A 72,089-nucleotide genomic window follows, 5' to 3' on the forward strand; every position below is an offset into this window, starting at 1 on the left:
CTTACATTTGCAGCATGTTGGGTATAAAAGTTCAAAAAAATTTTTCATTTGGAATTTGATTATTTTTACTATGAAACACCATTGCCCTTTTCTGTCATTCTAATAATAGAAATGGTTTATGGAAACCAAGTTGGCTTCACATTTACACCTCTATGCCAAGAAATGACTGCAGTAATTTTCTAATAAAATTTAAAGGTTAATTTCAACTATAAATGGACTTTAAAAACAGTTCATTTGATGTCCAATTTTAACCAAAAGAAAAAGGTTATTTGAACATTTTGCTAAAATAGTTTATATTGCTTGGAAGAAAAACGGCTGTTTCCATTTGTAGTTCTCAATGTTCTAATTGGAAAAAAAAGTTTTGGTTGGTAGTAATATTAATTATTTTATTTTGTTTTTCAAAAGGTAATTAAAGAATAAATGTGAGGATTGCCTGTTATATAGAAAGAGTTGATGGGTCAAAGAGAGAAAAAAAAAGTTAGAAAAAAAGGAAAAAATTTGGAAATTGGCGGTGCCAATAAGTAATTTAACAACAAAAAAAAAAAGATAAATACCAACACCTTTGTAATTGATTGCTCACTATTTGACTATTTGCTTTGCTTTGCTTTGCTGTGTAAAGCACCCAAATCGAGGTTCCAGATTCTATTTATTTTTCTTTTTTAATAAAAAATTTTAGTACTAATTTAAATTGTGAGACTCCAATCAGGGTATTTTCGACAGAACACCTAAAAAGCCAAGGACAAAATGGGTACAAAGTTCATCTTAAATACGTGGTGATAGGGCATCTTTAGCGTTGATACAAACAGGGAAGAAGCTAGACGCCTGCCACTGTACCAGAAGAAGAAGAAGAAAAAAAAGAAAGATTGAAACAATCGGAAGAGAGAAGGTCCAGATTGAAGGTCCGACAATCGGACGGTCATTATTTATTTGATAAAGAGGCGTTCTTGCTCTTCTATGACTGAAATAACAACGAAAGGTGAGGAGAATCGGAATCGGAATCGGAATCGACGGAGGAGTTTTGAGGGGATTTGTTTTGATGCGATCGATTTGTGATTTAAATCTGGCAAAGGATTTCGTCAAATCATCAAATTTGGCGGAGGCGACTGTTATTTTTTTATTTGATTTTTTTTTATAAAGGAAACAGGTATTAAAAAAACCCTAGATTTCGAATTTCTACGCTTTGTTTGTGGTTGTTTTTTCCTTCTTCAAAAATTTAAAGAACTGGATTCCCCGTTCGGTTCGGCGTTGGTCAGATCTCAAAGAACCTTGATCAGAGGATGAGCAGATTTAGGGTTTCTTTTTGAAGAATTCATTGAAGAAACTTGTTGAAGAGAAGAGGATTTCATCTAGATCAACCTTAGATGTAGGGGGCGTTGAATTAATTAAAAACTTCTTCACTACTGGGGATTTTTTGTCCATAAGGCTCTCGGCATCAATAGCTGCAGGAGCTTTTGTGCAAGGAGCTTTTATTTCATAAAAATAGGCGTCACCATTGCTCTGGGCCAATTATAGGCTTCAAGAATTAGGGTATTTGTCTACTTTAGTTTGACTCCATCGAAATCGACTTAGCTGCTTGGCAAATCAAAACTTAGAGACTATTCTGGAAGCTGTCTTGCTGCGGCGATAGACTGATTAGAAAGAAATTTTTAGGGTGTTTATATTTTGAGTAGATAGACTGATTGCTTACCTATGCGATGCTGATATGTTTATCTTCTGATGAATTTGGTGTTTCATGTTTATATGATTTGGATCTATGGATTTTGGGTTATTTTTTCTGATTTAAGGAGCCTACCAGTTCTTGCTTGTGAAACTGAAAACACTATAGCTGCTGAGATGAGGCGTAGGATTGTTGAAGGGAAGAATATTGTTTGTCCTTTGAAGGAGAGTAGGATATCTTTACTGATTTTATGGCCCATGGTCAGTCTGCGAGGCAGATGGTTTGACATGCAGTAGCTAGGCTGCCATTTCTCTTTTTTATTTTTTGGCCTAGATTGATACAATTATACTTCTATTATTACTAGAAGTAATTACGTGGAAATTTTGCAGCAAAGAACACAGTTTGTCAAAACTGTAACTGCACTTTTTTTTTAATCAAACATTTACTGCATATATATATATATTTGCCTTTAAATAACCCTGATTCCGAGCATTTGGAACAAATTCTATCCAATGTTACATTCTCAATTGATGGAAGTTTTCTGGACATCAAAACTTGTCAACATCATCTGCCTCAAGGTAAATGACCTGTGGAGGCATACGCTGGTGGTCCTTTTATCAGTTTTGGGCTCAATATAGATGACTAAAATCTCTTTTATTAAGTGGATTGGATGTTTTAAGCTTGTTTATTTGTCCCTTTGTTTGTATTTATTTTTGTATATATGGCTGATCTTGTTCTTTGATGTTGTTATTTTACAGGCAGGATAGGCACTTAATGTGTTGAAGACTGAGTTTTACAGTGATCTCTTTATAGCAATCTGATCTGTTAAATATCTGACAAGATTGGAGGAACCCAATTAACTGTAAGTTTCTTGGCCTTGTTATTTTATTCCATAAAAGGCAAAATTTTTGGGTGTGATGGACTTAAAAATTACAAAACTTGATAAAAGTATTCTGCACCAATTGACATTTATTTTATTCTTGTACCAGTAATGAAAAGTTTTCTTTTTCAGTTTTTTTTTTCTATGCTTCAGATTTTTATCTCATTTCATTTTTAGCATGGAATGCATGTTTGATTGGATCCTTTGTTTAATAATTTGCAGAAAGATATTTGTACTTGCACCAGGAGTTTCCCTTCTATGCTGGTGTCAAGTAGTAAGCAAGAAGCCACTGCATCCTGCAAGACTTGTAGTGGTAGACCATTAGTTGATGGGATAGGGTCTGTATCTTCAGGCATGATGAGCACAGTAGGTCTGGAACTCACAAATTTTATAAACCCCAACTTGACTTGGAAGACAGTGTCAAAGGGGAATAGGAGTGGAACGAGGCGTACAAGGAAACCAGGTGTTAAAAGCTTGACAATAGGAATGGGGCTACTTGATAAAAATGGCAAAATGTCTGAAGATGTTACAGTTTCAGAGTCAGAGAAGGTTAAATCACTTTCTTTTTGTACTTATAAAACTACCCTCATTTGTTTTCACTTGTTTCAACTAATTCTCTGTATTTTCACTAGCAGCTTGGTGTGGATGTTCTAGGACGGCGCTTTAGTGAAAAAGTAGGGAATGTTCCAATAAAGAAAAGGAGATTTATGTTCCGGTCTCTGTCACCACCACCCCCACTGACCCCTTCTCCACACCTTGAAGCCTCTGGACAGCTTGTAGACTTTCAACCTGCTTCGAGTCAAAATTCTGGTTCAAGTTCAGCTCAGAGCCTGTGGCTTATGAAATCTGATTGTTTTACCAAGTCAACTGCTGCTAGTATTGATGATGAGAAGTTTTCAAACTTATTAAATGTTGAGGATTTCTCAGGGATTGAAATACTTGCAACTGCTGCTTGCAGTGATAGCATCGGTGATGATATTATTGAAAAGGAGGGAAATCCATCAGTTGAAGAATCAACACAGGAGAGAATTGAGTCTTCTGCTTCTGCAATGCATTTGGAAGAAACAACTGTATCATTCGAGACAGCTTGTTGCTCACCAAAAGATTCAGTAAATGAAAGTAAAACTGAGGGTTCATCTTTCCATGAGAATTCCTTTGCTGTTTTGCATGAATCTCCAAGTGATAAGGATAATACAACATCTGAAACATCTATTCCCTTGCCAGATGATAGGTTACTTTGGGATTTAAATCTTTCAATGGATGCTTGGGCTTGCGATGGTGGGAATGTTGATTCTCAAAAGAATGCTGTTGATAATATTACTGTGAGAAGTGAACAGCTGCAGACTAAGGAACCTCAAGATATTAAAAATGATAATACGAGAAAAGCGATGTCATCTGATATTGATGGGTGTAACAAGGTGACTTCAGACTTGAGAACCATGCCTGTTGAGACTGATGATTTGAGTAGAGGGAAACAGGAATCTGAAGGATGCTCTGGCTCCAGTGATAACAAAACTGAACATGTTCCTGTGCCAGTGGTTGTTGCTGAGAATGCCTTGATGTCCACTGCTGTTGATACAAATGCTTCCAATGAGGCAGTAAACACAAATCAATGCCCTAGTCATTCTCCTTGTCCTGGATCAGATAAGAGCACAGGGGTGTCTGAGGAAGACCGAGAAATATCAGTATTGACTCAGAATGTTGGGTTGAACATGGTGGGGGGGTGTATTTCTGAGTCAGAGTTGGGCAAAACTGTTAGTGTAGAAAGTGTTCAGGTAGAAGAGTCTGATGTTGCTTCTCCGTGTGGACCAGCTTTAGAGACGGTTGCTAATGACATTCAGAACACAAGTGCTGACAAAGGTGATAAGGATCATGATGGAGATTTTGGCCTGCATGATGTTGGAACTTTCGCTCAGGACCTGGACAATTCTCAGCCTCTAGAATCCCTTGAAGTTGAGCATGCAAATGAGGTAGAAGAGATGGACGTTTGCCATTTTTCACTGAAGTCTGAAGATATGTCCATATCAGATGATTGTGTTATGGAGGTCATGGACCGAACAGATGAAGCTTCTTCAGCCTATGCAGCTCAAGTTGATTCTGCTGCTCATGTAGGGTCTGAGGTACTGTTGCAAAAGTCTTCCGGAAATTCCGATGCTACTTCAGGAGCTGGTGGATGTTCCACTCATGAGTTATGTGGAATCAATGTTAATGGTCCTACAAGCTACTTGGATAAGGCCAACCTGAATGATACTCTTGAAGAAAGCCACGACTCAGCTGTTTCTTCTCAAGATAAGGAATTGACAGTTGGCTTGGGAAACCACTCAGAACTTCAGGCTGGTTATGACTCACAATTTGAGGATGGGGAGTTGAGGGAGTCAGATGTTCGATGTTGGGAGGAAGCTGAAGAGGTGGACTATGACACTGAATTCGAGGAAGAAAGATCATTCAGCCTGGAAGCTGAGAGTGTTGAGCAGAAATTGAAGGTAGACAGAGGATCTAGTCCTGATGTAACTGGAAACTTTAAATGTTGCGAAACTGGAGAGGCTTTAAGGGACAATCCAATGAGCTTAAAGATGAGAAATGTGGAAGTGCCTGATGGTGAAACAAAGAAAATTGATTGCTTGGATGGGTCTAATGCTAGAGATTATGATCTTAGAATAGATATTTCTAAGGTATCGAAAAGGGAATTGCTTTCACTTGCTGAAGGATCATTATCCTCTGATGCTGTTCAGAGAAGCAGGTGAAATTTTTGGATCCATTTTCTCTTATCTTTTATGTATGTTTCTAGCTTTGATTGATTGATCTGATTATTTGAATATTACAGGTCTGACAATTTTGATGGTTCATTTGCTCGAGCTGAAAGGGAGGCTGGTTCTGACAAATTTTTCAGGAGGGATAGATCTACTTCACATGTGCGTGGCCGAAGCCCAGGAGGTGGTCACTTTTTCAATCCTTCAACTAATTATTGGGATTCTAAGCGGCAGCATGCACCTATTTATCATGGCTCTCACAATTTTGGACGCCCCAGACCAAAAAGTGTTGTTGAGACCCGTGGATATCCTATGGCCACAGATCAAGCACCTTCAGAAGCTGCTGGTGTTGCAAGACCTGACAACCGCAGTAGCAGGCAATTTATGGGCTCCTCCAATAGTGTATACAGACCTCTCCTTAGAAGAAGATCACCAGTTGAAAGAGATGATTCTTACTGCATGCATCGAAGAATGCCAACTGTAAGGGATACTAGTCCTGATCGGACCAGGTTTAGAAGATATTCACAAGTGTTTAATAGGGGCATCAGAGATGAATATCTCAGGCATGTACCTGATGATGGCACAGAACATTTAAGTCGCATGCGTTTAGGCAGGAGAGAAAGAAGCATTTCCCCCCATGGTGGAAGGCCTCATTATACTGTACATTACAAGAGAAATCGGTCAAGATCAAGGAGCTGCTCACCCGATGGTTGGTTATTGCAGAGGGATCGAAATGAGGGTTCAAGACGTCGCAGCAGGTCACCAGATTTTAGGTCTGATGCTAGAATAGATAGGGTGAGGTTGCCATTTACAAAGCGTTTTGCTGCAGATTATGGTGAGGAGTTCATATCCCTACCTAGAAGTCGCATTTCACCCCAGCGAAATTCCAGGATGTTTGATGATCGAAATCCTGGTTTAGACCATTTTAGGGGCCGGAAATCACCTGTGAGGATGTTTCGGCAGGGTCAAAGGTTCGATCAAGTGCGCCCCATTCGAAGATTGAATTCTGATGATTACTTAAGACCCATGATTCAACCCAGAAGATTTCCTGGTATGTCTGCTGGTGGTAAAGGGTGTAAATATGATGTCAGTGATGATGATAAACGTGGCAGCAGATATGAGATGATTCATCGAGTGAGGCGGTATGATACAGATGTTGCAGTCCGCCCGTTTCCATATAATGCAGAAGATTCATATGTGGCAAATAACTCTTTAACCGTGACTAATGCAATTGGCGTCTCGTCAAGGAGGCCTGATGATGCACCTAGGACAGCTAGTGAAGATAAGGCCATTTAAGATTCAAACCTTGAGACGATTTGGTAGGAAAGGGAGATATGTAACTTGGAAGAGGTATATGTCTTTCTCTTTTACCTATTCCGGCTGTATTTGCTGGGTGGTGGGAGTTCTTTTTTTCAGCCTTTTATCATTTCCATTTATTGGATAGGATGCGTCTAAATTCTGTCTGATTTTTTGGTTGGTATCCACTCTTAGCGAAGAAAATTTTTTATCCTCCTAGGATTGGTATTCATTTACCCCTTTCATTTTCTACATTCCCCTCTTTACTCGTTTTAATGGTCATTTCTTTCCTGCCTAGAAGGTTGTCAATGCCTCTATGAAGTAATTGAGGTATAATGGTTAAAGAAAGAAATTTTAAGGGTTTTTTTTTTTTTTTTTTTCTGTGCTTCAATTGAATTGGGCTTTTTCTCGTTAGTTTAGTCATTTCATCTTTTATAAGAGTAGCAATTGTACAAGGGCTTATTTATACTGCTGGGTACATGCTAGTTGTTGAAGTTCTAAGATTATGTTTACAGTATAAGATGATCGATAAGATAAAGATGATAATTATTTTATTTTATATTTTTATATTTAAAGAAAGAAATATGATTACAAAAAGCATTAACATTAGTTGACGTGGATGATTCAATTCTCTTAAAATAGAAATAATTATTTTTAATTTATTAAATTAAATTTACATGTTTTATTATATTTTTAAAAATTATATTAATAATTTGAATTTATAAAATTTGATAAAAAATAATTTGGATCAATAAATAAATTATTTTATTTTAAATTTTGTACATTAAATACAAGATAAATATTACAAAATAAATATAAAATAAGATTATATTATTTAATTTAATTTAATTTATAATATAATATTATTTTATTTTATCATAATTTTGTGTACAAAATGAATCTTAACAAATGGGTAATTTGTATAGAAAAAAAGGAGTGGGTATTTAAAAGAAAGAGTCAGTATTGATGCCGTCAAAATGTCGTGTTTCACTGAGAATACTTTTCTATTTTAAATTATGTTTTAAACAAGAAACAAAGTAAAATTTTTATTTCAAATTTTAATGGATAACATGGAGATAAATATAAATATATATTTTTTAGAGATAAATAATAAAAATATTTAAAATATGCAAATACAAATTAAAGGTAAATATAAAGATATATTTTCTTGATTCTCGTTCTCATCGGAGCATTTTTCATTCCATTATTATGATTATTGTCTAATTTTGTTTCTTAAAAAAGTTGTGAGAGAATGAGAGGATTTAAAAAGGAAATGAAATAAAATGAAATTAAAAAATTTTTTTTTTTAGAGAATTGTAATAGAATCAGGGAATTTGAAAAGAAAATAAAAGAAAACGAAGTTAAAAAAATTGAAAATTACGTGTTAAGAAAAAAATACGAAGAAAAAAGTATGCAAAAAAAGGTAAAAAAAGAATTTGGTACGACGAAAAGAAATAAAAAAATAAAAAGGTGTTTGGGACATTTACCATTATTACATATTTTATTAAAAAATAAAAGATTTTTAAAGGAAAAAGTTGAAAAAAATAAAAAAAGTAAAAAATTAAAACAAAAAAAAAAAAAAGATATGAAAAGAAAGAAAGGGAAAAAGTAAAATTAAAAGTTAAAAAACTAAAAAAAATGAAGGAAACATTTATCACTCACATCATTTCATAAAAAAATTGAAAAGAACTAAAAATGTTATTTTTTAAATTAGAGTTAAGTTAAAAAATCTAAAATATTAATTATATAAATGATGATTTAGTTTTTAATATAAATTATAATTTAATTAAAAATTTTATGTTAATTCAATCACTTCATCTGATCATTTAATATTATATAAAGATGTTAAATTGTTATCTCTCATTGGATTATTGACTATCAACTTAGTTTTGGTTAATAATGTTAATCATAATCTTATCACTTTTAGGCTCATTACCTTTTGTATAAATAATTTTATTCTCTTGAATATAAGAATTTCAACTTTTCACATTTATTTTTTTATTTTTTCTCTTTTTAACTCTGAGCATTGATTTAGAATGTCAAAGTACAAACATCGAAAAAACTTCTAACCTTTGATATTAATCCACCTCTCACCTTATTATTTTAGGTTTCTAATGATTGTCAAGACAGCGTGGCACTAACAAAAATAATTGGAGTAAATTTTAATCAAAATCTTGGTTGTAAACTTTGCATAGCTCCTCCATTTCAATGTATCCTTGCCTGATCCAGAGGGTAATCATCCTCATGCAGAAAATTTTCACATTAAGAAGAAATGAGTCGGGCATTGAATTAAAATTCCTCTTCATGTTTTTTCCCTTATTGTTCATTGTAAAGGGTTCTTTATATGCTTTAGAAACTGGCAATAAGAAACCGTAGTGGGAGGGTTCATATGAGAAATGGTAAAATCCAACAGGTATATATATTCACAATGGACCGAAATCCTCCTAATGTTACAGATATAGTCAAGAAGAATGATTCATCCCCATGGGATCACATTTGCAGTAAATTACTTAACCCTTTTTCTTTAATGCTTGATAACGGAAAAAAAAAATAAATAATGAGGGACGATTCTTCCTCTGCTCACCAGGTGAAGCTAATCGACTCAAAATGCAGATCATCTGCTAAACCAGAAGAACAGATTGCAGCTACTTCTTGCCGCATTTCCCTCGGTCCACTTACAATAACTCCAACGCCGGTTCCCTTGCGTTCAAACAATATCTCTGCCAGCAACCAAACAGAAAAAAAAGTGTCAAGTAACTTAGAATTTGTTACATGTAACATATGCAGGATGTCATAACACATATTCATACATAACGGTCATTAATTCAACAAATTCAATGGACTTTCTGTCACCAACAAGTTTCCTTTGTCAGATTATAGAAAGAATAACTTACTTTTCAAGTCAGGTCTTTCGCCATAATGGACCTCGGTGGTTTGGAGTAAAGACTGGTGCGGAAGGCTTTCTAGTTCTCTGTCACCATTGTTAAACCATGCCCTGGATGTCATTGGCGGAGTATTCATGTTTTGAATCTGTCTCATCCCCTTGCCATTTTGTTTCTTGTTCCAGAGAAAAGCAGCAGTTGCAGTCATGGCTATGGCGAAGCATATGAACAACATGTTTAGACCAGCTCTTGCAGAGCTAGCGTATATCGTATCAGAATTATGGTCGATTGGGTATATATAGTACTGTGTTAGAATGCCAATGAGAAGAAGAAAGATGACAAAAGAAGATGAAATTATGGCTCCAAGCCAGAGCCAGCTATTTGGGCCTAAAATTGCATAAACTGGTGTATCTAATGCATTAGGCTTGAACCATACAGTTTGTAGGGGCTTGTGGTTATCTGTAGCTGGCTTCTTTTCTCTTGTTACATAGGCTTCAATCTGCAACTGCAAGCAGGAAATATCTACTCTGGTGCCTGAAACTGGGAGTAGCAATTCCAACATGGTGAGATCAATAGATTTCTTGTGGAATCCTGCCGCTACCATTATTGGCCTTAAAGAGGAGCTCTCGGATAATTGAGATGAAAGGTGTAATGCCGCTACCTCCGCTCAGCATCACGAGTGTGTCATGCCTGCAGTGCATATTTTCTATGTTATTATTTGCTTGGTAAGAAGTAGGCATAAAGGGTTCTATATTTATCATTGCAAGAACAGGGGCAGAGTTCATGTTGTTATGACCGCAAGTACCTTAGAAAATGTGTTGAAGCAGGTCCATAAGGTCCTTCTATGGAGACCTCTAAACGATCCATCAATGAAGGAGATGAAAGCTTCTGATACAACTCAGAAGACCAACTCCCTTCACTTTTGATGACGATGCTCAGCTTGTCAGTATTCATATTGCTGCTGGAAGTAATTGTAAAGGGATGCCTCTGCAGCTTGGAAATGGCAGGTACATTTACAAAAGAGTGCTTGTTGAAGTGTAACTCATTTCTGCCAGAATAAGCAAGAATAGGGTCTATGAAACCAATCCAGCTAGTATCTTGAAAAAGATTGCCAATTTTGTCAACATACGAGTACAAGTTTGACTTACCCGGGCTCTTGGAGAAGTTCAACTCAACAGTTTCACAAGGTCAAATACGTGCTGAAACCAAGTTAATCCTTTGTTGGGATTGTAAGAATCTTAGAGATGGATCTATCAAGAAGAGGAAGAAACCAGGAAGCGTGATGCAAGAATAGGAGAACCCCACATGAAAGACGAAGAAGACAACAAAGAGAATGTAGAGATGATGAGTATAATAGAAGAGCTCAAACATTTTGCGCCTTACTTGTGGGAGGCTTGTTGCCCACATGGCTAATCCAGAGAGCAAAGCTATTGCTCCAGCCACATTTGAAACGTCAACCTTATCCCACTTAAGCGCCTGCAGATAATTAGCACGATAATCTAATTTGCAACTTCAGATAATCATTTAAATATGTACGAGATGCTAAAAATTGGTGAAGTGGAGCAATGTTAAAGTTCCCCAAAAATGCTTCTATGGTTATCAGTTCTCCACATTTGGTTGTGTTCTGATATTCAAGGTCAATGATCCTGGAACCTAGAGTGTCTGATAGACAGTGCATGCTATTTGCTTAGCTGCTCTTTAGCAGAGAGAAATTGTGATATTATACACCTTCATATTGAAATGATTACTTCAGAACTTACAAAAAGTAAACAAGAATGTCATTATTTACCTCTGACAGCTGTTCTGTCTTGGCGCAGAAAATAAGGTAACATAAACCGTGAGCTGTGAAAATGATCATGGCAATATGCCCAAGGCAAATATGATACTTGATACTTGCTTCTGAGGTAAGGCCAATAAACCTCAAAACTGAAGATCCTCTAGTCACTGGGAAGAAGAGAAAAGCTAGGCAAATGTTGCCTACAAGACCAAGTGTTAGACCTGACATCTCCAACTTAGCCTCCCACCTGCCAGGAAAACCAAAACTGCCGTCAAATTATTCCCCCCATTGGGAACTAATTTAGAGACTACTAAAATTCAGTGGAATGAGATTCTTACACTAGCAGTCTAGTCTTTGCAGCCATTTGGTTGATATGTGCAAACATGCCATTCAAGTAGGAAGTGGTTGACCAAGCTAACAGCACAACAAACATGGTTAAAAATGAGAGCTCCATCCAAGAAACAATACCGAGAGGACCTTTCACGATCACTGGTTGCTTCAAAGTGGTAAACTTAGATGTGGGGACCGTTCTGTTCCCAAGAAATCGGCAGCAGTTAATTATTCAAGTATATAACATATAAAACATGAAATAATAAAAAAAAGTACTGATCGTATATGGATATGTACGTACCTCTCAACGTTGTGATCTTCGTCTTTCTTTCCAAAGTGAAGGTAAATACAGGCCATTGTAGCAATGAAGAGGATGGGAAATGTGTAAATCAACATAGTTGGACCTATATATATATATTCCCTTAAGTCAGAAAAACCATCCAAATACAGAAAAAGAACTTCAGATCGAGGAAACTGTAATTTGAACTGCCTTGATACCTTGTCGTCCAAAGTATGAGGATTTTGTTTTTGCACCGATTTCAGGCAGCCAATGTTAAAAATATAATTTCGTGGGCATCATGATCCACAGCACCATGTATCCAAGAAAGAGCAGCATTACGAACAGCTTCATGGCTGATTTAACCATCTTCATTACGTTAATCCTAGCTAGGAAGCACCTTAGTTTTTCGACCATCTTTGAAGCTTGAACCCCTTCTTCTTTTGCAATGCCTATAATCCAATTGAAGCAATTATTCTACCTTTATATACAAAGAATGTCATAAAACATATATAAAATAAAGACTTACTATAATTATAATATATTGAGCAGGGCGCATATACCACGTTTATCAAGAACAAATACATGTGCAAAATGGGCGTGCAAGCCAAATTATATGCCCATTTTCTTTGTCTCTCAAAAAAAAAAAAAAGAGAATAAATCTATGTTCAAATTGCTGACTTCTAATTTTGGACGTTAGCAATGCCATGAATTTAGTAGCCCTTAACTATTTGGGCCTTGGTCAATCTCAGGCAGACAAAGAAACACTCAACATATTATTATTTTTCGTAACTGGTTATTCCAGATGTTTGATGTGTTCCTTGTGTTATCCGAAGCTGAATTGGTTGAAGATTAGTGGCTGTTGATCCCTTGTGTCTTGATGGACTGCACCTGCGTCTGTTGCGCCTTTAAATTGCTTTGACTTGTCTTGCCTTTATGTTAAGAGCAAGCTCAAATTGGAGTCCAGATCAGAGCAAAAGGAGCTCATATTCTAAATTAACGTAGTCGTCAAGTTATCGTTCTAAATCTGATTGATTCTTAACAATAATTTTTGAGATGACTTCAACTTGCCCAAGTCTGCAATTAAGGGGCGTCATACCAATATTTTTCAGTTTTTAATTAGTTTGTATTATTATTATTATTATTATTATGACATAAGCAACTTGGTTTTATACTTTTTTTTTATTGTGTCTTTCACAATGAGAGGTAGAGGTAGTATTACATAAAATGAGCCACTCAATCTTATCTTCCTTTCCTTTCGAAAGGAGAAAAAAGAAAGGGTGAGAACAAGGAATCTAAACCCCATCTTTTATGTTTGTTGCCAGTGTCAAACAGGGAAGACAACACAATGCTAATTATATATTCCAACAGAGAAGACACAACCATAAAAGATAGTACACAGCAAAGTGATCCCTCACCCACAATAAAAAGAAAGGGCATAGGATTATTATCAGGATTAAAAGCTAGAATGTTGAGCGAAAAAAGTACTTTTTGTTATTATTAATTGAGTTCAAATTATACCACAGCCTTTTGATTAGTGATGGCCCGATAGATAACGAACCGAGCCGAATATGATGGATGCTAAGACTCTGAGATAAGCCCAAGTAGAGGCAAAAGTGATGATCCAGGGGAGAAGAGAAATGCCCACCAAAAGTTCCCTATGTACCCTAGTCTAAATGATACACTTCGGAATTTGGCTTCCCATCTGCCCATATTAAAATAATTGATCATCCACATCAATCAAAGTTATATGCCATTGAGCCTGGCCTTCTTTATGCACGTGCAGGTGTCCAAAGCTGACACGCAAGGAGTTGGCAAGGGACAACGTGAAGAAAGCGACAAACGTGGCCGCAAGAATTCTATCCAATGCGGAGACAATTCCAAGATCGCTTAGTACTGTAACCGTGTCTTGGAATTATTTTTATTATTATTTATTTTTTATTTGTAAACAATTGTAATTTTTTAATTGTGTTGATTTGTTTAATCGATTCATCTAGTTTAAATCTTTTGAAATTTAATAAATGCCGTTGACAATCTTTTGCAAATGAAAACACATCTTTTAAAAAGATTTAATTACTTAGCGTACATTGCATCTTCCGGATTTGTTCTTCTGCAATTTGAATTCGTTCAAGTGTAGGTAATTTCAATGAATAAAGAAGCAACTTGGTAAGTCTTATTCCATAGAATTTAATATAATCAAGTTAGATAACTAACTTATTGCACTATTTATGTGATATAATAAAGATATATTTATATCCATTTGATTGAATGATTTGTGGTTTAAAATTTTATATTTTAAATTTCATAGATTGAAATTTTTTGAAAAAATAGATAAAATTTTGGATTGCCATTACGTTTTCTTTTAATTTGATTTCATACCTTTTCAAAAAATTAGGTTAAGTGAAGTGATGAAAGAAAATGTTGACAAACAACCTAAAAAAGAATTACGTGAGAAATTTCAACAAAGAAGAATTGGTACGTGAATGAACACCAAAATTTTACCAAAGAAAATGACAATGTTTATTCACTTTTTTTTTAAAAATGAAATTTATTAAATATAACATTTATGACAGTTATTAAAACGTGTTATGAATCAGAATGTGATTTGAATGACAATGTTATGGATTCCTGTTTGTCTTTTATTTTAATCATGAATCTCCATAAATATTGATTAATAATATATTTTTATTTAGAAAAGGAATTTTTCAAATAAAGTGTCATAATTGACTGGATCAAATATTTGAATGTTTGATAAAAAATAATTAAATATTAGATTAAGAAAAAATTTGCATTTAATAAACTATTTTAATCAAATTAAAAAAATATTATATCAAATATTTTTTTTTTTTACAAATATCATCTTAACTAATAGGATTAACATTTTCATATTATTTTTTACCTTAGTTAAAATCCGCAATACCATTCACTTTGCAGGCAAATCAACAAAATACTTGATAATGAAATTCAATTATTTCCAAAAGCTAGAAAAAGATCTTATAATATAAAATTTTTTTTGCACAAAAACAGCACGAAAAAGGGAGAGGCGGGATATTGCTTCAAAGTTCAAATTGCGGAGGGCATAAATATAATTTCAAAAAAATATGTTAGTGTGTAGGATTTAATAATTGCATAACGTGACGACGTGGGCATCTTGTCCAACTTGTGGTTGCGATTTACGGATCATTCATCACCTCAGTGCCCGACTGTTGTAAAAAGATGGAGTAGACATAACTAACAACCTGACCATTCCGTAAGTTTCAGCAACTTCCAAGGGCCATTTCGAAATTTCGGTAACATTCCTTCTAAAATGTCCTCCTTCTTGCATAACAACCGAAACTCCGGACAATTACAGTCTTTCGGTCTAAATTCTTAAAAAAAAAACTTTAAAAACATTTTAAAAAAAGAAAAATAAGATATTCCCCGGAGATTGGCCAAAAACAAGAATCTAATCTTTAGAATTAGAATTGGAAAGAAATTCCGGGATTTGAGCATTTCGAGGCGGAAAAAGAATTACTTCACTGGTACGTAAATTGTACATTACATTCCAAAAGAGAGCAAAAAAGCAAAGTGCGATACACTAAGGAGAGGAATTTTTTTTGAAACGGAATTGAATTGTTTGATTTGGAAGCTTTAAGAGAGAAAAATATCGAGTAGGGATTAGGGTTTTCGAAGATTCGAATCGACAGAGGGAGAGAGAGGAGTGTTAGGGTTTTGGGGGTGAGGATGACTGAGGTGAGATTACATATATACGATGTGACGAACAGTGGATCGGATAAAACGAACAGCACGATTGTTCAAATCAACAAGATTTTTAAGGATGGAATCGGCCTCGGCGGCATCTTCCACAGCGCCGTTCAGGTCTCTTCTTTCTCACTCTCTTTGTCAGATTTGCATTTCTATTACATTCTTTACTGTTGTGCTTAAAAGAGATCTAGGGTTTCTGGTTTGGAAATTTTTGTGGTTCGTGGTGTTTAATTTCTAGGGTTTAACTTGTTCATTTAAGTAATGCAAATATTTGATGCTGATTTTAAACAAGATGTGTGGTTCTGGTTGGTGCATTCAAGTATTGCTGTATAATGTAGATAAAGAATTATTCAAGAAAACGGGGGCTCTAAATCTTTATTTTGGCTAAAGGGGTAGTTTTAACCTTTTCAAGGTAGCTGGGAATGGAAAAGAGAATACTTCTAAGAAGGAATTGATGGTTACTTTGCATGGTAAAGATTTATATTTTCCATGTTTCTTTTGTAGGTTGAGAATCTTGTTAGTCTATTTTATCATTTTAATTTACCTAAGTTACCTAAAGAACTCAGAGATTTGGAGTATCCTCGGCTGTGGCCAGGGTGTTACAGAGCAGAGGACTATGCTTTACAAAGTTTTAAGTGAAAAGTTCTGCAGCTTTTCTACCATAGGGGATTTTGCAACTAGATGTTAGGTTTTTGTGGATTATTTATATCTATTTCTAGTTTTATTTTTGAAAGAACTTATAGAAAATTTACCATTATATAACTTTATGTTGGAGAATGCTGCAACTAAATTATGTTACTGGCGGAAGACAAAGAGAACAGTTTATGTTCTGATTTCTTGTAGTTACTGGAACTGGCAATGATTATCTTCACTTTTTGACCAATATAGTTTCGGTTGTCATTAATTTCATTTCATCTTTTACATGTTCATTGTTTTTTTCTATGGTCTAATTTTGTTGATTCCATCTCAGTAATCCATTGGATGAGATGCCTGTGTATATAGCTAAATATTTTTCTTACGGATATCATATGAGAATATCACATTAGTTCTCTGAAGTGAAAATTTTATAACAGTATTTATGTGGTCATATTTTGGCATCTGAGAGTGGTTTTATAAATTATGGTTGTCAACTTCTCATGACTCTTTTTCTTTATCATATATTTGTTATTGATGCCTTTTTTCTTTTTGTCAAGCTTGATAACTTTATTTGCCCCGTTGACAGGTATATGGAGATGAAGAATGGTCTTTTGGTTTCTGTGAACAAGGGTCTGGGGTTTTTTGTTGTCCTTCTGGCAAAAATCCAATGTATACATATCGTGAGTCTGTAGTCCTTGGAAGAACTAACTTTTCAATATTCAAGGTAAACCAGATCTTGCAGGAACTTAGTAGAGAGTGGCCTGGAAGTTCCTACGTCTTGTTATCCAAAAATTGTAACCACTTCTGTGATGACTTCTGCGAAAGGCTTGGTGTCCAAAAGCTTCCAGGTAAACTTAAGTTAAGATTTGTTGTATTCTTGTAGATGGGTTGAACAGCTGTAGATATCCCTAGTTATTACTGCTTCGCCTATCCCTATAACATTGTAGCCCACTGGCAGATGGCCAAGTTCTTTAATATATAGCCTTTTGATTGAGTTTTTGTGGAAACATATTTTTTCATGCCTATTTTTCTTTTATGAATATTACTATTCCATAATTGGATAGAGTTGTTCAATGAACACCAAGTATGATATTAGAACACAATTAGGTACCTCATGGTAAGTAACTTAGGTCTGGCCTTTTACTTGATGTAAAGTGGTGGAGAATTTTGTGCTTAATGGCAATGGTTAGTTTGTAAGTGCTAAATATGAGCTTAGTGCTTTGCTGCTCCTTTTCTATCATCTTTGTTTTGGTGTAAACCTGAATATCTAAGAAAAAACTGTTTTTGGTTCTGGCTTGGCCTACCTACCTTAGTCTTAGTGTTAGGTTTAAAGCTAGGGGCAGTCATATTACCTTCACTTATTATTCAGGCCCATGGCTGGCTGTATTTTGACATAATAAAATGTGATCAGTAAGACTGTATAGGGCTTTTTTTTTTGTCAGTATCAATTCAACTTACACTGGCTTGCTTGTTCTTACAAATTTTAACAGGTTGGGTTAATCGTTTTGCCAATGCTGGTGATGCTGCTATAGAAATAGCAGAAAACACTGCCTTACGGGTGAGAGTCCCTCCTTTAGTTCATGATTGTCATACCTGCTGAAAATCTCTACATTTCTAGGACTATAACAAGCAATGCATGCAAACATATTCTCACCTGACATTTTCATAAATGTATATTTTTTTGTACTTTGCAAGCAGATATATGCACTTGTGTGGGTAGCATGTGGTAATAAGCTTTATTCCTGACATCACTTAGTCTTCTTTCTATATATCACTTGACTTGAGTGGGAGTATTGCTTGGTGTATTCAGTTGTTATTAGGACTGTTTGTCTGTTTCAAAGGCTTCTTATTGGAGGTGTTTGCCTTGAAACTTTGCAAAAACAGATAAGGTGGTTATAACATCTGATTGTGAACTGCATTATTATCTTGATGTTTCCAGTATAGAAGATGCTTAAAAAGCAAAATTTGCAGTAATGTTATTCTCTGCTTGTTTGTCATCCTTTTGCTGTCTAGTCTTTTGAGCATGTTGTGTTAAATTTGCATTAAAAATTTCCCTGAAACTGAAATGTAAACTATGCTGTTATTCAGAATGTAAATTGACAAGCATAGAAGGTAGACTGAAAATTGCAGTAATGCCCCCCTTTTTCTTTGTACAGTCCAGTTTTTGATGCATGTTGTTAAATGTCCTAAGCTTAGAAGCTTAAAACCTTCCTATGGTAAGTGCTTAAAATTGCATTACTGTTAATTATTGCAGTTGAGACAAACCAAGACTGAGATAGTATCAGCCAGCAAAGTGGCGTATCGTTTCCTTGTGGGTGTTACTTCTAGTTCTAGTGGTGGTAATGATTCCTCTGGCAATTCAAACAGAGGAAGCCCCAGATTTCAAGCAGCCTGGTTTAAAAGCCTCATCAGTACTGGTGCCAAACCATCTAGCAGTTCTGAAATTGAGACTCAGGATGACAGCGTTCTTCAGCAGCATTGGCAACAGAATTCTACAGAGACAATGCGACAGAGTTCACAAGATTTGGAGAGACCATTGAGACAAAATGCACTCAATTCGGAACATCCACTGCGATGGAATTCATGGCATGATATGTGACGGAAATAATATCTGGACGCATCTTTTGTTCTGTACTAGTTGAAATTATGCATAGCCAATCAAGAAGTTATTCATTGTGTATCAATGTAAATGTTCTTCTGTTGCCCCAACAGAAATTAATCATGCCCATGGACTGAAGTACATTGAATAGACTGAATCGAATAGTGTTTCTCCCAATCCTTATCTGAAAACTCTCATGCAGTGCTTGGGGCAGTGTTCATTCGCACCAGAGATAGCCAATGTATAGGTAACATTGAAACTTTTTCTATGTTACAAGCCTTTTATAAAGTGATTCTGATTGCACATTACTTTTATATCTTCTGCAACCATTGGTTGGATGAAACCCAACTGCTATCCACAAGTTAGACTTAGCAATAAATAATAAGATTTTTTTTTTTGGCACATTAACGACAAATAAGGTTCTACTTCGAGTAGTGTTAGTCAATTTGTTTAAGGTGATAAATTTGGTTTAGGAGGAGTTTGATAGGAATTGTAAAGCATTTATGATATAACTAGTTAAAAACGATATAAGTTTCTCCACATCCTGGAAGTTGTACATTTATGGCATTAGACGCTCTTCGACTACAGCATTTATGTCTTTTAAGTAATTGAATAATTTTATTTATTTATTTATTTATTATTGCAAACTAATCCTTATTTACAGTCAATTTAGATTCGGAAGTGGGCGATTGTGTTCCAGTTACATTATTTATGGGATCAAATGCTGTATATGAAGGCGCAGAATTTCTGATATAAAAAGCAAGGAAAGAAAGTGTTCCCAAGTGAAGCATTACGGCATTGTTGTTGGCACAATGTTACCTCTTTGTGATCATTTAGTTAAATTCTTATATTTTTATTATATCTAAATAAAATCTTAATTTTTAATTTACTTTCAAAGAATTCTTAACTATCAATTTATATCTAAATAAATCATTAATCTTTAATTTGTACTTAAATAAATACTTAATATAAATTAATTTTTCATTTAAAAAACTTATTCAGATACAAATAAAAAATAAAAAATTATTTTTTTACAATAAAAATATAAAATTTTTTTAAAAAATAAAAGAATTCAAGATTTTTAAAATATTTTAACCTTTGTCTCACTGATACTACCTTCACACCACTCCCAACTGCATGGGCTAAAAACAACTGCGGGGGAAGGAATGGTGAAAGTTTTGGAAACTAAAACAAACTCTTAAGAGTCATTGATACTCCAACTTTAAATTTTAAGGTACAAACCATATATTTTAAGAATAATTTAAAGAAACACTAATAATCTTGATAAAGAACCAAAACCCAAAGGAACGATCAAAGCCAATATCCACATCATTTGCTTTTCAGATAAACATCAGTTGATCAAACTTTAGTGTATGTATAAATAATTTAGATTGTTTTTAACATTTTTATTTTTGTGTAGTACACAAACAATCACATTATGTTTCAAGAAGATTAATGCAGCTTCTTCATCATCAGAAACTCTTGCATAATTTTGAAAATTCTTGTTCTATGTACTCGCGGCTTCCATTCTATAAAAATCTATCATACATGTAAGCTAAGCAGATTACAGGGTAATTTATCTCTTAGTTTAATCAACTAAATACATTGTGAAGCAATACTATAGGATGAAAAGTATCTAATAAAAACATACCTTTAAAAGAGAGATTAGGAGCTTCGCAAATCTCTTTCTGTTGACCAACTTATTTATTAATATAAAAGTTAGAAATAAACTTCCTATATACCGCATCTAAGCTAGCAAACTAAATTTATTGTTTTCCTTCATATCCATTTCAAAACAATTACATATTGGAAAAAAATGGAAAGCAATTGAAAGATTACCCGACCAAAAAATATATATTTTTTATGCAATTTTTCCAAAAACAAATATGATCTGTTTGTAATCTAATTAGTCTATAAAAGTTTAACCATGTGTGTTTATCTCATTTAAAAAAATTTTGTTAAAAATTTAATATTGACCAAAAACTTTTTAAAGCATGTGTTTTTTTTATCCTTTTTAATAATGCTAATATGTAAAATGAATAATTTAAAATATGTAACATTATGCATATTTTGTTAATGATATCCGTAAAATACTTTACCTGAATGAAAATAAAAAATTGTTGTACGACATGGGCGTGCAATCAAAATGTCAATAAATACTCATAATCATATCTTTAATATCTTAGAAGGAACTGCATGATCATCTTATAGGAATGTCAAATATTTATAATTACGTCAATAAGCTTCCATTTAGAAATGAATAATATGCCTTATGCTATTTGAATATATAAAAGAACCGAGTTGTCATAATTGATCAATAAAAACAAACCATGCTAAAAACAGAACTCTAGTAAACATGCAGTATAGGACAATGATAAAGTTTAAATTTAGAATATGCATGCAAATTCAGAATCTCTTGCTTTTACTTAAGGTCCCTTTTAACTTCTTAATATGTAAGTTCCAAATAAAAATTATTTTCAAACTTAAACTAACATTAAATTTATACTGTTTTAGACATCAATACATACATGATATCTCACAATAAATTTCCTTATATTACTTTATATGTATGTATATATACACGTGTCATGGGTCGAGACTTAAGCTTCGAATTCGCGCGGTTTCGGGATCCGAACATTCACTCATTTGACGTCTCAGACCAGCCTACTTGTCACGGTTCACACATTTGTGAGATATTATCTGCTTTGGTCCCTTGATCTCATGATTTTATCTTACAAAATGTGCATTACAAGAAAAAGATGGTGTGAATCTTTTTATGCTTCAGTGACCCTCTTTTTATATTCGATGTGAGATTCGAAACTCCTCCTTAAATCCATGACACACGCATATGCCTGCACTCATATATTCATTAAGAGTTTTTACTCATTTTAATAACATTGAACTCATTATTAAATGGCTCAAAGCATTTGACATCTTTAACCAACATGTATCAAAATCAAGAAAATAGTTCAGAACATGAAAAGAATTTCAAAATTGATATAAAATATGCAAATTGAAACCTTTACCAAAGAAATGAACTAATCTCTTAAGCTTGGGTAGCATAAGAATTTTCTTTTAGAACTTGAATTGAGTCATGCCTGAAATAGCTAGCTTGCAAAAGAACACCATCATCACCAACTATAGCAACCAAATCTACATTTTGATAATTTGCTACAAAATATGGGTTTCTAGTCAACTAACTTTTACTGTAAAAATTTTAGATAAAAGTTTATGACTTCTTCATGCGCCTTAAGATTATTATTATCAATATAATTAAAAAACTATAACAATAAAAGAGAAAAAGTGGGTGCAAATAGTAAGATCTTTCCAATAATAAATATTTTATCTTATAGAAGAGGACTCCAAACATGCTTTACAATTTTTTGTGTTAGCCTTGGAAAGTACTTAAGTAGAATGATGACTTCAATCCAAAAGCTAGACATTGAAAATCATCCTATGTATACACAATATTCTTCAAAGATATATTACAAAAATCATTAAGTTAGAAAACTCAAATAATAAAATTGATATAAAACATATTGTCAACTCTCCATGAAGATTACATGAGAATAAAAACATTAAACGACAGAAATAAATATATTAGGTAATCAACTCCATAACAAATTAAAAGCCATAAAAAACCAACAAAAAAAAAAAGAGAAAAAAGCAAGGACACTTAACAATTATTATAGAAAATAAACTTAGCTTCTGAAAACACAATAACCAATAATAATGTTATTTTAATAATTTACATGAAAATTAAGAAAGAAATAAAGCAAAGAAATCTAAAATACCTAAAATAAAAAATCTCAACTCCATCTTTGCTTGTACAAAATTCAAAACAAAAAAACTAAGGTATCAAAATCTTAAATAAGTAAATCCTTATGATAAAAGTTAAGTTTATGAATTATCCTTTTTTTTTATGGAATATTATGAATTATTTATTTTAAATATGTAAATCCATACAATAAAAGTTGTAAGTTTTTTATGACGTTAAAGGCATTGGAGTTCCATTTTTTATTTGCTTTTTCCTTTTTCTTTTTTTTTTTCTCTTTTTTTAGTTTAGTGGGTCCCTTCAGCTTATTTACATTGAAATTAATTTGGATGTGGACACCAAATCTTTATGAGTTTATTTTTATGTAAGCATAAAAATTTTAACATCTAAAATCCATAAATTTCATTCTTCCATATAATAAAAACTGACTAAACCAAATCTTTAACTTTAACTTTAACTTCTTATATCATTTTGACACCAAAAATATAAAAATAAGCAAACATGTTTAACCAAATCTTTGTTCTCACAAAGTACTCATGATGCAAAAATATTTTAAACCATTAGCTGTAATCTGGCAACGAAAGCTAAGTCAAGAAGCTTTAGTTTATACCATTTGTAATCAAACGAATAGATCGATCGTAAATCTCCCATGATGTAAGTAATGCGAAAATATCTAGCCATAAAAAATATAATACTAAAAACATAAAGGTTAAAGTAAGAAATAATATCAAACAAATGCATATCATTTGAGCAAAACTAAAAATTAAATTAAATACCAAAGTTTTTGCACTTTAGATATTCATAGAGAAAGATAGAGCAATCGAGTTTCACTTTTAATAGTAATTATAGTATAAAAATATTACGTAATTGCACTTGTAAATTCTAATTTTCCAGATAAGATTGACACCAATTAGAAACAATAAAGATTTCACAAATATAAACAGAGTTTTAAAGCCAGCGTTGTGCCACTATTCAAAGTATTACTATACCATATGTTTTATGGGTTAGGTAATTTGATTATTTATCAAAACATATCTTATTCTAGCACTTGGTAAAAATTGCCATTATAGTTCATGTTAGGAAATCAACATGTACACGCAGTATCTACGAACAACATAACAAGCTCAAATCAAGAATAAGAACATACAAATATATTTATTTCGGTTTAACTCAAAATCGCCTATTTTAAACCTAATTCACTATCAAATAAATCTTTACAACTGAGAGACTTGTGAAATGAGAAAAGTCACCAAAAACTCCTTACTCAAAACTTAACCCAAAATTCAATTACATCCTTTTTATAGCCTATTCACTTAGTTATTTTCTTGGTGTTTAACTATCTGAAATTACCAAACTAAAACCAAAACATCTTATTTATAAGGGTGAAACCCCTTATACCTTTACTAAACTCTCGATGTGAAATACAAGACAAACTCAAAACTCTTATAACTTTTGATGTAGGATTTTGAGATTCAAGGTAAATCCTAACAAATCTTTCATTGATTTGAATCTCCAAACACTTCAATAGTATCTGTAAAACTGACACGTTTAACTTTTTTCTTTTCTTTCATCATAGAAATCCTAGTAGCTAAACCTCCATCAATCACGTACAAGTGATTTTTGACTATATTTCCTTGTAGAATTACTCTACCATTCTTGTACATTTTCAATGAGTCATTATTACCATAGTATATGTACCCTCGAGAAACTAACTCACCCAAAGTAATTAAATTGTAGCAACAACTCGGTACATACATTACATGACGAAGCATCCTAACAATATCATTGTGAGATCTAAGGTGAATACTCCTAATGTCTTAAATCTGTACCTTGTCATTGTTGGCAACCACAATATCCTCATACTTTTTATTCTCATCTAACTCTACAAAGTAATTTCTATCATTGCAACATGGACTATAGTAGTTGAATCTAAAACCTAACCTTTATCATCTTTCAAAGTATGAGTCTCATCCACACAAGTTATCAAAATAACGTCATCATCATTAGACATAACAGTAGCAGTATCACTTTTTTTTTCATTATTTTTTTTTATCATTCGCCATTTTGAAAGTAGCCATATCCCTTTTTAGCTTCTTGCAGCGTACTTGGATATGTCATTTTCACCACAATAATAACATTCTATATCATTGTAATCTCTATCTTTTGACTTGAATCTTTCTCTTGATCCATTAATCCTTTTTTGAGTCCTCTCTTGATCAAAACCTTCTACAGCTAGTGTATTTTCTTAAGATAATGAGTTTTGTGTTCCTATAAACCTTTCGTTCTCACGCAATTGGATAGTTGCATCATCTAATTTTAAAATAGACCTACCCATCAACAAAGTTTGAACTAAAAGTTTATAAGATTTGGGCAAAGATGACAACAAAATTAAAGCTTTCTCTTTATCTTCTAACTCATTAACAAAAATCACCAACAATTGAAAAATTAATCTATTAAACTCATTCAAATGATTATGAAGACTCATACCTTCTTTCATCTTCAGAGAATACATATTCATTTTCAAACATAATCTATTAGTTAATGACTTCGATATATAAATACCCTTAAGCTTATCCCAAAAATTTTTTAGAGTACTCTCAGTTAATACATTATACTTTATCTCTGGGGCTAGCACTAATCTAATAGTACTAACAGCTTTCTTTTAAATTTTATTCTAATTATCGTCAGATATTCCTTAGGCTTACTATTTTTTAATGCATGATTCAACCCTTGTTGTACTAATAGATCTTGAATCATAGTTTGTCATAACATGAAATTACTATTTTCATCAAATAACAAAATCTCAAATTTAGGCATAGGCATACTTGGCATACCTTCTTCAAATATCTTAAAATACTTGCTTTATGATCTTTTGGGCCAGCCTTTTCTTTCTACAAACCTCATTCTGATACAACTTATTAAAGATCACTACAGCTCTGATACTACTTGTTAAAAAATCAACATGCACACGTAACATCTATGAACAAAATAGCAAGCTCAAATCAAGAATAAGAATATATAAATATATTTATTTTGGTCTAACTCAAAAGGACCTACTTCAAACCTAATCCACTATCAAATAAATCTTTACAATTGAGAGACTTTTAGAATGAAAAAAGTCACCAAAAATTTCTTACTTAAAACTTAACCCAAAACTCAATTATACCATTTTAATAACCTACTCACCTAGCTATTCTCTTAGCATCTAACTATCTAGGATTACCAAACTAAAATCAAAATATCTTATTTATATGGGTAAAATCCCTTATATTTTTACTAAACTTTTGATGTGAGATACAAAACAAACTCAAAACTCTTATAACTTTTGATGTGAGATTTTGAGATTTAAGGCAAATCCCAACAGTTCATCCTAGAACTCTAATTAATAAAAAGTTAGCTGAACATTCACTTAAAATTTAGGCATTATCAAACTTTAGTCAATAAAATTTTGAGAGATTAAATTAGAAGTCTTGCAATAAGCAAAAAGCAAAAACATGTATGCTTGGTCAAAGGCAAGTTTAGAGTTACATACCTTGTTGCAACCCATACCATAATAAGAGATCTATACGTATGTAACCAAATGCATTATAATAGAACATAATAAAAAAGGCCAGTGTCATAATGTTTTTTCATCCGTGTGGGACTCGATCGCTAGATTTGATGAAAATTTTTAGAATCGCCACTGATCTTTTTTTCTTATAGGGTGCGATTGGCCACCTAAAAATATCGTCTTTTAATAAAAATCTTAAAATTAATTAAGATTTACTAAAAGAAATATAGGTTTATGAAATTAGAGTTGATCCGAGAGTACGATTACGAGTGAAAAACGTACTAGCACCTTCATGTCACCTGTTCGAGGAACAATACCAATTAAACATTTGTAATCTTTTAATTTTAACGATGCATCTTTTTTATATTTAAATTTAATTTTCTAAAATTTATTTATAAAAAAAATTTTCTTTGTTGTGAAATTAACATTATTATAATTATTTTGTATTCTATAAATTCTCTAATACTTTAGTGAAATTTATAAAAAATCTTTATTTAAAAAATATTTCAAAAAAATTGACCATTTACAAATTTCTCAAAATTTAGTCATTAGATATTTTATTTATTTAATAAAATGATTTTAGGAACATTCCGACTATTTGGTGGGTTCCTAAAATTTATTAAATAAATTTTAAGATTATCCCAACTCTTTAGCGAAATCCTAAAAAGTTTGAATAAGTATTAGGATTATCCCAACTTTCTGACGATATCCTATATAAAAATCATTCATTTTTTAAATTAAAAGATTTAATTAATTAATTAATTAATTTTTATTGTGATTATTTTGTTGTTGTTATTATTATTTATTTATTTATTTAAAAAAATTTAGATTATCTCAACTCACCAATGAAATATAAAAATATTAATATTTTATTTATATTAAAGAAAATTGAACTCTTTCAATTTTCTTTAAAAAAATTACATTTTTTTAAAAAAATTTATTCAAAATATCAATTATTATTATTTCATTATTATTTTTTATATTGTTTAAATAAACCTTTATTCTAGTAAAAATAATTTTGGATTATTTTAACTCTATGGTGAAATTTGAAAATTTATTTTTACTTGTAATAATTAAAAAAAACGAAACTCTTTCAGTTTTCTCTAAAAATTACATAAAAAAATGTATTTAAACAATTTAACATTTTTTAATTCATTTTTATTATTTTTTAGCAAAAATTATTTTTTAAATTATTTCAACACTTTGGTGAAATTTAAATAACATTTTTGCTTGTAATAAAATTTTATTTTCCTTAAATAGTTATTATTATTAATTTTTTTTGCATATTATATTTTTTAGGTCCATATTTTATTTTATTTATTTATTTATTTCTAAAAGAATTATTACCAATAATAATATAAAATAACAATAATATCATGAAAAATAATTAAAAAATCATAAAAATAACAAAAAAATCTACACAAAATAAATAAAATCAAAATCAAAATAGAAAATAAAAAAAAAAGAAAAGAAAAACCTGCCAAAGGAATTAGGTCAACATGCGAGTTGACACGCGGATCTTGCGTCGGTCGGATGTAAGTCAAACACCCAAAACGACATCATTTTGGTGTGCCTATAAAAGGCCTATTTTTTTTTATTTTCCTTTCCCCACTCTCTCTTTACCGCCAGAGTTTCTTTCTTTAAAAAATCTAACCCCTTGTCAATCGTCGTGGCAACCCAGATTCTGATCGGTTGTCACCATGCATTGGTGGCCAGAATCTTCAACGGTGCTAAAAAATTTAAAATTTTCTAGAGTCCAATAATATTCCCAGAATCTGGTCGTTGAAAAAATCAAAGGTCGTTAGAAAATTCAAAATTTTCTAGTTTTCAGCGACCTAAAAAATTTCAAAAGAAATTAAAAAACTCTTAAAACGATTTTTTTGATATTTTAAATATCTTTCCTAAAATAATTTTTATCAAAAAATTTTAAAAAGCCCAAATCAAAAAATTTTGTTATGAAAAAAAGTTTTTTTTTTAACTTTGCTGCTAGTTCCTCCTTTGGGAGGACTGTGTTTTTTTTTGTGCTTGTGTGTCTCTTGTTTCCTTTTTTTTTTTTTTTCCCATAACCTTTAGGCTTCCTCTTGTTTTTTCTCTTCTTGTTCTTCCCTCCCTTGGTTCATTGTATTTTTTTTTTCTTAGGCTTTGGATTGTGTCATTGTTTAATCTTTCCATTTTGCAAAATCTTGGCTTTATTTATAAAAGCTAAGCAAGATATCAAAATCTCATAAATTTTGAGATTTTTGTGAATTTTTTGGGGTTTGTGAAAAAACTTATCAAATGACCAAAGGTCACCAGATTTCAGGCTACAACATTAGGTGGTGTCAGTGGAGAAAAAATTCCTCTAACAGCTTGATTTCAGTTGTCAAGTCGAAACCAGATTTTTTTAAAATTTTTTTATTAGTTAATTAATTAATTAATTAATAATAATAATAATAACAAAATTATATTTAAAATAGAATTAGACAAAATTGATGCCTACAGCCAGTACAAGAAAAAACTAATAATTACCTTTATGACATTTTGCACAAAACTTGCCGCTTCAAATTTCACAAGACCAAAACAAAATCTCTGTTGAAATATATATATATATATATATATATTAATTGAATATAATGTCAAATTTTAACATAATGAAATATGCATCGACATCTACCTTATAACTTTGAACATGAATACCAATACTTTTACTAATTCACACCAAAACTCTGACTAATTCTAATCATGATTAGAACCCCAAAAGCTAAATTAGGATAAGCAATTCTCCTTATACCAAATTCTTGACACTCATTTAATGGTGCAATCTCACCAGGGAATGCCTTAAAGCCAACATAAATGAAAGCTTGTGAGTAACCACCGGACATTAAGTGTTAAAGATATGGGCAAGCATTGTTTGGGTTTTAATACATAATTTGTGCTTAATTTATTGGGTAAAGGAATTCAAGAGATATATAAAAATAAAAAGTGCCAAATAAAGTGTCTGTTAGCAAGTAAATAGAGGTAAGTGAATTTTTAGGGATGAGAAAATTTTTTTGAAAGACAAAATTTGATTGGAAGAGTTTTTTATTTATTTATTTATGGAATTTAAGAGAATGGGGATGGTTGGGATCGAACCCATGCCTTACATGCCTTCCTTAGGCTTTTATGAGAAAGATAAAATAATTTTTCAAGGAGAAGATATTTTAGTTTTTTTTTATTTTAATTTAATTGATTTGTAAAGGAAGATAACAAGTAGATTTTGCATCTAGTTTTGAAATAATTGTTCATATGTTTAGTTTTAAAAGAATGGAATGAAGAAATAAGAAAAACATTAATTTGGTTACAAAAAATGAAAACTTTCAAACCTTAAAAACGTAATTATTGGGGATCCTAGATTGTTTAAGTTGAATCAGAGATCATAAGCCAAAATATGAAATAGTCAAATCTTGAAGGAACCATTTATAATTGAGATTGAAATGTAGAACTTATAAAGCGCTAGCTTTAAGATTTAAACAAAAAATTCATGCATAAAAAAAAACAAAACAAAACTTTCAACTCTCAAGAATCAAACTACATTTATCATAGAAAAAAAAAATCAAAGGAGTTGTTTCAATTCAGAACCATAAGTTCCATCTCTCCTCATTTAAAGTTAAAATATCTTTGATTAACTCTCAAAATTTTGACATACCAAAGCAGAAATTAAAAAGTTAGAAATATGACAATATTTTTTCACCATATTCACATACAAAAGCAAAAAACCCAGTAATAACATACATAATATTAAAAGAAAAAAGTGAAAATGAGCAAAAAATTGGTATGATAAATCTAGCCTTTTTATGTTAAACTTGGTTGTTTATTGTTTCAACCATTTCTTCTTCAGATTCTTCTTCGTTTTTTTTTTCTTTCCAATGGGATTGTTTGAAAATTCCTAAGGGGCTAAGGTTTTGACCTTTTCTAATTCTAATACCTCACTCTTTAAAAAAACAAAACTAATGGCAGAAAAATGATGTGAAAGAGAAAAGAGAGAGTGTTTGATAGTAGATAATGAGTAGGAAAAAGAAGAAAAAAAATGATAAATGAGAAAAGTTAATCACCTACCCCTCTGCCATTTTTGTTCAAATCAAAAGATTTATGAAGATTTGTTGCGTGAAGACTAAAAGCTTGTGGAGAAAAAAATGCAGTAGATTATTGTATGGATGTGATAGGTTTATGAGAAAGGTAAAATGAGTAAGAGCAATTGTCTGGGTTTGTTAGAGAGATTAATATGAAAAGAAAGGAATAAAATAAGAAAAAAATTGAAAAGTGAAAAAGGTGAGAGATGCGAAGAAAAGAAATGTGATTTGTTTTAATATCAAGCACTACATTTTTATATAAAAAATGTAATATTTATCACTTAAAGATTATGTTTCTTTCATAGAAATGTAGTCAAAACAATTTTTTAAATTTGATTTTTTTATTCATCATCAACCATGTTTTGGAATTAAAAAATATGGTGTTTGATAGATTATCAACCATATTTTTAAATTAATTATTAAAATCTAATTTTTTTATTCATTAACAAACATATTTTGAAACAAAAATTCTTTGATAAATTATCAATCACATTTACAAATCAAAACTATTTAGAAGAGAAAGATAGAGTCTTTTGCTCACCAAGTAAAAAAAATAAAAAAAAAATAGCTGGGTGACGTGGATGGCTGAGAGCTCAACAATTCTTTCAAAATTAATAGTATGGATCCAAATTTAATAGTATGGATGGATGATGGATGGATGACAAAGGATAATTAATATAAAAAGTTAGAGCAGATAAAATTTAGGTAAGGAAAGTAAAGTTACTCTTATTTTCTTTAATTCAAAGGAATTGAAAAGAAAATACAAAAATGAAAGGAAAATAAATAAATAAAAAGATATCTTATTTTATTACAAATTAAAAAAAAAAAAGAAATGTACGTCAAAACTAACTCCAACGACTACCATTTTAATCAAAGAAATTAAAAAATGAAATTACAAAAATTAACATAACATTTGATAAATAATGAAAGAAAGAACAAATAAAATATAAAAAACTTGTGGGTATATAAATTTAAATATGCTTTTATGTAATTAATGGGATTTGGTACTTGGTAATTTAATTATGCTTTTAATTTAGGTCTATATTTTAAAATATTAAATTTAATTATGCTTTTATAATTTCATCAAAAATTTAAATCATCAAATCACAATTCAAATCACGTCAAAATTAACAAATTTATTACAAAATAGACCTTTAGTGAACAATTTGCGCTACCAGGTAAAATGAAAAGTTTCAACTTTTTTCAGAACTCAAAATTGAGAAATTGACATAAGTGGGTGAGGAAAAAAAAGCATTTTTTATTATTTAATTTAACGGCTTGAGCTTGGAGCTCATTTCTTTTTTTTTTTTTTTTTTGTTCATTTTTCTTAGTTTTATGTGCAATAAAGAAATTTAAAGTAAAATATAAAAATTAATATATTATAATATATGATTGGCATATGACACCATGTTACAGATGGCCTAAATAAAAAAAATTGAGCCCCACATCTCATAATTAAATAAAACATTTATTTATTTTATTACATTATTAAGACAAAATTTTAGTGCAAAATAAAAAAAAATTAATTCGAAATTATATCTTTAATTTTTTTTCAAGCGTGTTTAATTATTAAGCTAAAAGTTTGAGGACTATGTTAAACATTAAACAAAACATCTATCAAGTCAATATTAACACACTTAACGTTGTTTAAAGATTATGTTTAAAAAGTAAATAACGTGATTTTTATTTATTATCAATCACGCTTTGATATAAAAATATAATAACAAAATTTTCAATTCTAATTTTTTAATTCATTATTAGTCATATTTTAAAATAAAAAAATATGATTTTTGATAAATTATTAACTATGTTTTCAAAGTAACAAACGAGATTTTTATCAACAAAAGCTAAATTTTTAAATGTCATAAATAATTTTTTAATATCATATCAATTACTACATTTTTCACATAAAAAACATTGTTGATATAAAAATATCTATTTTATTTTATTATTATTTTAATTGGTTCACTACATTTCAAATATAAAAAATATAATGCTTTTTAAAATTAAAAAAAATTCAAAACACTTACTTTACTAAAGTACTTAGCTGTAAGATTTTTGGTATGCTAAAATCCTTACGTTTTCTTTATTTGGTTATATTTTTGATTTTTTACTTTTTCGTCACATAATATAAGTAGAACTAACATTATTTTTGGATTGAAAGAAATAAAGCAACATACCGTTCGAAATGGGTAAACAAATACAAGTTTTAGCTTTTCAAAAATCACGTTTACTTTCAAAAGAAAGATCATAGTTTTTTTGTTAAAACGTGATTTTTGTTAATTTTTCATATCAAACTTTTGACCCACTCCTTTCTCATTCTCTCATTGGTTAGATTAAAAAATAATTACTCTATCTTTTTCTTAGATATTTTTACTTAGATATTTTAGAAAGAAAAAAAAAAAAAACCCATGAAACAGGCACGCTACACTCCCGAAGAGTCCTGTTCTCCATTCATTTACAAAATTTATCTATGATAGTCAGAATTGTTAAAAAAATATATGGTTAAAAATTTATAAAGGTATGACAAACAAGATTAACTTGAATGAGCAACAAAATAAATCATTAGTAAATCAATAACATGCTAAATCACTTGTCCAATACAATAAGATTCAAACATCTGTATAAATGATTGAAGATAACGAGAGCAAGTCCATTTATGCCTCAAGTATCTTCAAAATCATTCATGTTGGCGTAAAAGAGAAAGGAAAAGAACACTATCAAGAAACAGACCAATTGATAAAATGATAAAACACGTATAGGATTGGCCAACAAAGTTCAATACTAAAGAAGCAACAAGAACAGATGACTGACAGATATATACAGAGGCATTATTCAGAATTATGAACAAAGACTCCAAGCAACATGGCAACATAACAAAATGCTTAACTAGCCTCACAACATCCCGTTGAGGACAATCGTGTCTACCTCTACATCCTCTGTAATCTGGAGTGCTGAAACAGCTTGTGCTGCAATAAGACCAGCTGAAAGTTCTGCACTTCCCCAGCTTCCATCCGCAAAACATGGTGCATGTAGATCCCTTCCATAAGCTCCGTATGAGAAGGACCAGTCACTGTTTCCAAGCTCAGCCCACTCGTATCCAGCTCTATATGCTTTAGTGACCCACCCTTCACAGTTTATTTGAGCCATATGGGGAAGGCAAGCTCTCCCTCCACCCATAAATAGATCAAAATTGCCAGAATAATCCCAATGGTTGAAACCCTCTTCCTTGTTTAGCATAATCTTACATGAATCATCAGAGTCTTCACCAAGTAAGACGTGCAAAGCAACAGCCTCAGCAATTGCAGCACCTTCCTCATCAAGCCTCTGCTGCTCTTCCTTCTTTTTCTGTTTCTTTTTTTCTAATTCAGAACAGATGGCTGCAGAAGTAGCAAGGGCTTTCTCCAAGCGCCTCTTTTTCTTCTCAGCCCGTTTAATATGATCGAACTCATCCTTCACCTGCTTCTTTTTTGTTTTTCTCACCACTGGTTGCACTTTATTGCATGCCTTGTTATCCATGAATACTTAAAAGCTTTAAACCCAGACTTCTGTTTGCTCAGATTTTTTTTTCTTTAAAAAAGTTCCTCTAAATCGTATACATTTCCCTATAAAGTTGTCATTTTTCTTCTCTAACCTTTTTTTTTTCTAAAAGAAAACTTTTGATGCTACCTATTTCTAATTAATCCTCTTATTTGAGACCTAATATAATTATATAACACCAATACTACACCCACTCAGGTCTGTGGGAATATCTCATCTTACGGACAATGCAATCCCAAACAGAAACAACAGGGGAACACAAAAGAGCAGAATTGTAAGCATTCACAGGCCCATCCCTTGGCAGCATCCTTCCTAATTTCCCACAACCATTGCATTTACCCATCTTGTGCACACTAAGAGAAACAATGCACTTATCCCTGTCAACAAGTCAATAACTGTAGTCCAGTTCAAACAACTCACATGGCCTTCCCTACTGCAGTGAAAGAGGAACAACATTTGAGTCATAAAACATAAAACCAAACTTCATTGCCAATTATACTGACACATGCATGGGTAAAGAGGTAGATAATATGGGCAAAAATACTATGACAATCTTAAATTGCACCCTTTGATAATTTAAAGATAAAGAGGCAGATAATATGAGCAAAAATACTAAGACAATCTTAAATTGGACCCTTTGATAATTTAAAGATCAACCACAAACATCATAAAAAGAACCAATACATTGAACCTAAACAACACATTCGATAAAGCTATCCAGCATCCACAAACTAATTAAACCGAGAGGGGCATTTAGATGAGCTACTCCAAGTGGTTCATGGACTCATGGTTACTTAAATGTAAAATGCTCTGGAACTGTTGGATAAGCAACACATCAATGCTCACGGTAATGGTGATATAAATTACCATATGCAGATAACAATTATGCACATAGCCTTCCAACATGCAGTCAACATGCGGAGCCTCAACGTGTAAAATATTATCATAAATTATATCAGACAAAATACTAAGACGAAATTAAAATGAAAATGTAAGACGACAAAAATTAGAAATATAGTATAGCGAAGTGAGATGAAGTCAATTCCAGAAAACTAACCAATCCAAAAGTTTAGTAAATCTTTGCAAATGAACTGGATAGATTAAGAGCAATAAGAACAAATAATCCTAGCACTACCTGTTTGCTTAATTCTTGAAGTAGGGAATATGTAAAACAAAATCCCACCTGCTAAAACATCCGTCAATTTAACCCCAAAACGATCTGACCCAACGTCTAAAAAGGATTGAAGAGGATGAAACCTTTATTTAAATTAAAAAACTTTCTTTCTGACCCAACGTCTAAATAGGATTGAAGAGGATAAAAACTTTATTTAAATTAAAAAACTTTCTTACTTTTCTTCCCTTTTTTTTATTCCATTTTCCTGTCAATTTCCCTCAATTTTCTGGCAAACCAAACAAAAGTTGCAACTGGATCTGTCCTATTGTATGTAATAAAAACCTAAATTTAGGCTGAATTTTCACAGTAACATTATCGAAATTGCATGATACACTCGATCAAGATGTAAAAATACCATATTTAATTAAATAAATCACTTTAAAACATTAATCAGCATCAGATCCAAATACCCATTAATCAAAAGTACATAAATCAAGAACCAAAAATGAAAGGATATTGACCACCAATAAAACCAAGAGAGAAGAAATAGATGAATCTAACCTTATCAAGAAAGTTACGAGGGACAAAAGAGGCCTCCACTACTCCTTTTAGTACTTGATAAAAATAAGAAGCCAAAAGAGGAGAGCAGTAATTAAAGGTGCGTGTTTGGATCCAGAGAAATCAGAGAGAGACTAAAAAAAAATAGGGATAAAATAAACTGATCGGACATCAGAGAGAGTAGCGAAGAAGGTAAGGGTCGTCTTTTTCCAATGGAAATGGGAAACGTGGCAGATGAATTTTGAGGGTAACATCTGACTTTTTCTTTTCGGTTGTTTTTGTTTTGGGACACTGTGGAGTCTGCCCTGTCACGCCTGATGCCACTCCACTTGGCAACTAATACGTGATGAATTTTGCCCTGATCTTTGTGGGCCCCATTGGCTCAGACAGGAACTATCACGGATTAGATTTCTGCCGATTTCGACGGATGAGATGATGGATCATATATCTGAAACGAATTATGACACGGAAAAGGGCGACGTCTCGTAATGAACAACTCCGGGGGTAAAATCGTAAGGATACACGACATGATTTTTTTTTAAAAAAGCCCAAATTCCAAACTGAAAGTCAAGAGCCGGAGCCGAATTTCTTTGGGTAAAAGCCCATTAAATTTCAAGACTGAGCCCAGGAGGCCCAAATACCATTTGTTAGTCTGATTTCTGATTTCTCACTTACCTCTGTTCCAAATCAAATGATTTTCTTTCTTCTTCTTCCTAAAACCCTAAAAAGCAATGTTTTCTTTGCAACTCTTCCCCGCAAACCCTAAGCCCACTTTTTTGAACACCTCATTTAAACCCCTTTTAAATCCACAAGCCTTAAAATGTCCAAAACCCTACCCAAAATCAAAGCACACCCTGATTTCATCAGTCCTTCAATGGAATAGAAAGCCTGAGCTGGCGGGCGAGACCCCGCGCGTGGTTGTTATAACATCCGGAAAAGGCGGGGTCGGCAAAACCACAACCACTGCCAATGTCGGACTTTCCTTAGCCCGCCTCGGATTCTCCGTAGTGGCCATTGACGCCGACGTTGGCCTCCGTAACCTAGACCTCCTCTTAGGTCTCGAGAACCGTGTGAATTACACGGTCGTGGAGGTACTCAATGGTGATTGCCGACTGGACCAGGCATTGGTTCGAGACAAGCGCTGGTCAAACTTCCAATTGCTTTGCATTTCCAAACCCAGATCGAAACTCCCCATCGGATTCGGTGGGAAAGCGTTGGTTTGGCTAGTCGACGCTCTGAAAGCGCGTGAGGAAGGGTCTCCGGATTTCATACTGATAGATTGTCCGGCGGGGATTGATGCAGGGTTTATAACGGCAATAACGCCAGCAAACGAGGCGGTGTTGGTGACGACGCCGGACATAACTAGCTTAAGAGATGCGGATAGAGTGACGGGGCTGTTAGAATGTGATGGGATAAGGGATATAAAGATGATAGTGAACAGAGTGAGGACGGATATGATAAAGGGAGAAGATATGATGTCGGTTTTGGATGTGCAAGAGATGTTGGGGTTGGCATTGTTAGGGGTGATTCCCGAGGACTCCGAGGTTATTAGAAGCACCAATAGAGGGTATCCGCTTGTTCTGAATAAGCCGCCCACGCTTGCTGGATTGGCGTTTGAGCAGGCTGCTTGGAGGCTTGTTGAGCAGGATAGTATGAAGGCCGTTATGGTTGAGGAGCCCAAAAAAGGTGGATTTTTCTCATTTTTTGGAGGGTAGGGACAAGGGGGAGCTTGTTGGTTGGGCGTTAGGATGGGGGACTCCAGAGTTGATCTTGCTGAGGACTGAGGAGCTATGTACAGTGATTAAAGGTTGGTTGCCTTTGAATTCTTGCTAGTGATTTGAACTTTCTTTTGGTAGATAACTAGAATTGCAGGGTTTGTGTTGCATTTAGATGAGTAAATTGTTGATTGAAAATTTTGTTGGTGTGAATATATTGTTGTTTCAAGATTTAGTTTTTTGTACCTATTAAGTTGAAACATTTTAATTGCTCAATCTCTTGAATCTGATCAATGAATCAAAATCATTTCACCGTCACAGATTGTTATTTTAAGCTTGTCTTCAAAAGATTAATATGTTTCTAGAATTTGTTGAATTATTTGGTTGTTTTCTTTTCCATTTTTTTTTTGGAGTGAATTCATGTGTCTTAGTTTATCTGATTCAGTATCGGAACTTGTTCTTATCTGATGCGTTGATATATAGATGATTCAAATTGTAACCGATCATTGACCATGTTATAATCAAACACAAGACAATATGATAACAGAGTAATGCCAGAGAGAATAATTAAAAGAAAATAAATGCATTTCGTTCAGTATTTGGATACAGCTCTTGCTTTTGCACTAAAACTCGTCGCTGTTCTGAACTTCTGATATTTGCATATTCGAAACTGTTTGATAAACAGTTATAATCTAGGAGCTTTAGATTCCCTCACTACACTTTCATGGTCTTCAAAGCTTCATCGTTAGAAGCAGGGTACAAATTTTCTTTGCTATGGTCTACTAGAGAACTTTACAACAAAACCCTTTCCCGTCGTCTTCAAAGAGCATCAGGTTTGATATGCAGTAGGCAGTGACTTTGTCACTAACTTCTTCCCTAGTTACAATTCTGGCAATCCAGTTTTCTTTGATTACCTGCTCCAAGGGTCAAAATAACAATTTGTCAAAGATTATTCTTGGGTATCTCAAGTGATAATTTATCAATCACATCCTCCTGTAAAATGCCATGGAACATGAGTATAAGACCTTGTAAAAACAAATTTAGCTAAGGTAACAAATTGTTCTCTTATTAGTTAATAATCTAGAACTGCGTTTTTTGACCGAGTAGCTCTTGATTTCATTAGTTGAAATCAGTTTGTCAAAATTAAGCAAGCAAAGCAAACTTGTTCATTTTTCATTCCTTTAAAATTATATATACTTGTGGACATCAAATTTGTCCCAAAAAATAAAAAAAATATTATTAAATATAAAATATGAAATACAAAAAAAAAAAAACAAAAAATAATACAAAATACAAAAAAAATACAAAACAAAAAAGAACAAAAAATAGAAAAAATTGAGGATGACAGCCCCACTGCCACCAGGCCCTACATCTATCCCTTACCATACCCTACCCCTCTGATCATCTAATCCTACCACTGTCAGATGTTGTCAAAAAAAAAAAATAAAAGAGGCATGGGGCTCGTGCTTACACCTCATGTCGACTTTCATGCTCTTCCCTCAAACACACACGGCCGGAGCTCTATAAATAGAGCTCTTAGCCAAACCAAAGAAGAAAATAGGGAAGGAGGGAGAGATTTTGCCAAAAAAAGAAAAATATAAAAAAAATCAAACAGTCCTTTCCAGCACCGAGCTTTTTGCTTCACCAGCAGATATGAGGATTTTAGGACTATTTTTGGTGAAAAGGTCGGATTTGTGTTCAGGGGGTTGAGAGGAGTTTGTAAGAGTTTTTTGGAATTTTTCGACACTGACGAAGACGATCGAAGCTCGCCATCGGCAAGGTCCGCGGCGGTTGTCACGATGGACGCCCACAGGCCCCAAGTCGGGCTAAAAAAAAAAGGAGAAAAAAGAAGTTTTTCGGCAGAAAGGAAGAAAAATGATTGAAAAAAAATTTGAACATTTTATATAAATGGTGAAAATCAAAACGATCCCGTTTCAATAAAGCCCAAAATGACATCGTTTTAAGCACCCAGGATTCGCGCGTCAACCCGCGACCTGACCAGGGATCCACGCACGCGACTCGCGACCCGCGACCCACTTATTTCATCAGCTTCTGACTGCTCTGACTTAACCGAAACCGAATCGCCCACACTGAACCGTCGAACCGAACCGTTGTTGATCGGACCATTGATCGATCCGGTTCAGGTAAAAAAATTTAAATTTTTTAATTTTTTTTATATATTATTATTTTTATTATTTTAAGTTTTTTTTTTTTTATATATTTATGCATGATAAGTTTTAAATTTGTTAGGATAAGTTTTTTAATTGTTTTAATAATAATAAAATGAAAACAAGGTAAAATAATAAGTAAAAAAAAAAAATTAAGAATGCTTAAATAATAATAATAATATAATTTTTTTTCCTGCCTAGATGTTGGAGGGAATTAAATCATATTTTAAAAATAATAATTTCCCTTAGAAGTTGGGGAATTATTATTATAAAAAATACTAAATAAGCTAATAATATTTTTGATAATAAGTTTTCATAAAAAAAAGAATTTTTTAAAAAATATTTTTATAAAAAAAAATTATGTTTCTTAAATTAATTTTTTTAAAAAAGAGATTATAAAAATTGAACTTGCTCTGAAAGTCTGCCTATATGTTGGAGATTTTTAGAGATGTTCGTGTTTTCTAAAATCAAAACCCTAAACCTTCAATACCTTAAAATCAAACCCTAAAATCTTCAAAACTTAAATCCAAACTATTAAAATTCGAATCTTCAAAATCTTGAAACCTTAATTTTTAAAACTTCTACTCAAGCCCTTACTCAAAACATCCTAAAAAATCTTAGGGACACGTGTGAAAATTTTATTTGAAGCAATTTGTTCCCGAATGCCGCTTAGATGATGAGGTATTTAGAAAATTTTATTTCGTTGAGTCTTTTCACACGATTTTCTAATTCGCATTAATAATAAGATTAACTACAAAAGTATAATAATGAAATGACATCTTAAATATAAACAGTCGCACCTAAGCTCTGCCTAGATGTTGGAGAGTCGGGGTGGTCTCATTATACTTAAGAATTCAACTTTTAAATTGCATTTCATTTTACATGACATTTATTAGCATACATACGTTAGCATGTTATCATCGATAATTGTTGGCATTATTCTTTTTTTAATTTACTATTTGATGATAAAATATTTTACAATAAAAAATAATAATATCGTGTTTTAAAAAAAAGTTGTGATACTACAAAATAAAATAAAAATAACATTTCGAAAGAAATAATTATTGGTATTCTACTTAGATGTTGAGAGTCACTAACAATTATTTTTTATAAAGATTGTTATTTTATTTTAAGGATTATTATGTTAAATCTTGAGCGAAAATAGTTATTTTAAATTCTGTCTAGATGTTGTAGAATTTTAAAATGATTCTTTAATTTTAAGATTTTCTCAATATTCCTAAATAAAGAGCTTTAACAAAATTGTATTTTTTAAAATGAAGGGAATTAATGTTAAATTTCAAATTGAAATCATTTTTATCCAACACCGAAAATAGCGCATAATTAAATGGTACAAATTTATAGGCGTTGTGAGGGTGTTAATCCTTCCCCGCATGTAACCGACTCTTAGATCCAACCTGATTTTTCGTAGATCAAAATTTATCTTTTTGATAAATTTTAAATTTGTTTTTATAGTTTTATTAAAAAGATAAATTTTTGGGTGGTCAATCACACTCTAACAAAAATTGGTGGCGACTCTTTCATTTTCTTCGAATTAAAAATTATTTTACGTCTGCCGGTTTCAAAATCGTTACGACAGTTTGGCGACTCCACTGGAGATTTTAATTTGAGAGTCAAGCCAAAACTTTTAATTATGCGCTATTAAGAATCATTGGATTTAATTGGTTTTATTTGACATTTTATTTAATCTTTTTTATTTTGATTTTTCAAAAATATATACGTTAATGAATAAGATAAATTATGTTTATGGTATTTCGATTAAATGCATTATTTTGTACACACTTTGCATATTCATGCATGAGCTTTAAACCCGGGCTTTATCCCTTTTATGAGGAAGTGAAATAGCTACGCTCTCGTGAAGTGATAACCTCCGTATTTGCTAGCGAAATACTTTCACTCAGATTGAACCGGTTCCGTTAGTAGCCTGTAATGGGTAAGGATCGAGAAACTTTATTAGTCTATAATGAACGATGTGTGAGGAATAGTTTGGGAACCTTTAGACACGTAAATCTTAACCTGACATATAGTGAGTCGTAATGTCCAACTTTAGGATAGAGTCATACTGTTCTTTTTACGAAAAAATTACCTAAATTAGCACACTATGTATATTATGTTATGAGGTATGTTATACTTGTTCATTCATTTATTCATTTTTATTTATTTGTTTTATTTACATCATTAATTTGTTTTGTTGTCTTCGATTTTGTTGCATGCATCATATATGTACCATATTTCTAGAGAGTATTGTTTTGGACCAATCTTCAGCAAGAAAAACTTTCAGAAAACCTAAAAGATGTCGTCTATGTGTAAGAGCTACTTAGAGGTCAAGAGTCATTCAGAAGGTATTTAGGGAAAAAAAGGAGATTGCTTAGTAGATGGTCACATATGGGTGTTATCACAGTCAATGCATATGGATCTCAATCAGAATAATATATCAGAATTAGAAGCCATTTGGAAACAGTGAAGAACAGAGAGAAAAGAATATTTTTTCAAGAAATACGGGGATGTGGCATTGCTTATGTTAGTGAAGGTTGATGAACAGCTGATGAGAGCCACAATATAGTTCTGGGATCCATCTTATCGATGCTTTGTATTCAACCAAAAAGACTTGGCCCCCACGATCGAAGAATATTCTTCTTTACTTCGGATAAAATCTACCAATCAAGATAAGATATATTGAAAAGAGCATAAGATTATCGGATATAAAAAGAAGTTAGCCAAAATCATGCAAATAGAGGCTGAAGAGATAGATAAGCACAAAAAGAAAAAGAATGGGGTTGAGACCATTCCATTAGCTTTTCTACTTGAGTACATAAAGAAGTATATTGAAACTGATCAGGGATTGGATGTGTTTGCTTTGGTTGTGTATGGATTGATGATATTTTCTAAGGTGTTAAGACATATAGAAGCATCAGTGATTGATTTTTTTGAGCAATTAGATAAAGGAATAAATCTTTCATCAACTATTTTGGCAGAGACTATTAAATCACTTAATTTTTGTCAAAGAAAAGGTGAATGACGATTTATAAGGTGTGTTAAATTACTTTTTATTTGGCTCAGAAGCTATTTTTGAGGAAAAAAAAGACATCATTTTGGTTATTCTTCGTTCATTTTAGTCCTATCAAAGAGTTTGTGGCTAAAGAATGGAGAAAAGATTGGACAAAATGTGGTCTTTCTGAAGCTCACTAGCGAGGATGTAACATGGAGGGCACCATGGATGCTTTCGATAGCCATCTTGTATAGTTGTGAAGATGAGTCATGGGTACCCTTGTTAGGAATATGAGGGCAATGAGTTATGCATCCCTTATGATTCAAAGATAATATGACTCACGGTAGTTTATCCCTATGACTCATGGATTCAGTTCATTCGAATTCGATTATGGGATACCCGGTTACGTGAAAAAGGTTCGTGAAATCATCAAAGCATGGAAGCAAATCAATCGAATGAGTCCAGCTAGATTTGAAGATAATGTTGCAGAAGGTTACCTTGCCTGAAGGATGAAAAAGGTTAACGAAATTAGGCCTCTACCAGTCGATGTTTCAAAAAAGTTGCCAGCTCTTATTTCAATTTTAGTATTGTCAAGTTTTGAAATCGCTCAATGAGAGTTTGAGAATGAAAAGAAAATATTAGAGAAAGAAAAGATGGCTATGATGGATCAGCTTAACTAATTAAGATATGATTTGATGATGAGAGATGATGCAGTACAGAAGTTGACTAAAGAACAAAAAGTATTGAAAGAGGATCTGTAAAATTTGCATTAAGAAAATAAGAAATTGAGGTTGGATAGTAGACCTTTGAAGGGATCCAAAACGAATGTGGAAAAACTACGAGATATGATGGAATATTGGAAGAACAGAGCTTGAGAGAACAAAAAAATGATCTTTACACTCACCAAAGAACAACATGAATGGAAAAAAAAACTTTCAAGAGTTTCTGAAGAGGTAGCAAGGCACCGAAGAGAAAGTGAAAAGCTAAAAGCTGAACTAGGAGGGAATAAAACAAGAACTCTGATTTGTAAAGTAAGAAAAAAGCCTTAGAGCATGAATTAATGAGCTTGGAGCTTCAATTGACAAGCAATCAGAGTCACATAGACAAGATTTTGACTGAATGGCAAGAGAGAGGGTTATTGGGCTTGCACTTGCAATATGGAGGTAGATACTCGAGAGATGTGGAGAGCAAAAAGTTTAGAGAGGTACCAATACATCGAACATCTGACTGTTCAAATCTACAAGGCTGTTCGAAAAGTAAGCAACATGATTGAAAAGGTGAAAGTACTGGAACGGGAGATTGTACCAACCAAAGGCCATAGTAAAAGATTATTGCACTTTTTGTATGAAGCTAGGGAGCAATATGCTCAAATCAAATGTTTTTAGGGCTTTAATGCAAGAATGATCAGATGATGTATAAAGACTCCCATGGTTAATGAAAGTTTTTTTTTGTTTCGATCGATCCAAAACAGTACCATAATTTGCATTTCATTCATTTCATGCATGCATTTTCATAAATGTAAATACTAACAATAATATCAATGACATTATATCATGCAATCTAATTCATGGTTAATAAACTAAGGTTCAAGGATAGCAAAGTCGAAGAATCAAAATTTGTCAATTTTGCATAGATATAATACTCGTTCTCAGACTCGAGCCATGAAAAAAGAGAATACAGCTAGATTTGAAAGGGTCGAAAGGGCACGGGAGGAGATACGAGAAAGAGTGATGAAAATACAACAAAGTAGCGAAGCACAAATGGTTGAATTAAGACAGCTGTTGCTTTGTTCAATGAAAGGAAAAGGAGTCGTTGGTGCGTCAAGGACAGGAGATGAAGTTAATATGGAAGAGCCATTATACCCTTCGAGATTCACTCCGCCTTAGGTTCAGGTTCAAGTTCCTCGGGGTATATACATACAATCACCAAGTGCACAGCTATACCTCTATGTCAATCATTTTTCAAGTCAACAACCGACCCACTTGAATACCAATTTGGGACCCATCCCAGTTGATCCTATCATGGTATCGAATCTTGATGACCCTGTTGAATAAGAGAAGTCTTATGAAATGTCAGAACCTGTTATAAATTCAAAAATTCGAAACAAGTATGACCAACTTAAATATAGACTTAAAGCGGTTGGAGGTAGTGACATTTATAGGGTTATTGACGCCAATGAGCTCAGCTTAGTGCTTGACTTGTTTATCCCGTCAAAATTCAAGACTTTAGATTTTGAGAAATACGATGGGACAAAGTGTTCTTCTGCTCATATTATCATGTTCTGTAAAAAGATGACAGGTCATACCCATAACGACAAACTATTGATACACTATTTTCAAGATAGTTTGACTAGTTCAGCAGCTAAATGTACGTACAATTAGATCGGAGTAAGATCCGTTCGTAGAAAGATTTGACCAAAATTTTTCTTGCTTAGTATAAGTATATCTTGGATATAGCCCTTGATAGGCTGTCATTACAAAATATGAAGAAAAAATCAACAAAAACCTTCAAGGAATACGCACATCGATGGAGGGATGCAGCGACTTAGGTCTAACTGTCATTAACTGAAAAATAGATAACTGTGCTATTCGTCAATACACTGAAGGTCCCGTATTATGACAGATTGGTAGAGAATACCATGAAAAACTTCTCTGACATGGTAATGTCAGGAGAGATGATAGAGAACGCTATAAAAAATGGTAAAATAGAAGGGCCCGAAAAGAAGACAGCAACTTTAAAGAAGAAGGAGCAGGAGACACATGCTGTCACTTACAGAAATTCATCACACCATGTTTTTGTCCCATATAATCCATACCCCCTTTACTACCTTGCCACCAACCAAATCTCTTAACAATCATATAATTACCGAGCACCCCAACAACCGCTATCTAGATTAAGTTAGCCCTTAACCATCCAATTACACCTTTGTACTTCCAGTTCGACCATTTATCTGACCAACCTACCCAAACAGTAATCAAAGAAACTCACAGAATAATAACAATCGGGAAAGATCTCATTTTGACCAAATTCTCATGTCTTACACCGATTTGTGCCCTCAATTAATGAGAGGTCACTTTGTCACTCATACTTATGCAAAATCATTAAAATCACCTTACTCAAGTTGGTATGACCCTAACGTCAAGTGCGATTATCATTACGGAGTTACAAAACATTCTATTGAAAATTGCATGGCATTTAAACATAAGGTGCAAGGTTTGATAAATGATGAGCTCTTGTCTTTTGATAAACACAAGTGTCAGTGGAAACCTTTTGTCGGATCACATCGAAAAAAAAATCAATATGGTTGGTAAGGAAAAATATGTAAAGATCAAAAGATGCACGGATGAAGTGAAGACCCTTTTTGAAAGGGTGTATGACTGTTTGTATGAGACAAAAATGATTCAACCATTATTTTTTGATGACAAAAGAAGTCATGAAGACCCTGACCATTTTTGTAAATACCATGGGAAAACAATTGGACATTCGATCAAAAGTTGTGAGATCTTTAAGCAAACATTGCAGAGCTTGATGGATGAGGCCATTATTGAGTTCTATGATGAATGTGATGGAAATAGTGTGAATACAGTGGGTGACGAGCATCCTGACAGGCCTTTTATCCCCAAACCTCTCACTGTTTACTATGATGAGAAACCAGAGCCCTTAACTGAGAAAATCTCCTCTTCCAGAACACCATTAACCATTTATGTCCCTGTCCATTCCCTTATAAGACTGACAAAGCAGTCCCATAGAGATACGATTATGATGAAATGAAAACAAAGTAAAATAATAAGTAAAAAAAAAATTAAGAATGTTTAAATAATAATAATAATAGAATTTTTTTCCTACCTAGATGTTAGAGGGAATTATATCATATTTCAAAAATAATAATTTCGCCTAGATGTTGGGAAATTATTATTATAAAAAATACTAAATAAGCTAATAATATTTTTGATAATAAGTTTTCATAAAAAAGGAACTTAAAAAAAAAAACATTTTTATAAAAAAAATTATGTTTTTTAAATTAATTGTTTTTTGAAAAAAGGGATTATAAAAATTGAACTTGCTCCGAAAGTCTGCCTATATGTTGGCGATTTTTAGAGATATTCGCATTTTTTAAAATCAAAACCCTAAAATCCTCAAAACTTAAATTCAAACCCTTAAAATTTGAATCTTTAAAATCTTGAAACTTTAATCTTTAAAACTTATATTCAAGCCCTTATTCAAAACATCCTAAAAAATCTTAAGGACACGTATGAAAATTTCATTTGAAGTAATTTGTTCCCGAATGTCGCCTAGATGATGGAGTATTTAAAAAATTTTATTTCGTTAAGTTTTTTCACACGATTTTTTAATTCGCATTAATAATAAGATTAACTACAAAAGTATAATAATGAAAATGGGATCTTAAATATAAACAGTCGCACCTAAGCTCTATCTAGATGTTGGAAAGTCGGGGTGGTCTCATTATACTTAAGAATTTAACTTTTAAATTGCATTTCATTTTACTTGACATTCATGCTCTAAGGCTTTTTTTTTTTTTTTTTACTTTGCAAATCAGAGTTCTCGTTTTGTTCCCTCTTTAGTTTAGCTTTTAGCTTTTCACTTTCTCTTCGGTGCCTTGCTACCTTTTCAGAAACTTCTGAAAGTGTTTTTTTACCATTCATGCTATTCTTTGGTGAGTGTAGAGATCATTTCTTTGTTCTCTTGAGCTCTGTTCTTGAGTCGGAATGAATCTCGGAGGGTATAATGGCTCTTCCATATTATCTTTATCTCCTGTCCTTGACGCGCGAGTGACTTCTTTTCCTTTCATTGACCAAGCAATAGTTGTCTTAATTCAGCCATTTGTGCTTCAATGCTTTGTTGTATTTTCACTCTTTCTCGTATATTTTCTTGTGCCCTTTTGATCCTTTCAAATCTAGCTATATTCTCTTTTCCATGGCTCGAGTCTGAGAACGACTATTATATCTATATGAAATTGACAGATTTTGATTCCTCGACTTTGCTATCATTGAACCTTAATTTATTAACCATAAATTAGATTGCATGATATAATGTTGTTGATATTATTGTTAGTATTTACATTTATGAAAATGCATGCATGAAATGAATGAAATGCAAATTAAGGTACTGTCTTGGATTGATCGAAACAAAAAAAAACTTTTATTAACCATGGGAGTCTTTATACATCATCTGATCATTCTTGCATTAAAGCCCTAAAAACATTTGATTTGAGCATATTGCTCCTTAGCTTTATACAAAAAGTGCAATAATCTTTGACTATGGCCTTGGGTTGGTACAATCTCCCATTCCAGTACTTTCGCCTTTTCAATCATGTTACTTACTTTTCGAACAGCCTTGTAGATTTGAGCAGTCAGATGTTCGATGTATTGTTACTTCTTTAAACTTTTCGCTCTCCACATCTTTTGAGCATTTACCTCCATATTACAAGTACGAGCCCAATAATCCTCTCTCTTGTCACTCAGTCAAAATCTTGTCTATGTGACTCTGATTGCTTGTCAATTGAAGCTCCAGGCTCATTAATTCATGCTCTAAGGTTTTTTTCTTTGCAAATCAGAGTTCTTGTTTTGTTCCCTTTTTAGTTCAGCTTTTAGCTTTTCACTTTCTCTTCGGTGCCTTGCTACCTCTTCAGAAACTCCTGAAAGTTTTTCTTTTCATTCATGTTGTTCTTTGGTGAGTGTAGAGATCATTTTTTTGTTCTCTTGAGCTTTGTTCTTCCAATATTCCACCATATCTCGTAGTTCTTTCACATCCTTCTTGGATCCTTTCAAAGGTCTACTATCCAACCTTCATTTCTTATTTTCTTGATGAAGATTTTATAGATCATCTTTCAATACTTTTCGTTTTTTAGTCAACTTTTGTACTGCATCATCTCTCATCATCAAATCATATCTTAATTGGTTAACCTGATCCATCATAACCATTTTTTCTTTCTCCAACCTTTTTTTTTCATTCTCAAACTCTCGTTGAGCGATCTCAAAAGTTGATAATACTGGTACTGAAATAGGAGCTGATAATTTTTTTAAAATATCGGCTAGTAGAGGCTTAATTTTGTTAACCCTTTTCATCATTCAGGTAAGGTAACCTTCTGCAACATTATCTGCAAATCTAGCTGGACTCATTCAGTTGACTTGCTTCCATGCTTTGATGATTTCACGAACCCTTTTCACGTAATCGGGTGTCCCATAATCGAATTCGAGTGAATTGAGTCCATGAGTTATAGGGATAAACTGTCGTGAATCATATTATCTTTGAACCATAAGAGGTGCATAACTCATTGTCCCCCATATTCCTATCAAAGGTACCCATGACTCATCTCCACAACTATACAAGATGGCCATCGGAAGCATCTATGGTACCTTTCATGTTACATCATCGCTAGTGAGCTTTAGAAAGAATGCCAACCACTGACCTTTTGTCAAATCTTTTCTCCATTCTTTAGCCACAAACTCTTTGATAGGATTGAAATGAACAGAGAATGGCCTAAATGATGTCTTTTTTTTTCCCTAAAAATGGCTTCTGAGCCAGATAAAAAATAATTGAGCACACTTTGTAAATCATCCTTCGCATTTTCTTTGATAAAAATTAAGTGATCTAATAGTCTCTGCCAAAATAGTTGGTGAAGGATTTATTCTTTATCTAATTGCTCAAAAAAGTCAATCACTGATGCTTCTATATGTCCTAACACCTTAGGAAATATCATTAATTCATACACAGTCAAAGCAAACACATCCAATCCCTGATTAGTTTCAATATACTTTTTTATGTACTCAAGTAGAAAAGCTAATGGAATGGTCTCAACCCCATTCTTTTTCTTCTTGTGCTTATCTATCTCTTCAGCCTCTACTCGCATGATTTTGGTTAACTTCTTTCTATATCCGGTAGTCTTATGTTTTTTTCAATATATCTTATTTTGATTGGTATACTCTATCTAGAGTAAAGAAGAATATTCTTCGATTGTGGGGGCTAAGTCTTCTTGGTTGAATACAAAGCATCGATAAGATGGATCTCAGAACTGTATTACAGCTCTCATCAGCTGTTCATCAACCTTCACTGACATAAGCAGTGCCACTTCCTCGTATTTCTTGGAAAAAGATTCTTTTCTCTCTGTTTTCCACTATTTCCAAATGGCTTCCAATTCTGATATATTATTCTGACTAAGATCCATATGCACTGACTGTGATAGCATTGATATGTGACCATCTACTAAGCAAATTCTTTTTTTTTCTTAAATACCTTCTGAATGGCTCTTGACCTCTAAGTAGCTCTTACACACAGACGACATCCTTTAAGTTTTTTGAAAGTTTTTCTTGCTGAAAATTAGTCCAAAATAATACCCTCTAGAAATATGATACCTATATGATGCATGCAACAAAATCGAGGACAACAAAACAAATCAATAATGTAATTAAAATAAATAAATAAAAATGAATAAATGAATGAACAAGTATAACATACGTCATAACAGAATATACATAGTGTCCTAATTTAGGTAATTTTCTCATAAAAAGGATAGTATGGCTCTATCCTAAAGTTGGACCTTACGGCTCACTATATGTTGGGTTAAGATTTACGTGTCTAAAGGTTTCTAGACTATTTTTCACATCATCATTGATTATAGACTATTTTTCACCCATTACAGGCTACTAATGAAACGGGTTCAATCTGAGTGGAAGTGTTTTGCTAGCAAATGCAGAGGTTATCACCTTACGAGAGCGTAGCTACTTCACTTCTTTCTAAAAGGGATAGAGCCTAGGTCTAGAGCTCATGCATGAATATGCAAAGTGTGTGCAAAATAATGCATTTAATTGAAATACCATAAACACAATTTATCTTATTCATTAACATATATATTTTTGAAAAATCAAAATAAAAGAGATTAAATAAAATATCAAATAAAACTAATTAAATCTAATGATTCTTAATAGCACATAATTACAAGTTTTGGCTTGACTCTCAAATTAAAGTCCCCAGTGGAGTCATCAAGTTGTCGTAATGATTTTGAGATTGTTAGACGTAAAATAGTTTTAAAATTGAAGTAAATAGAAGAGTCGCCACCAATTTTTGTTAGGGTGTGATTGGTCACCCAAAAGTTTATCTTTTTAATAAAACTATAAAAACAAGTTTAAAGTTTATCAAAAAGATAAATTTTGATATACAAAAAATCAGGTTGGGTCCGAGAGTCGGTTACGTGTGGGGAAAGATTAGCACCCCCACAACGTCATAAGTTTGTACCATTTAATTATGCATTATTTTCGGTGTTGGTTAAAAATTGTTTCAATTTGAAATTTAACACTAATTCCCTTCATTTGAAAAAATACAATTTTGTTAAAGCTCTTTTTTTAAGAATATTGAAAAAATCTTAAAGTTAAAGAATCATTTTAAAATTTTTCAATATCTGGACAGAATTTAAAATAACTCTTTTCGCTCAAGATTTAACATGGTAATCCTTAAAATGAAATAACAATCTTTACAAAAAAATAATTATTAGTGACTCTCCAACATTTGGACAGAGTACCAAGAATTATTTCTTTCAGAATGTTATTTTTATTTTATTTCGTAGTATCACAACTTTTTTTTAAAATGCGTTATTATTATTATTTTTATTGTAAAATATTTTATCATCAAATAGTAAATTAAAGAGAGAATAATACCGACAATTATCGATGATAACATGCTAACGTATGTATGCTAATGAATGTTATGTAAAATGAAATACAATTTAAAAGTTAGATTCTTAAGTATAATGAGACCATCCTGACTCTCTAATATCTAAGCAGAGCTTAGGTGCGACTGTTTATATTTAAGATCCCATTTCATTATTATACTTTTGTAGTTAATCTTATTATTAATGCGAATTAGGAAATCGTGTGAAAAGACTTAACGAAGTAAAATTTCTTAAATACCCTATCATCTAGACGGCATTCGAGAACAAATTGCTTCAAATGAAATTTTCACACGTGTCTTTAAGATTTTTTAGGATGTTTTGAGTAAGGGCTTGAGTAGAAGTTTTAAAGATTAAGGTTTCAAGATTTTGAAGATTCAGATTTTAAGGGTTTGGATTTAAATTTTAAGGATTTTAGGGTTTGGTTTTAAGGTATGGAAGGTTTAGGATTTTGATTTTAGAAAACGCGAACATCTCTAAAAATCCCCAACGTATAGGCGAACTTTCGGAGCAAGTTTAATTTTTATTATCCTTTTAAAAAAAAAATTAATTTAAGAAACATAATTTTTTTTATAAAAAATTTTTTTTTTTAAAAATGTTCTTTTTTTATGAAAATTTATTATCAAAAATTTTATTAGCTTATTTTCATTGTCTTAATAAAATGATGAATGCAATGCATTTCACTTATACCATGTTCTCTGTTTTTCATTTTTCTTTCCTTTTTTATTACCATTCTCTTTGCCCTTGCCAAGATCAATATATATTTCTTTACAATTATACCTATTTTCAGGTTTTCTAATAATAAACATTATGGATGACCAAGGCAATAACACTAGGTTTGATTTTGAAATTCGACTCACATTAGTGAGCTTGATAGTGATGTTGATTAAGAAGATTATGATTTACCTCATGATCCGTTGAAATGGATGGAACAAGAAAAGAAAATTATAGAACCCCACCAGGAATCAACTGACCTATTAAATTTGAGATATGGTGACAATAAGAAATAGGTTAGGATCGGTACTTCACTATCACCAATTGAAAAGAAAAAGTTGGTAAATCTGCTATGAGAGTACATGGATGTATTTGCATGGTCTTACCAAGATATATTAGGACTTAACATAGAGGTGGTTGAGCATAGGTTGCCTTTAAAATCAAAATGTCAACCAGTACAGCAAAACATAAGACACATGAGACTATAAATATTATTGAAGATCAAAGAAGCAGTAAAAAAGCAATTTGACACTGGTTTCTTAGAAGTAGCCAAGTACCCTGAATGGGTGGCCAATATAGTCACAGTTCCTAAGAAAGATGGAAAAGTTAGAATATGTGTTGATTTTCGAGATTTAAATAGGGTTAGCTCAAAGGATAATTTTTCATTACCACATATTGATACCCTTGTGGGTAACACTGCTTAGCACTCCACTTTTTCATTCATGGACAAGTTCTTTGGCTATAATAAGATCAAAATATCTCGTGAAGATATGGAGAAAACTATATTTGTGACAATGTGGGGCATATTTTGCTATAAAGTTATGCTTTTTGGGCTAAAAAATGCTGGAGCCATATATTAAAGGGCGATGGTCACTCTCTTTCATGATATGATGATTAAAGAGATAAATGTATATATTGATGATATGATAGCTAAGTCTCAGGAAGGGGAATATCATGTTATTAATCTCAGAAAGCTTTTTGAAAGATTACAAAGATACTAGCTCAAGTTGAATCCAGCCAAATGCATCTTTGGTGTTAAATCTGGAAAACTATTAGGGTTTATAGTCAGTGAAAGAGGTATAGAAGTAGACCTTGATAAAATTCGAGCCATTCAAGAATTGTCAGCACCACGCACATAAAGGAAAGTGAGAGGCTTTTTGGGACGATTGAATTATATTTCTCGCTTCATATCCCAATTTACCTCGAAATGTGATCCAATCTTCAGGTTACTTCGTAAAAATAATCCTGGTGAATGGGATGAAGAATGCTAAAATACATTTGAAAAGATTAAAAAGTATTTGATAAGCCCACCGGTGTTGATTCCACCAGTTATAGGAAGATCATTGATTTTATATATAACGATTCAAGAAAAATCAATGGGATGTGTATTGGGACAAAGAGATGAAACTGGTAAGAAAGAGAATGCTATATACTATTTGAGTAAAAAGTTTACAGAGTATGAGGCCAATTACCCCCAAATAGAAAAAATATATTGTGCCATAGTTTGGACTACTTGTAGACTCAGACAATACATGCTCTACCATATGACGTGGCTAATATCAAAATTGGATCCCTTCAAGTACATTTTTGAAAAAACATCTTTATCAGGCAGGTTAGCGAGATGGCAGGTCATGCTCTCAAAATATGATATTATATATGTGACATAAAAATCCATAAAAGGGAGTACAATTGCTGATTTTCTTATCAATCTAACTACAGAAGATTATGAACTTATGAAGTTTGAGTTTTCAGATGAAGATTTGATGGCAATCTTGCAAGATGAAGATAAAAAATTTGTAAGAGAAGTATGGAAAATATTTTTTGATGGGACATCCAATATAATGAGGCATGGCATTGGAGCAGTGCTAATATCTCCAGAAGAGAATTATTACCCCTGTACCCCAAGGTTAGATTTCAACTGCACAAATAATGTTACTGAATATGAAGCATGCGTCATGGGGTTACAGATGGCCATTGAAAAGAAAATTGAAACACTAGAAGTATATGAGGATTTAGCCTTGGTAATTTATCAACTAAAAGGTGAATGGGAGACCAGGAACTCGAAACTAGTGTTATACCAAAGGTACATAGCTGGCTTGAGGAAACATTTTAAAGAGATTCAATTTCAGCATGTTTCTCGAGAAAAAAATTAGATTGCTGATGCCTTGACTACTTTGGCAGCAATGTTTAAGTTAAATAATAGTATGGGAATCTAGCCCATTAGAGTACAAGTGAAAGTTTCACTAGCCCACTGTTCAAATATAGAAGAAGAGGTAGATCGATAACTATGGTACTATGACATTGTACAATATATCAAGTGTCAAAACTATCCAAAATAAGCTTTAAAAAATGATAAGAGAATCATTTGAAGATTAGCAGTAGGTTTTGCACTTGATGGAGAAATCTTGTATAAAAAGAATCGAGATCAGATTTTGCTAAGATCGTCGATGCTGTGGAAGCAAGAAGGATACTTGAAGAAGTATACGAAAGAATTTGTGAAACACATGCTAATGGACATATGATGGTCAAACAGATTATGAGAGCTGGTTACTACTGGTCTATAATGGAAAATGATTACATCAATTATGCTAAGAAGTGTCACAAATGCCAAATTTATGCAAATAAAATTCATTCTCCTCCAGTCCAGTTGCACGTCGTGGCACCACCATAGCCTTTCTCCATGTGGAAAATGGATGTGATCGGACCCATAACCCCAAAAGCTTCAAATGGGCATCGATTTATCTTTGCGGTAATCGATTATTTTATAAAATGGGTGCAAGCAGCTTCGTATGCTAGTATTATGCGATCAGTGGCATGTAGATTTATAAAAAGAGAGATAATATGTCGGTATGGTCTTTCGAAAAAGATTATCTCAGATAATGCTAGCAATTTAAACAATAAAATGATGAAAGAGTCATGTGCACAGTTCAAGATCAAGCATCATCATTCAGCACCATATCGTCTAAAAATAAATGGTACAGTGAAAACTGCGAATAAGAACATCAAGAGAATATTGGAGAAAATGACTGACACATATAAAGATTGGCATGAAAAGTTAGCTTTTGCTTTGCTTGCCTATAAAACATCAATCCGAACCTCCACAAGGGCTACCTCGTTTTCACTAGTGTATGGAATGGAAGCTGTACTATCGATTGAAGTAGAAATTCCTTCTATGAGAGTGTTGATGAAAATGAAATTGGATGAGGTAGAATGGGTTCTGGATCGTTTGGAGCAACTGAATCTTATTGAAGAGAAAATGCTCTCAGCACTCAGTTATAGACAAATGTATCAAAGAAGAATCATCGAGCACATGACAAAAAGATTTTGTCATATCAGCATGACAATAGAGGAAAACGGATGCCTAATTGGGAATGTCCATATGTGGTAAAATAGGTTTTTTCTGGTGGAGCTCTGAACCTTGCAAAAATGAACGGAGATAAATTACCAAACCTTGTAAATTTGGACACTGTTAAAAAATATTTTGCTTAAAAAAATAAACAAAAAAATAAAAAACAAAAAAAAATGATTCAAATTGAAAACTCGAAAAGGGCGATTTGAATCAAAGGGGGGTCATTTGAGCTGAAAACCTGAAAAGGCGACTTGAATGAAGGTGAAGCTCGGAGAAAGTTTTTCAAAGAATGAAAAAGTGGCACCGAATGGGCAAATTGTTACTAGAATTAAAAGAGATGACTTTTAGGGGGTAAGTTCTCATTAGTCACAGATGTGGGGCAATGATTGGTCATTTGAAATCGCAGGTGACAAGATCGTAAATGTAATGAGTTTTTGGAAAAGACTTTGTCTGAGTAGGCCAAGTTCATTCAAATGTTCATTATCTAGAGAATTGATAATTTGGCTCTTGAAATACTTTTGAGTTAACTGTTCTTTGTGGCCCGAAAGGCTTATCCTTATCTTCTTAAACCTAAAATATCCCATTATTGACTTTGTTTCACACCCAATTTTGAACCTAAAAACGTTGCATTTGTCATTTAAAATTAAGATGTGGATTGATAAAGCTCATAATAGACCAATACATCGCTCGAAAAGAGAATGCAACATAAGTACAACAAAAATAGTAATATGAGGGCAGAAAGAATGAAACGAAATCGATTGATTACTGAAGACAAAGAAGAGAAAAGGGATAAAAAGTAAAAAAAAGATTTTTGAGCAACTAAAAGCCAAATGGGTCCGTCATGAGACAGAGATTTTTGATCGAAAATTGAAAGATTTAAAAGGACAGGACTATTGGAAGCGACTTTTAAAGATTAAAAGAATTGAACCAAAATTTGAATTAACTTGGATGAAAATGCATGATATAATTCATTGGTTGCATCTTTATCCTTTCAATCATCACAATTATTACATGCATTGCATACCTCTTGATAAGTTGCATAAAAGGTTTCTTTATGAAACATCAGGAAGAAGTCCTCTTTTTCAAAACAAATATGATGGCCTTGAAGGTAATTTGTTACCTCCAAGATAACTCTTAAAAGCAAACTGTCGGTTTATAGAGTACCTAACCTCTTATTTCTCAAATCGTAGCTCAATTATAGTTATTTTTATTTCCCTAACTTACAGTTCAATCTCGGTCGTCGTTAATATTTGATTCGTGATTTAATCTCGATCATTCTTATAGCTTCTCGACTTACGGTTTAATCTTAGTCGCTTTTATTTCTTTGACTTACGATTCAGTCTCAGTTATCTTTAATTTTTGACTCTTGATTTAATCTCGATCATTCTTATAACTTCTCGACTTACGGTTTAATCCTAGTCATTTTTATTTATCTGACTTACGGTTCAGTCTTGATCGTCATTAATATTTGATTTGTGGTTTAATCCTGATCATTCTTATATCTTCTCGACTTACGATTTAATCCTAGTCACTTTTATTTCTTTGACTTACGGTTCATTCTCAGTTATCTTTAATATTTGATTCGTGGTTTAATCCCGATCATTCTTATAGCTTATCAACTTATGGTTTAATCCTAGTCGCTTTTATTTCTTTAACTTGCGGTTCAGTCCTAGTTATCTTTAATCTTTGACTTGTGGTTTAATCCCGATCATTCTTATAGCTTCTCGACTTATGGTTTAATTCTAGTCATTTTTATTTCTGTGACTTGCGGTTCAGTCTCAGTTATCTTTAATCTTTGACTCGTGGTTTAATCTCGATCATTCTTATAGCTTTTCGACTTACGGTTTAATCCTAGTCGCTTTTATTTTCCTGACTTGTGGTTCAGTCCCGATCGTCATTAATCTTTGATTCGTGGTTTAATCCCGATCATTCTTATAGCTTCTTGACTTACGATTTAATCCTAGTCGTTTTTATTTCTTTGACTTACGGTTCAGTCTCAGTTATCTTTAATCTTTGACTCGTGGTTTAATCTCAATCTTTTTATTCTTCGATTCACGATTTAATCTCGATCTCTTTAATTTAAAATCGCAGTTTAATCTCGATTGTTGTTATTTTTTGACTCATGATTTAATCTCGATCTTTTTATTCTTCGATTCGCGGTTCAATCACGATCTTTTTAATTTAAAATCATAGTTTAATCTCGATTATTGTCATTTTTTGACTCGTTGTTTAATCTTGATCTTTTTATTCTTTGATTCGCGGTTCAATCTTGATCTCTTTAATTTAAAATCACAGTTTAATCTCGATTGTTGTTGTTATCTTCTGACTCGTGGTTTAATCTCGATCTTTTTATTCTTTGATTCGCGATTCAATCCCGATCTTTTTAATTTAAAATCACAGTTTAATTTCGATTGTTGTTGTTAACCCCTGACTCGTGGTTTATTCTTGATCTTCTTATTTTTTGACTTGTGATTCAATCCAAATTAACGTCATTTTTTGACTCGCGATTTAATCTCGATCTCTTTATTCTTCGATTTACGGTTCAATCTCGATCTCTTTAATTTAAAATCGTAGTTTAATCTCAATTGTTGTTGTTAACCTCTGACTCGTGATTTATTCTCGATCTTATTATTTTTTTGACTTACGATTCAATCCAAGTTAACGTCATTTTTTGATTCACGATTTAATCCCGATCTCTTTATTCTCTGATTTATGGTTTAATCCTGATCCTTAGCATTTCTTTTACTCGTGGTTTAATCCCAGTCTTTTCGTTTTTGACTTGTGATTCAATTCAAGTTCAATCCTGATCTTGTTATTCCTTGACTCACAGTGTCGTCTTGATCATTTTGTTTATTATTCGACTTTTGGTGTTGCTTTAATCGATTCTTTATTTTTCAACACACGATGTCATTTTCTTTATCACTTGACCTGACATGTAAAAAAAAAATTCGTTTGGATTTCGGACAAAATTTTTATCTGTCTTTACTCTATTATTGATTATCAGTAATATGCAAGAGGGACAGTTGTGGATATCAAATTTATCCCAAAAAATAAAAAAAATAATATTATTAAATATAAAATACGAAATAGAAAAAAATACCAAAAATAATACAAAATACAAAAAAAATAGAACAAAAAATAGAAAAAATCGAAGATGGCAGTGGTGCCTTCCCCGGCACCACTACCACTAGGCCCTAAATCCATCCCTCACCATGCCCTACCCCCACCTCTCTGATCACCTAACCCTACCACTACCAGATGTTGCCAAAAAAAATAAAAGAGGCATGGGGCTCGTGCTTACACCCTATGTTGAGCCCCATGCCCTTCCCTCAAACACGCACAGCCGAAGCTTTATAAATAGAGCTCTTAGCCAAACCAAAGAAGAAAACAAGGGAAGGAGAGAGAGATTCTGCTAAAAAAAGAAAAAAAATCAAACAGTCCTCCCCGTAGGAAGAAACCCAGCGTCGAGCTTCCTGCACGAAAAAAAAAACAAAAGTCAGTTTAAAAAAAAAAGTCAGAATACAAAAAAAATATAGTTTCACCAAAACTTTACCAGCATATCTGAGGATTTTAGGACTCTTTTTGGTGAAAAGAAGGTCGGATCTGTGTTCAGGGGGTCGAGAGAAGTTTATGAGAGTTTTTTAAAATTTTTCGACACCGACAACGACGGTTGAAGCTCATCGGCGGCCTTCACGATAGACGGCATCGACCCCAAGTCGGGCTAAAAAAAAAGAGAGAAAAAAAAAGAAGTTTTTCGACAGAAAAGAAGAAAAATGATTGAAAAAAAATTTGAACCTTTTATATAAACGGTGAAAACCAAAACGATGTCGTTTCAATAAAGCTCAAAACGACATCGTTTTAAGCACCCAGGATCAGCGCGTCAACCCGCGACCCGAGGTTCGTGTACCCAACCCGCAACTCGTTTCTTTCATCAGCCTCTGATCGGTTTGACTGAACTGGAATCGAACTGAACAGATCGAACCGAACCGGTATAGAACCACTGAGCCACCCAGACCGTGTCCAGATCGAGCCGAACTGATGGACCGAACAGTCGAACCGAACTGTCGTTGATCGGGCTGTTGATCGTTTCGGTTTAGGTAAAAAAAGTTTTTTTTAAAAATTTTTTAAATTTTTTTATATACTATTATTTTTGTTATTTTAAGTTTTTTTCTTTTTTTTTTTTATATATTTATGCATGATAAGTTTTAAATTTGTTAGGATAAGTTTTTTAATTGTTTTAATAATAATAAAATGAAAACAAAGTAAAATAATAAGTAAAAAAAAAAAAATTAAGGATGCTTAAATAATAATAATAAAAATTTTTTCCTTGTCTAGATGTTGGAAGGAATTAAATCATATTTCAAAAATAATAATTCCGCCTAGATGTTGGGGAATTATTATTATAAAAAATACTAAATAAGCTAATAATATTTTTGATAATAAGTTTTCATAAAAAAGGAACCTTTTTTTTTTTAAAAAAAGAACATTTTTATAAAAAAAATTATGTTTCTTAAATTAATATTTAAAAAAAAGATTATAAAAATTGAACTTACTCCGAAAGTTCGCTTATATGTTGGAGATTTTTAGAGATGTTCCTAAAATCAAAACCCTAAACCTTCAATACCTTAAAACCAAACCTTAAAATCTTCAAAACTTAAATCCAAACCCTTAAAATCTGAATTTTCAAAATCTTGAAACCTTAATATTTAAAACTTCTACTCAAGCCCTTACTCAAAACATCCTAAAAAATCTTAAGGACATGTGTGAAAATTTCATTTGAAGCAATTTGTTCTCGAATGTCGCCTAGATGATGAGGTATTTAAGAAATTTTACTTCGTTAGGTCTTTTCACACGATTTTTTAATTCGCATTAATAATAAGATTAACTACAAAAATATAATAATGAAATAGCATCTTAAATATAAACAGTCGCACCTAAGCTCTGCCTAGATATTGGAGAGTCAGTGTGGTCTCATTATACTTAAGAATTCAACTTTTAAATTGTATTTTATTTTACATGACATTCATTAGCATACATACGTTAGTATGTTATCATCGATAATTATCGGTATTATTCTCTCTTTAATTTACTATTTGATGATAAAATATTTTATAATAAAAAATAATAATAATAACGTGTTTTAAAAAAAAAGTTGTGGTATTACGAAATAAAATAAAAATAACATTTCGAAAGAAATAATTCTTGATATTCTACCTAGATGTTGGAGAGTCACTAACAACTATTTTCTATAAAGATTGTTATTTTATTTTAAGGATTATATGTTAAATCTTGAGCGAAAAGAGTTATTTTAAATTCTGCCTAGATGTTGGAGAATTTTAAAATAATTCTTTAACTTTAAGATTTTCTCAATATTCCTAAATAAAGAACTTTAACAAAATTATATTTTTTCAAATGAAGGGAATTAGTGTTAAATTTCAAATTGAAACCACTTTTATCCAACACCGAAAATAGCGCATAATTAAATGGTATCAATTTATGGGCGTTGTGGGGGTGCTAATCCTTCCCCACACGTAACCGACTCCCGGATCAAACTTGATTTTTCGTAGATCAAAATTTATCTTTTTGATAAACTTTAAACTTGCTTTTATAATTTTATTAAAAAGATAAACTTTTGGGTGATCAATCACACCCTAACAAAGATTAGTGACGATTTTCTTATTTACTTCGATTTTAAAACTCTTTTGCGTCTGACGATCTCAAAATCGTTACGATAATACTAATACTACTAATTTTATATTTATGAAATTTGTGGATCAATACTGCAAAAAAAAAAAAAAAAATAGAACAAACATCCAGCATCCAACTTTATGTATGATGGACAGAATTCATGGATATTTGAAAGGCTAAAGTTTTGGTCACTACCAGAACTGGGATGTATTCAGAGGGGGAACCAATGATGGAAGCAGCTAAATCCTTTCCGCTAACATTCAGATCACCTACTTCTTTGACGGAATAAACCTGACACAGGAAATCTTAATGTTAGTAGTCCCTTAGAAAAGCAAACTGCAACTTTGGAGGCTGAGGTACTTGTACCGCTGTAATCACGTTGTGATCTGTATAACTTAATGCAAAGGCAAAATCATCCTTTAGTGCTGCTAGACGACTGCAAAAGTCATCAAAACTCAGTCTGGAACAATGTACAAAAATTAGGAAAATCACAATTCACATATTGTTCAAGTGAATGCCTGTAAGTATGAGGCTGGAATACCACCAGCTGTGTCTTCAATGGGAATCTCTGGCGCGCTGCTTGAAGAACCACGTAAACTTCAGTTGGATGGTGGGCATAATCATCATATGTATTGCATCCATGTATTTTTCCAATCATCTCAAAACGTCGAGAAAGACCAATGAAAGAAGGCAAATGTAACTTCAAAGAGTTGATTGGTTCATGTTTTTATGTTTGGCCATGTAAAAGTGCCATCACCGTAGCAATAACCTGCAAAATGGGTTACAGTAAACCATACTGAGACTAGTTAACGCTGCATGGGATATGAAAACAGGCAATGAAAGAATCTTATGTACATAGAATTAAGCTAATTTCAGCTTAAGATGAAAAACTCAAGATATTGGCTGAAAAATGTGCAGAAATTAACATATTTAGACTAACTAATTTGAATTATCTTCAAAGTTGAAATAGAAATGAATGGAATAATTAGTTATAGCTATTATGCTATTATACTAGAAAATAAATAATTAATAATAAATAAATTCAATTTTTATTTTTATTTTTTCAGTTATTTTATTATGGTTATATAGGATAATTTAATAAAAGGATAAGAATAAAAATGAAATTAAAGAAAAAAGAAAAGATGCAACCCATAGAAATGAAATCTAGATCATAATGAGAGAATCCTTTCTTTTGTTTTCATTCATAAAGATGGAAGTTAAGATGAAAAAAAAGAATCGACCATTCATGTAAATTGCTTGAGAAAACTAAGAGTAAGAGGGCATTATATGTTATGGAATATACATCTATATTGAATTGCAAATACAAAAACGATAAAATACTTTTTGATTAGACCAAATAAATACAGATCTTCAATAGAGACGAAGGAAGATAAACAAACAAGAAATAAAATAGGTAAAGACCCTTGATATAAGAATCAGTATCTATATCTACCAAATTCAACGGTTTTCGCATAAAAAGAAAGAAAATAAATAAAAGAAAAAAAAGAAAAAGAAAAGAGAGAGAAAGAAAGAAGGAATGGCATCCTAATGAGATCCTAATCTCAAGACACAAAGGGGATATAGCGAAATTGGTAGACGCTTCAGACTTAATTGTATTGGATTGAGTCTTGGTATGGAAACCTACTAAGTAATAACTTTCAAATTCAGAGAAACCCTGGAATGAAAAATGAGCAATCCTAAGCCAAATCTTATTATTTTACAAAAATAAACAAAGGTTCAACAAGTGAGAATAAAAAGGGACGTGCAGAGACTTAATGGAAGCTATTCTAACAAATAGGGTTGACTATTGGTAAAGAAATCCTTATATCGAAACTCCAGAAAAGATGCAAGATATACCTATATAAAATATAAAATAAATAGGTACATACTAATGAAAAACCAAAAAAATGACCCGAACCCGTATTTTTTTTATTTATATGCAAAATCAATTTATATGAAAAATAAAAGGAATTGTTGTGAATCAATTCCAAGTTGAAAAAAGAATCGAGCAGAATATTCATTAATAAAATCATTTACTCCATAGTCTGATAAATTTTTTTGAAAAACTTAGTAATCAAATGAAAATAAAAATAAAGTCCTGTTGATTGTAAAATTTATAGTAAGAGAAAAATCCGTTGATTGTAAAAATTGTAAGGGTTCAAGTCCCTTTATCCCCAACCCCAAAAAGCCCGTTTGCTATCTATTTATTTTATCCTACCCTTTTTGTTAGTAGTTCAAAGTTCCTTATGTTTCTCATTCATCCTATTCTTTTCCATTTTACAAGCATACCCTAGCAATATTTTGTTCTCTTATCATAAATCTTGTGATATATTGTGATATATATATATATATATATATGATATACATACAAATCAATACCCTTGAACAAGAAATACATATTTGAATGATTCGTAATCCATATCATTACTCATACTGAAATTTACAAAGTCTTCCTTTTAAAGATCCAAGCCTTTTTAATTTAATATTTTTTTTTGTTTTCATTTTTAATTGAGATAGACCTAAGTCATCTAGCATTATGAGGATAATGCATCAGTAATGGTCGGGATAGCTCAGTTGGTAGAGCAGAGGAAATCCTTGTGTTAATAGTTCAAATTTGGTTCTTGGCATATGATTAATTTGTATGAGTATCTACTATACAAATTAATTGATATAGATCAACATAATATATACTTATCTAGCTAGCTATCTAAAAGTAAACCCTTTATTTATTTATTTGATTTTTATTTTTTAGATGAGCAAAGAATCTATTATAATTATAACGTAATAAAAGAAAAAATTTTCATTATCTTTCCTCTTCTTTTTTATTTGTTCACACTATGTCTCCTCACGTGCAAAAAAATGTTAATACTTCATACATATTTAATTAAAAGATTAAAATAGTTGGTTGAAAAGCCCAACCAAAAGTCTAGTTTAGAGGAGTTGAAAGATAGAAATAATCAAGACTCATCTCAGCTATAGTATGAATAGAATTGATTCCTTTTCATTTATTTCTTTGTATTCTCTTTCATATTCCATTTCTTTATTCCTTTCTATGTGACTCTCTAGAGTTCATTTTAGTGATGTGCGAGATACAAAGTTCAAGGTATGTTGTTCATCCTATTGTCTTGGCTTGTTTGAAATAAAATAAAAAAGTATCTTCAAAAATCAAGAATTGCAATAATGTATTGTCTTTTATTTCTTTTTATTTATTAGCCTATTCATAAGAATACGAATGAAACCTTAATTCCTCCATTCAAGCTATAAGAGAATGTACAAATATTCTTTGAATATTTGAAGTTGTAATTAGTTTCTTATCATTCAATGAACGTCTTGTATTTCATAAAAATTGGAGGCAATGTAATCTTTACATAAAGGCCACTCTATCCAACTTTCCAACATTAAGATACGTTTCAATCATGGATGATTCTCATAAGAGATTCCCAACATGTCATAAGATTCTCTTTCTTGAAAATTCATACTTTTCCAAACCCAAAAAACAGACGAAATTCTAAAGTTACTCCTTGGAACAAATAATTTTATACATATTTCTTCTAGTTCATCTATAGCATAATCTATTATTAGAAACACTGGCTAACAATCCGCCAAGTGCTACATCATAAGCACATTGGGAATGTAGATAATTGTAACATATACATATAAAATAACATTAATAGAATGCCAATCCTCGAGCTTTATTTGTAAAGTCTTTATTCCTTGGTAATCGAAGCCCAAAGATCTATGAACTAGTTTATGTTTGACTAGCCAAACAAACAAATGACCCTGCATCTTTTTTATCTCTCCCACACTTTTCTTGTTTATTTGTAATTTGAATAAGTATTTGACATTTACAAAGAAATCGAATTTATAAAGATTAATTCATTGTTTGTTATTTTGTTTCTAAATCCTACCTAATTCACTAATTTATGGGAAGATATTGAACTTTTGTAGTTGAAAAATGTTTCAGAAGGAATCTCTGTAGTAGATGGTGGTTGATAGAGTAATCCTTGATTATAATTTCTACTATGAGTACTACATACAAGACAAAACTTGAGATTGGTAGTAAAACACCGAACCCTATGTTGAGATCTAATTTTATCTTCATAAATTTCATGAGTTGTTTTCTTACGAAGTTTTGGTATAACATCTATAATTGTCTCAAGTTTAAAGGTACAGCCTAACAAATAGACATCCACAGGAATTAGCTTATCGACTCCTCGAACAGTACTATAAGAATCTATACTGAACATCCCTCATGTAATTGTACATGTGCCCATAGCAATAACATATTTAGGTTCGAGCATTTATTCATATAATCTTACTAAAAAGGGAGCTTTTTTCTGTGTTACTATGCTAGCTGTTAAAATTAGATCCGTTTGTCTAAGACTCAATCTTGAGACCAGCCCATAACGATCAGAGTCAAATTGTGAGCCTATTAATGAAGCAAATTCAATGAAGCAACAACTGGTACCATAAAGAAACAGTCATAAACTGGAGAGTCTTTACCAATTTGAAAGATCATTTAATGTAGTTGAAATAATTGAATTTTAGGTTGTTCGATCAAGTAAGGCAAATTCAATGGAATTCATACTCAATGTTATTATTATTATTTTTACTTTTTTTTTCTTTTTATTATTTGAATATTCAATAACTAAGACCATTCCAATGCTCCTTTTCGCCATGCATAAACTGAACCAACAATTAGCATAAGCACAAAAATTAAAAGCTTCCATGAATACGGGTACCCCCTATACATCAAAACTCATTGCTTATGGATAAAGAAAAACCATTTCAATATCAAAAACAACAAAAACTAGAGCAAGCATATAATAACGAATTTGAAATTGTAACTAAACATCGCCCATTAGTTCTATACCCGATTCATAACTAGAAAATTTTTCTAGACCCTTTCTAATCGGGGCTAAAACTCCAAAAATTAGAAATGCCAAAATAGGAATATCACTTGATATTATTAGAAATGCCTAGAAAATATCATATTTGTAAAGCTAAAACATAGATGAACTCCTATGAATGTAAAAAATAGATCGGATTAGTCGATTCGACTTGGAATTCATTGTCAAGTCATTCACAACTATTTGTTTAGTCAAAACAACAATTCAATTTGATTGAATTGTTTAGTTTTGTTTTGTTGTTGCGTTTTTAGATTTATTGATTGAAATTAATCCTATTTATATTTCACTTATTTTGATTTAATTTCAATAAAGTACTAATTTGTATACTAATAGTATAAATATCTTACATAGATATTTATACTATTCCTATATAGTGCAGTAGAATACTATACAAATCCAAAACAAGTAAAACTATTTATTTTTCACTTCATTTCATATTTTTCTAAATAAAAGGAAATCTAATATCTAACCAATATCTAATATGTATTAGAAATTAAAAAAAAAAAACCTTCAAATTTGAAATTCTATTTTTTTATTCTATTCTATTATACTTATTCTATCATTTATTCTATATATATATATATATAGAATAAATTTTTTATTTTTTATCTATATTTTATAGATATTATATCTATATATATTTCTATATATTATTTATATATTTAGTATATATTTATGAGATTATATTGAAATGCATTTTTGTTTTTAGTTTCTAAACGATCTCCTTGTGAGCAAGCTTATGGGAATGATTTTAACCAAGCGACTGGAAGCAACCAGTTCCAATTAACAAATAATACAATAATTAGGAAAAAAACTATACAACTTTTTTTATTTGTATTTGGATATTCTTTATTGTTTTAGTTTGCTTTAGTTTTAAAAATATTATTTTCATTTCATTTTTATTAATTAATAAATATTTTAAATTAATAAAATAAAAAAATATAGGGTTATACGGACTTAAATTGTAGAACTTCTTGATAAAACAAATCGAACTAATTATTATTAAAATGATTCGACCTATTTCAAAGACCCAACATGCATTTTTTTGCATTGGGCTCTTTTATTAACTGATAAAAATATAAGCTAGTTTACCATATATATTTTTTCTCTTCGAAAAAAAGAAGAAAATGGTTCCATATGCTCTGATTCATTATTGATACAGGAGCACTACCAAAGTGTTTCAAAGAAGGGAAGGTTTATCTTAACGTAGGTTTGCTTCTAGCCTAGATCAACCTAAGTTAAATGAAGTCTCTATCATCCTGATTAAAAAATCAAAGATGAAACTTCATACACCTTAAGATTCATAAGAAAAAAAAAAGAACTTTTGAGGTCTTTATACTATTTATGCCTAGCATTGAATAGATTGGGTATTCGCCCTATCAATATCTCAAATCAATGATAGGTTCAATTCAGATTTTACTCCTACCTAAATTGCACCCAAATCGAACCAAACCATTTGTCAAGCTATTGTTCTCTTGTTTTGTTCCTTCAAAGTAATGGAGTAAGACATCGATTTCTTAAAAAGATCAATTTTTTGATTGCATGATAGACTCCTTTGAAAAACATTACCGCACATGTAAATAAGGTGCTCTGTAAATAAGGTGCTCTAACTAACTAAGCTATAACCCTTGTGTTTGTGATACATCATAATATTTAAATAATTTCTTGTTAAGATGAATATTACATGATCCAATATCATAATCATACCTTTTTAGTTGGTTTGATTGGTATTGCTTAGAAGTAATATCATATTTATAATCCATTGATGTGATAGGTCTTTTTTTTTTTCTCTTTATGATTCTTCATGATAATAAATGACCTACTTAACTTAGTGGTTAGAGTTTTGCTTTCATATGATGGGAGTCATTAGTTTAAATCCAATAGTAGGTAGAACTTATTAGATACTATTGATCCCGGTGTCTAATAAGTTTTTCTTCCCACCTTTTTTTATTGATTTTCTATTTATTTCATCCTATTCTATTTTCGTTTTCAATTTTCAAATTTTTCGTTAGATCAAAATTTGATTTCACTATTCCACTTTTGATTGTATTTGATTCTATTTAATCAGTAAAATCAAAATGGGATATAGAAATGGAAGTTCTGTTTCTATGAACATTCTTTTGATTAACCAACTAGTTATAAAATTGCATTGATAGCCTTTACTTGTGTCCTAGCCCATCTGAAAGATAGATTTGCCTCAATTGTTTGCCTATTGTCTTTAGCTTTCCTCAAGTTAGCTTCCACTATTTCAAAAGCTTGCTTAGCATCTTGTGGATCAACACTACCCTTTTTTTGCATCTTTTCGAAAAATAGTGATTTCATTATTGACTATTCTAGCAAAACCACCCATCAGAGGCATCATTAACCATTGGTCGTTAAGGCGTATTATCAAAATACCTATATCTATAATTGTGGCAATAGGCATGTGATTTGGTAATATGCCAATTTATCCGCCATTAGTAGATAAAATGATTTTTTTCACTTTTAAATCCCAAACAATTCAATTAAAGTTGAGTATGCAAAGATGTGAGGTCATTTCTTCAATTTGCTCTCTATTCCTAAGTTCGTAGCCTTCGCAGTAGCTTAATTGATGTTACCTACCAAATAAAAAGCATGTTCAAAAAGACCATCTAATTCTTCAGAAAGGATAAATTTAAATCCTCTAATTGTTTATACTAGGCCAACATATTTCCTTGGGGAACCAGTAAATAATTCATCTATGAAAAAGGTTTGTGACAAGAAACGATCAATTTTTCATGCTCTTGCTATGATTAAGTGATCCTCTTTGGACACTTCATCCAACCTAAGGATAGATATAATGTCCTAAAGTTCTTTGTAACGTTATAAGGTTTGCTTTAGTCTTTGCACAATTTCATAATGTTCCTTTCCAATAATTCAAGGTTGGAGCATAGTTGACATTGAGTCTAAAGGATCTACCACTAGATAAATACCTTTGGTAGCTAATGCTTTTAATAGTATGGTAGTAACATCTAAATGTGCAAATGTTGTGGTAGGGGTAAGGTCGGCCAAATCATCTACAGGTACATAAATTGCTTGAATAAAAGTTATGGATCCCTACTTGGTAGAAGTAATTTTTTCTTGTAAAAAGCCCATTTTGGTACTATGGGTGGGTTGATAACCCACAGCAGAAGGCATTCTACCCAATAAGACAAATACTTCAGATCCCGCTTGGACAAAATGAAAGATATTGTCTATAAATAAAAGTACATTTTGTTTATTAACATCTCAAAAATATTCTGCCATAGTTAGGACAATTAACCTAACTTTCATACGAGCTTCTGGAGGTTCATTCATCTGACCATAGACTAAAGCCACTTTTGATTCCTCAAGATTTTGTTCATTAATTACTCCATATTCTTTCATTTTCATGGAAAAATCATTTACTTCATGAGTACATTCACCAACTCCGCCAAATATGGATACACCTCTATGAGCTTTGGCAATGTTGTTAATCAATTTCATAATGAGTACTGTTTTACGTACCTTAGCTCTCCCACATAGTTTGATTTTTCCTTCACAATGATAAGGAGCTAAATGATCGACTACTTTAATTCCTATTTCAAAAATAGATAATTTTGTATCTAATTATATAAAAGTGGGTGCACATCTATGAATAAGGGATGTGGTGCGAGTATCTACAAGACCTAAATTATCAATGGGCTCCCCAAGCACGTTAAAAATTCATCCTAGGGTCGCTCAACCAACTAGAACACTTAAAGGAGCTCCCGTGTCAATCATTTCCATTCCTCTCATTAGACCATTTGTAGAACTCATAGCTACAACTCTAACTCGATTGTTTCCTAATAATGGTTGTACCTCACAAGTTACATAATTTGTTGACTAACGATATCTCGACCCTTAATTACCAAAGCATTGTAAATTTTAGGCATCTTGCCCAATGGAAAAGCTATATCCAATATTAGACCGATGATTTGAAAAATATGTCCCATATTTTCTTTTTCAAGCATGGAAACTCCAACAATAGAAATAATAGAATTTATTCTAATAACAAAATAAGATGAAATATGTCAATTTTCTTCCAAAAATTTTCTAATAAAAAAATTTTTCGATAGTAAATTGATCGATTAATTCAATAAGAAATGTGGATTAGCACTCAATTTCATTGGTACAATCCAATTGAATGCAATTCAATTGGATTGTTTCCTTATTCAATGAAGGAATTTTTAAGTTTAACCAACCTATTTGCAAAATATCAAGTGGATAAATAAATAACAATTTTAAGAGAGTCTTTTATTTGTTTATCATTGTCTTTCATTTGTCTATCACTATAGGCAATACCATCCATATTTTCTATGGCATTCGAACCCGAACTCTATTTATGATTCCTTATTTTTATCTCATTAGCCCTTATTTCATTTTGTATTTTATTTTACTATATCAATTTTTTTACGTCCAACCTATACCCTTTTTTTTTAATTTTATAAATGAATTATGCATATTTTCACATCTAGGATTTACATATACAACATGTATTACAGTAAAGAGTGAATTTCTTATTTCTTATTCTTTCTTATTATTGAATTTATATCATTTCTTATTGTCTTATAATTGAATTTTTATTATTGTCGTATTATACAGTGTTATAGATTTTATATTATGTTGAATCACCGAGCCTTTTCACTCGTTGCTCTTGAATTGAGGACATTATGAACTCCTGGAATTTGTAGACTAATCTCTGCTAATGGCTGCCTTTGATGACACTGCAAGTGATCAAAATTTCTGTAGTGAGAAACAATTTTCAAAGTAGAATATAAGTCGGTTTCATATAACTTTTATGAAGTACATATATATAACCACAAATGAATGAAGGGTCAAAACCAATTTGCATTAGCAAGCTAGGAATAATACCTATATGAAATGATAAGAACTTTCATGCTACTTTCAGTATATAATTGAATACTCTAGATCAGTGGCTAACTACAGAAATCCAAATAAGGCAACCAAGTCTTGGTACTTGTTAAATATTGGAAATAAATCATTGAGGTTGTAAAACTCCTCTCCTGTTTCCTTAGGTTCTTACCTTGCTAGGTAAAGCAAACCAGGTTAAGTTTTCAAAGAAAAAATTGTTCATATTTTCCACCAAGTTTCAAGAAATTTTTGAATATTGACGTATAGTATAAAATTTCGATAAATATGCAATTAACTTTTCTTAAAGGAATTCTGAATATTTTTAAAATTATGTTACATGCTTGTTACATCATCTCCAAAAGCAAATAGATAGCAGCATTTGATATACATCTGGCTTTCTTTGATTAGGTTGAAAAAGCAATTAAACAATGACAACAAAGAAATGTTGACATTTACAAGTACATAATCACAGCCACCCTGTGTGTTGGGATGAATTGATGAGGCATGCCATTTCGTAAGTTGTTATGTTGTAATCATCTATGTTTGAACTTGTAATTGACATTACACCCCTTGAATCCTCTAGTTTAGTTCCTTTACTTGTTTAACTAGCAAGGAATATGCTCCTTATAGATACTTGATTTTGGTTATTAATATTTTATATTTTAAAATTTCTCTAAAGTTGTTAAAATTGATGATAAGTCAGAATAAGTGATAAGATTATTTCAATGAAGGTTATTATACAAAATAGATGATAAGACTATTTCAATAAAGATTATTTTACGGAATAGCTATTTGCGAAATACCCTTTTTACAAAATAGATATTTATGGAACAACTATTTAAGGAGCAACTCCTTTACAGAATAGCTATTCTTGAAACAACTTCCTTAAGGAATAAGACCAACACCTTTACCGAAAACTCTTGAAACACAAGTTGTTTTACTAAGAGTTATTATACAAAAGATGCTTTACTGACTGTTACTTCACTGAAACAAGAAGTAAAAATAACCTGAAATATGGCAGGGTTCATGGGTTAATTCCACTATTAGGATGTTCTGAAAAGCTTGGATTGGTGGATCAAAGATGAAGATAGTTAAGAGGTTTAAGTATTTATCCTTTTCCTTTAGAACAAATAGTGAACTTCTATATTCACTATACCTAGTATCAAAAAATTAATTAAACTCTCATTAAACAATACATTAATATCTTTTGTAATGGTCAATTCTCTCATTATTCACCATTATCCCTATTAATACTTAAGATATGTAACTCTTATTCTTGAAACTTATAAATAGGAGTTTTCATAGTTCATTGGTCGACTTTTAAGGACTTTTAGAGACTTTTGGCAAACTTATTCAGTTCTTTATACAATTCTCTCTTCTTAAATCCTTTTCTTAGTCTCATTCTTTTCTCTACTCAATCTTGCATCACTATCTACCACCACCTACCTCTACACTATTCCAATCTTTTTCTGTTATCTCCCGACACATCCTGTTTTACTTGTTTGCAATACT

General features: G+C 31.9%; 2 protein-coding genes and 3 pseudogenes across 5 annotated transcripts; 3 read left to right on the forward strand and 2 right to left on the reverse strand.

Annotated features, from left to right (window-relative positions):
- The first annotated feature begins 795 nt into the window (after positions 1–795).
- Positions 796–5,916, forward strand: LOC111291412 (uncharacterized; annotated as a pseudogene). The gene is made up of 5 exons (XR_016346280.1): positions 796–1,144; positions 2,416–2,519; positions 2,760–3,086; positions 3,173–5,277; positions 5,362–5,916. The product of XR_016346280.1 is annotated as an uncharacterized LOC111291412 (transcript).
- A 989-nt stretch (positions 5,917–6,905) lies between these two features.
- On the reverse strand, positions 6,906–14,571 carry LOC111290122 (ferric reduction oxidase 2-like; annotated as a pseudogene). The gene is made up of 8 exons (XR_016346281.1): positions 12,071–14,571; positions 11,870–11,976; positions 11,581–11,753; positions 11,255–11,489; positions 10,591–10,941; positions 10,271–10,491; positions 9,478–10,155; positions 6,906–9,303 (listed from the first exon to the last, which is right to left on the reverse strand). The product of XR_016346281.1 is annotated as a ferric reduction oxidase 2-like (transcript).
- A 449-nt stretch (positions 14,572–15,020) lies between these two features.
- LOC111290854 (uncharacterized) lies at positions 15,021–19,136 on the forward strand. The gene is made up of 4 exons (XM_022882352.2): positions 15,021–15,707; positions 16,816–17,077; positions 17,720–17,787; positions 18,484–19,136. The coding sequence occupies exons 1-4, from the start codon at positions 15,573–15,575 to the stop codon at positions 18,826–18,828; spliced, it is 810 nt and encodes a 269-aa protein (XP_022738087.1). The 5' UTR covers positions 15,021–15,572; the 3' UTR covers positions 18,829–19,136.
- A 13,651-nt stretch (positions 19,137–32,787) lies between these two features.
- Positions 32,788–35,578, reverse strand: LOC111289408 (uncharacterized). The gene is made up of 2 exons (XM_022880427.2): positions 35,457–35,578; positions 32,788–34,214 (listed from the first exon to the last, which is right to left on the reverse strand). Exon 2 carries the CDS (start codon positions 33,758–33,760, stop codon positions 33,137–33,139), a length of 624 nt encoding a protein of 207 aa, XP_022736162.1. The 5' UTR covers positions 33,761–34,214; positions 35,457–35,578; the 3' UTR covers positions 32,788–33,136.
- A 538-nt stretch (positions 35,579–36,116) lies between these two features.
- LOC111289407 (septum site-determining protein minD homolog, chloroplastic pseudogene) lies at positions 36,117–37,486 on the forward strand (annotated as a pseudogene). Its single transcript, XR_016346282.1, has one exon. The product of XR_016346282.1 is annotated as a septum site-determining protein minD homolog, chloroplastic pseudogene (transcript).
- Positions 37,487–72,089: the final 34,603 nt, after the last annotated feature.

Source organism: Durio zibethinus, chromosome 11 (assembly GCF_047325235.1).
Source record: "Durio zibethinus cultivar Kanyao isolate XHJ-2024 chromosome 11, ASM4732523v1, whole genome shotgun sequence".
Classification (NCBI taxonomy): domain Eukaryota; kingdom Viridiplantae; phylum Streptophyta; class Magnoliopsida; order Malvales; family Malvaceae; genus Durio; species Durio zibethinus.

Bases quoted from the DNA above. Each gene is read 5' to 3' on its own strand.
- LOC111289408 (XM_022880427.2), bottom strand. From the start codon at position 33,760: ATGGATAACAAGGCATGCAATAAAGTGCAACCAGTGGTGAGAAAAACA.
- LOC111290854 (XM_022882352.2), top strand. From the start codon at position 15,573: ATGACTGAGGTGAGATTACATATATACGATGTGACGAACAGTGGATCG. The intron at 15,708-16,815 runs GTCTCTTCTTTC...CCCCGTTGACAG, and splicing joins TCTTCCACAGCGCCGTTCAG to GTATATGGAGATGAAGAATG. The intron at 17,788-18,483 runs GTGAGAGTCCCT...TAATTATTGCAG, and splicing joins CAGAAAACACTGCCTTACGG to TTGAGACAAACCAAGACTGA.